The sequence below is a fragment of the Arachis ipaensis genome, chromosome B9 (assembly GCF_059453495.1).
Source record: "Arachis ipaensis isolate K30076 ecotype BB chromosome B9, ASM5945349v1, whole genome shotgun sequence".
In the NCBI taxonomy this organism is placed as follows: domain Eukaryota; kingdom Viridiplantae; phylum Streptophyta; class Magnoliopsida; order Fabales; family Fabaceae; genus Arachis; species Arachis ipaensis.
Window position 1 is genome coordinate 81,586,992 of NC_142444.1, and position 72,089 is coordinate 81,659,080.

General features: G+C 37.7%; 1 protein-coding gene and 1 pseudogene across 1 annotated transcript; one reads left to right on the forward strand and one right to left on the reverse strand.

Annotated features, from left to right (window-relative positions):
* Positions 1 to 8,227: 8,227 nt before the first annotated feature.
* Positions 8,228 to 9,299, reverse strand: LOC148545198 (uncharacterized; annotated as a pseudogene).
* A 43,306-nt stretch (positions 9,300 to 52,605) lies between these two features.
* Positions 52,606 to 53,013, forward strand: LOC107615659 (uncharacterized). Its single transcript, XM_016317705.3, has one exon. The coding sequence runs from the start codon at positions 52,606 to 52,608 to the stop codon at positions 53,011 to 53,013; it is 408 nt and encodes a 135-aa protein (XP_016173191.1).
* The last annotated feature ends 19,076 nt before the right edge of the window (positions 53,014 to 72,089 follow it).

Consider the following 72,089-nt stretch of genomic DNA (forward strand, 5'->3'; position numbering starts at 1 on the left):
CTGTTGTACCAGCAAGTGCACTGGGTTGTCTAAGTAATACCTAAGCGAGTCAGGGTCGATCCCACGAGGATTATGGTTTGAAGCAAGCTATGGTTATCTTGCAGGTCTTAGTCAGGCAGAATCAGAAGGTTGTTGGATAAACTTTGAATGATTATATGTCATATATAGAGTTGTAAGAGTAATGTGCGAAAGGGGTAAAACCAATTGGATTAAATGATAGGAAAAGAGTTGAGAGCCGGAGTTGCTTTGCCTTTCTGAATTAACTCTGGTACTACTGCTCTCTTTGCTTGTGAGTGATTTCTTCAATGGCAGGCTGTATGTGATTGACACTGGTTTGAGCAGCTGCCAATACTCCTCCAGATCTGAACCCCAGGTTTAGTGTGGATCCATCTCTACTTAAGGGTGAAGTGCGTACAATCCATTCTCCTTTATGATCCTACTCAAAACGCCACAGATAAGGTCGGATCTTCCGGATCAGAGAATGGTGCATCTTTGGGTTCTACCACCGAGACCCTAATCTCCCTAGAAATCGGCTGAACTGATGTCTCGAGAAGTCCCCAATGAAGTCATGGATTAGCTGTCTGAGAGATGTATATTCAAGCTGTTAGTCGTCCTTGTCTGGTGAAAGACGCATTTTGACACAAGTAGACGCGTGTGTTTGTCAAGCACGTTCGTCTTAATGTGATGAACAGAGCTAATTGGTTAGATAATCCTATTCACCATGATGAAGTACGAATATACATCTTAGAATTAATCAAACACGGATCGAAGAGAAACAGTAGTTTTTTTTATTCACTCATAGGACTCAGCAGGGCTCTTCCCCTCAACCTCGGAGGTTTAGAAACTCATGCTGAAGTAAAATACAATGATGAATTCGAAAATATGGTAAAGTGATGTAAAGTTGGATGAATAACATGAATCTAATCCCTTAAATACTAAACAATTGACTTAGTAAGGGTAAAATAGTCTATTTAATGCTAAAATCCACTTCCGGGACCCACTTGTTGAGTGTTTGGTGTAACGACCCAACTCCCAGTATGCCATGGTCATACAAGAAGCTAAGTGTTACCAACTTGTTCTTCCTAATTATTAACTATTACTTAATATATGAGTCTGTTCCTTGTTAAAACGTTGCCAATTTTACGAGTAATTTTTTTTTATTCGCGGCGGATGATAATGTAAAATAAACAAGCATACATTGAGAGAAATAAAAGCAAGCGTAGAGAAATATAGAAATATAGCAGATAATATACATCATGTACACTATAACAAAACATGTAGCATTTTGACAAGATCAAGTTAGTTTACATCCTCGTCAACCTACGAAGCTAATATATACACGACACTCCCAGGGCCTGGCCTATACAAAAAGCCACTAAACTGGCGCCCAGGCTAGCCTAACCACTATATAGCTCCTAGCTCTCGGGTGTAATAACACAAGTGAGAGACTAACTAATAGATAACGTCAGACTAGAGTGTCATCAAAAGAATGCCCCTACTGCTGTTAAACTATATCTACACGTGGCCGTTCGAAAGATCGTCATGAGGCTCGCCCATCTCCTCATCCTGCTCTATCTCTATCTCAATATCCTCCTCCTCCTCATCGTTCGCAGCTACAGTTATACCCTCAGATCCACCAAAAATTCTGCTGTCGCTATGTACAAAACCATTCGCGAGTACAGGTCCGTTCGCATAAATAGGAGCTACCCCATCGTCTGGTAGTGCCGGCTCATCAGGCTGTGAAAAGTCTGGGATCGGCTCAGGGGAAAAGTCCCACTCTAGTGGAATCACAGGTATGTAGTCACCAGCTAACTCGAGCTCATCAGGAATGTTAGGCTCATGTGCCGCCTCGTTCAAGGGTTGAACTGGTATAGGGTGTCCGGGACCATCAGGAAAAGGATGTCCAGGTGCGTCAGGGTGTAACCAGGATAAAGGAAAGTCGTAAGGAGCATCAGGGTCAAAATACGAGATATACAGAGGATGTTGGAAGGGACAGTTTCGTAACGCGTAACGTCTCATACGAGGCTTCGTACACAAAATGTAGTAACCATAGTACACTAGGTCCTCATAAATGTAAAGGTCTTTGACTTCATAGAATATCACGCCCGTTTTCCATCTGATGGGGAAGAAGAGAGAAGGGGGTAAGAACTGGGGAGTTCTTAGTAGGGCCGGGGTTATTAGTTAAGTTCATTAATTTCGTGTTGTTTAGTAGATAAATAGCAAAATACCGAGAAGCAGTGAACAGAAAAAATAGATAACTAGAGAAAACAGAAAAAACAGAAAGCAAAACACAAACAAGAGAATACAAGAAAACCAAACACAGACACAGTGAATAGAATACAAACAAAGAAAGCATTCATTCAAACAACAACCATAACAGAGTAAATGCGCAACTAAGTATGATGCATGTCTAGCCCTAGTGCAGGTAATGAGCTCATTTGTCGGTTTCTACCCGCTCCCGATGTAACCCGAAGCAGCTGAAATGGGTATGGCTTTCCAGTTGGCTATACCCCTATGTACAGGAAATAACCCCTCTGCCACCACAGGGTCCACTGCACGCAGGAAATAACACATCTGCCACTACAGGGATGTATGCCGACACACCTTCTGTATACAGGAAATAACCCCTCTGCCACTACAGAAATGGAATAGGTGGTCACGGTACTTCTGTAGTAGGAAATAACCCCTCTGCCTTACAAAAATGAAATATGGATCTGTACCGCAGGAAAGCGTTCTCAGTGGTCGTACCACCATCTATCTGATTGCCTTCACGCAACAGATCATCACATAATCATTCTCATTATCATCATTCATTATCATTCTCATTATTCATCATCACTTTCACATTCTTATGCAGTACCCCTTTCTTTCTCTGTTCAATCATACTATACAAACTTTACATCTTTCACTTTTACAATATCTTGGCTCAAACCATTTCTCTTTATCATATTACTCTTTTCTCTTTTCTCTATCTATATCACTCTTTTTTTCTTTATCTCTTTACTTTACTCTGGTTACTCTATTCTCTGTGTTACTTTATTCTGCTCTGATTTCTCTGCTAAACGTATGTATTTAAAGCTTATGTAAATTTCGGTATGAATAGTTAGCATGTCCCAAGTATAGGTTCATTAAGTCTATACTGAAACAGTTTAACTTTTCATATAATACCTAACCCTAGTCGCAACTCAAGGACTAACTATGTTGCCTTAGTTCGTTTACTAGTCTCTGTCTGTTTTTCTGTCGTTAAAACTTTACAGACTTTTCTTTGTTTTTTATCTTTTCTTCAGCTTTTTAACTTTCTTTTATCTTTGCCTCACTATTATGTTCTTACCACTCCCTAAGTGTTTTATGAGGGTAATTATGAGATTCTGAGCTTAAAGTTGTCTTTCTAAAGCTTTTACAGAAAACTGCCTTTTCTGCATTATTTTATTATTTTTATTAAAATATTATTTTTAATTAAATATTATTATTTAATATTTTATTATTATTTATTATTTTATCATTAAATTTTCGAAAATTACCTTGCCTTTACCTTTTCACTTTCAAAATTAACTTTTTACCCGAGTAACTTTTAATTTTTCTACTTTAACCACCCAAACATTCAGAAATTACCAAATAACCCCTCAAACACCAAAATAATTACAACCTTGCCCTTTTTAAGATCTAAAAGGTGTTCTTCAATGTTCTTCATCACACTCAAAGTGTTCTTCGTGTTCTTCGTAAATTCTTCAGATTCTTTCTCTGTTTTTACCCGTTTTTCAGTCTTTTCAGCAACTGATTTTTACCATAATTCATAATAAATTTGCAGCCACTAAAACCCCATTTTTTCTACATGATTTTAACATAAATTAAATCCCAATTTAAGGTTTAGGGTTCGTTTTTCCAGCAGCCATGAAGAACACAAATTCAAAGTTGAATATCATCAAATTTCATCAAATTTTCACCAAAATTTCAACAAGAATCACTCATATAAACAATCAATTTCAAGCATAACCAAACCATATCATAATCACACAAATCAAACACAATCAATCAAGATTATATTCGTCAAACCCTACTTTGATTTGCTGCTCCAAATCCAGTTACTCTTTGAAGTGTTCTTAAAGCACTTTTTCCTCCTAAAACACATCAAGAACAACTTTAAAACTCTAAACCATCAACTAAAAGAACTTTAGCAGCATCTTAGGAAGGTTATCCTCACCTTAAACATGCAGGAAATCAAAGATCTTTGGCCCACAAGTCAAGCTAAGCAAGAGATCTAAGGAAGAACATCAAGAAAACACTTGTTTAAGCATGTTTTCTTGAAAACCGAATTCAAATGGGAAAGAGACAGCCATCTAACCTTATTTCCAGCCTTGATAAGTTACATGGTTATTTAGAGAAAGAAGAGAGGATCATTTTGGTGAAATCGGAGTTTTGATTTGAGTTTTAGTTCAGAAGAAATCAAGCTTTGAAAATTAAGTGTTCATGAAAGTTTCTCTCTTTTATCTCTTTTTATTTTCGTCCAAAATGAAGAAATGAGACAGCCTTGGAGTGTCTTGGGGGTGTAGGGTGAGTTGTGATTGGTTGGCTTGGAGGTGGATTAAAATAATATTAAAATATCTCAGGTGTATAACTATTAAAACTAGATGTATCGGAACACTTGTAAAAACATCTCTAAAAATTATTTTCTGAGCTACTAGCATAAATGAAACTAGTAACATATTTATTATGAGAGTAAAACATGTATAATGAGGCCTTAGCATTGCCAAAGTCATCAGAGAGTGCTGGTGCTAAGCTGCACTAGTAAACTGTGAACCCGGTTAAACCGATTTTCTGTTTTTAACTAAAACTGACCAGGTAACCTTATAATATCATTCAAGAAGCTTCTAATACTAATATAATGATAATATCATCCTATTACCTCTCTTCTCTCATGAATCGAGTCTGGTTCATTAAACTGAGACTATTTACGAAAAACATAATCAAAACTCCTAATCGATACAGTTCAAAATCTAGGTTCTTCATGATTGCGTTATCGAGCTTGCCTCAGAAAAGGTTCTAGCTTAAAGATAACATAATGACAATGAGGATTGAAATACTTGATGATATATCAAAGGTTTCCCCTTACTGATCTTCCGGAGAAATCCGTACTTTCAGAAAAGATCTCGTGTACTCAAAAACCAGGGTTGTTACATTTGGTCTGAGCTTTGATGAGATCCACGTGCTATGAGGTCTCTTGGGCTTGGAACACCAGCTAGAGGGTCCTCTCTGGGCGTTTGGACGCCGGTCTCTGCTCTTTGGGCGCTGGACGCCTGGAAGGGGGCAAGAAGCTGGCATTAGATGCCAGTTTTGGGCCTTCTAATTCGATACAAAGTATGGACTATTATATATTGCTGGAAAGTTCTGGAAGTTAGATTTCCATAGCCATTGAGAGTGCTCCATTTGGACGTCTATAGCTCCAGAAAAGCTCTTCTGAGTGCAAGGAGGTCAGATCCGGACAACATCTGCAGTGCTTTCTTTGTCTCTGAATCAGATTTTTGTTCCAACTCCTCAATTTCAGCCAGAAAATACCTGAAATTGTACAAAAACACAAAAACTCATAGTAGAATAAAAAAATGTGAATTTAACACTAAAACCTATAAAAAGAGATCAAAAACTAAATAAAACCTACTAAAACCTATATGAAAATGATGCCAAAAAACGTATAAAATATCCGCTCATCAATTTCTCAGTATTAGAGTGGCGCAGTGGGAAATATGACATTCTAGTAGTAAGCGTGTTACAGACTTCGTTGCTCTATACACTGAAAGTCAGAGAAGCCCAACAACTTGGAGCTTATACGCACATGGATCATCCAATAAAGTCTGTAGTGGAGGATGCGTCATCCTGGAAAGTGAGCAAGAAACTCGGATAGAACTCTCACTAAAGTTTGAGTTTTCTGCTTCTAATAACCAAGCAGAATATGATGCCTTGCTTGCTGGCTTGAAGCTAGCTTAAGAAGTGGGGGCAGAAATGTTGATAGTGTTTAGTGACTCCCAAGTGGTAACTTCATAAGTTAATGGCACTTATCAAGCCAAAGACCCCAACATGAAGAAATACCTAGATGAAGGATGGGTACAATTAGTACAGTTCTTGAAAAGGAAGGTCCAACGCATAACTCGGGAATCAAATGCCCGAGCAAATGTCCTCTCCAAGCTAGCTGGCACTAAGCTAGGGGGATCACCTCACTATAGTCATTTGCAAAATAGGGTCTCGATCTCTTCGGACCATTCCCTCAAGTTCCAGGACAAGTAAGTTACTCCATAGTAGGGATTGATTATTTTACTAAGTGGATCAAGGTAGAACCATTAGCAACCATCATGGCATAGTAAAGTTGAAAGTTTCTCTACAAGAACATTGTTACAAGGTTCAGAGTTCCCCACTCCATCACCACGGACAATAAAACCCAATTTACTGAGTCGACCTTCAGGAATTTGGTAGCCAGCCTCAAGATAAAGCACCAATTCACATTGCTGGAACATCCTTAGGCCAATGGACAAGTTGAAGCTGCAAACAAAGTCATAATAGCTGGGTTAAAACGCCGACTATAAGATGCCAAGGGAGCATAGGCAGATGAGCTTCCTCAAGTCTTATAGGCATATCAGACAACTTCTCATTCCACAACAGGAGAATCACCTTTTCAACTTGCTTACGAAATAGAAGCCATGATTCTTGTAGAGATCGCTGAAGAATCTCTAAGGGTTATATTCTACAATGAAGGGGTCAATACTCAAGCACAAAAGAAAGAGCTCGGCCTCCTCTCAGAAGTTTGAGAACAAGCTCAGATCCAAGAGGAAGCACTAAAACAAAGGATGGCTCTAAGGTACAATCAGAAGTTAATCAAAAGAAGCTTCACCACGAAAAACTTTATACTGATCTGAAATGACATCGGGATTTAGAAGTCGGGCGATGGAAAACTGGCTGTAAACTAAAAAGAACCCTACAAGATTGTTAAAGTCTTAGGGAAAGGTTATTACAAAGTGTCCGACCTACAAGGAATGGAACTCCCGAGGTCGTGTGATGAGCGGATATTTTATACGCTTTTTGGCATCATTTTCATACTGTTCTATTTATGTTTTATTTAAGTTTTATTATGTTTTCATAGGTTTTAGTGAAAAATTCACATTTTTAGATTCTACTTTGAGTTGTGGTGTTTTATGATGATTTCAGGTAAATTCTAGTTGAAATTGAGGAGCTTTGGCAAAGTCTGATTTAGAGGCAAGGAAAGCGTAGCAAATGCTGTCAGAATCTAACCTCTATGCACTCAAACAAGCATTTCTGGAGCTACAGAGGTCCAAATGACGCATTTTTAATGGCATTAGAAAGCTGACTTCCGGAGTATTCCAGCAATATATAATGATTTATACTTTTCTTTGAAGAAATCTGCCCATTCTGGGCATTGAACGCCAGGCAGCTACCCCCTAGCTGGCGTTCAACACCCCAAAGGAGATCCAAAGCTGGCGTTGAACACCAACTACCCCCTAATGGGTGTTCAACACCCACCAAGAGTAGAAGGCAGTGTGGTTCACTTCCCATTCCTCAAATTGGACACCAAGCTTAGCCCAAGTACTCAACCAAAGTGGGCCCAAGGATGGATTTCGCACCTCTAGTCTATTCTATCATATTTTTGTACTTCTTAGTTTTTAGATAAGTATATATAGAACAAGGATCACCCTTGTTCACAACCTTAGCCGTATTTTCGAATTCACATTACTACTTTCTGTAAGCTATGAGCCACTAACCTCCTAGGTTAAGGTTAGGAGCTCTGCTGACTTTTATGGATTAATAATATCATTGTTCTATTTCAATCTATGCTTGATTCTATTCTAAAATGTATCTTCGTTCTTCATCCTAATGAATTGTTAAAGTAACTTGACAGAGTTTGATTACACGAAGTCAAAACTTAGAAAGGAAATCATTATATCAACCTACTTCGCCGACATCATTTTTAACTTAGCAAAGAAACAACATTAAAAATTGTCAAAAACAAATTGCAACTAAGCGGCTGTATAAGCTAAGATCTAACTCAACAAGAAGCAATTACGTAAAACCTATAATCATTATAAAAATGAGGAAATGTTTTTTGATAAAAATCTAAAGTTGTTAAAAGCAAAATAAAATTGTTCAGACAACTATGAGCTATTACAAAAGATGTTTATCAAAGACCCACATATCGGGCCATTCAAACCACAAAAATTAAGAGAAACTATAAAGGAGTGAGCTGCTCTCCTGTGACAACATCCTCAACTCGGACGGAAGGAGTCGGGTCATACTCAGAAACCGGCACAGTAGGAATTGGACGAGTAGGAGAAGGAGGGAGCTCGACACTTATGACCTCATTCCCAAGAGGAACTTCGGGATTCTGAGGAGTCTGACTGACATCTACCCCCGATGTTTTCCGGTCGGGCAAGGGAACCTCCTCATCTTCCTCTAGAGCAGGGACAATCTTTCTGTCTACCACAATGTTGTCTTGCATGATCAGAGAAAGGTCTGCCTCAGGAACAATGACTTGAAGCTGGGCCTTTAGATTTGTAAACATTTCGTCCATTCTCTCAGTCATAGATTCCTCAAGTACTACATATTTTTCTTGGGCCTTAGTTAGCTCATCCACGAGGTTGAGCTTCTCCCCGAAGATGCAGGTGTAGCTCTCCTCTGCTTTCTTTCTCAATCCCTCCGACATAGCCAAGGCCACCTTTGCATGTTTCAACTTGGCTCGAGCTTAACCCAAGTTGGACAGTAACGCATCCCTCTCCTCCTCAAGCTCTATTTTTTCTCCTTCAGAGAAACCACCTTGGCCTAAGAAGCCACCAATGATCTATGGGTGGCGCTAAGGGGAGTCTTCTCTAACTCCCTTGCCAAAGCTGTGCATATGCTTGCCGTCCGAATTCCATCTCAGGCTAGGAGCTAAAGATGGTCTTTGATGGACACATCATCCATACTAATGTGGCTTTGAGGAACAATATGTTTTTTGCCCCAAGCAAGCCTGTCAAAGCCCTGGTCGTATATGCTTTTCGACTTAGCAATCTTTCATCTTTTAGGATTCGGTTCAGAGGAAGAAGGTGGAGGACAGACCACCATACTGTTCGAGGTGGAAAGGGAAGGAATTGGCGAGATGCCGGGATGGGTATAACTTTTCGAGAGCTTGACATGCCCGAGTCCAACTTTGAAGGTGAAGACTGGGCAGCAGTGTCACCAGCTTCCTTTAATTGTATTCCTTAAGCCACGACATTTTTTCTGATGGCCTGGAGTGTCTTCATGGCAGGTGACTTGGGAGCCATTCTTTTTGCAATACCCAAATAAAGACACATTAGTTGTCAACACAACCTTACAACCAAAACTTATAAGCAAAAGGAAAGAGGGCTACCTAGCTCGGACTAGAGTTGATTGGGATCCCCTAAAAACTTTTTGGTGTCCAAATAAGGAACCCGACCCTAACATTCATAAAACAGGCCAACTACGCTCTCCTCAAACACGTCTAAGTCATCTACATTATACTTAACTATTACAGGGTTCTCTTCCCAATATGAAGGAAAATAAGGTTCCTCATTCTCATCAAAGAAGAAAGGTCGGACATCCTCAACAACTCAGATTTTAAAAAATTAATTTTTAAAATCATGGAAGGATTCATCAAAAATAGAGAAAACTTTCCTACCCTAAAAAGCACGAAAGGAGAGCCAACCTATCTTTTTGGCACCAAAAGGTTTGGTTAGCATAAAGAGGTAAAAGAAGACTTTAAGGGAAGGTCAGACATCCAGTTCCTGACAAAGAAGCTGGTATATTGATGACTGCGCATCATGTACCCTTCTTCTTATATAAAAGGATCATAAAAAGAGCATAATCTCATTGAATCAATGCAATTTCATGAACCAAATGATATATATTATGGTACATTGCTTTAAAAAGGGTTTGTGCTGAATTTCAGGTGAAAAGAGCAACAAAAGGGGAAGGAAAACAACAAATAAGGATGGGCGTGTGAAGTTGGGTGTGCCACTTGAAGCTCTGGGCATGGCACGCCAAGCTTTTGAACCAACTTTTAACAATGGGCGTGCCACTTGAAGCTTTGGGCGTGGCACGCCAAGCCAACATTCTAGCAAGGGAGATTGAAGAGTTCAACATGGGCGTGCCACTTGATGTCGAAAGCGTGAGAAGAGTAGCAAATAAAGAATCATGCAATAGATTTTGACAAACCAAGGTGAGAAGAGTAGCAATTTTTATGTTCATGGTTGGCTAGTTTCTTATGCATGCAACAATCACAAAAGAGATTCAAATGATTGATGCTTCTATCTAGCTCATTTTATGAAATATTTTTCTTTATGTTCCTTCCTTGAAACAAGCCTTTCATTCTTTTCTTAGCTTAACTTTTGGGTGCTTTGCACCATGTGTTGAAAGCTACGACTCTAAATGCTTTGTTTTCAAGTATTACCACTTGATACATAAGCACCACAAGCATTTAATTAGAGGACTCTTTAAGCTCATTTATTTCTTTTCTTTACTCTCTAATTATTGATGCTCAGAGCCTTGAGCTTTGAGGGAGTGCTTTTGCACTTGAGCCTAGCCTTGAATCTAAGTGTTTTTTTTTCAAGCTTTTTGCTTGATACATAAACACCATAAGTACTTAACAAATGAATTGTAATTGGTACTCAGAGCCTTCAACTTTCTCATTCTTTCCCTTTTTCTTTTTCTTGCCTTATTTGCATTTGCTTCTTCAAGGTTTTCATGATATCAAAAATTTCATAAAATGTCCTAGATGAAAACTTTAATTAAATAAATTCAAATGCAATTGAGCAACAATAATCATGCTAGCTTCCCAATACTTATAAGCTCATGCTAACTTCTTCTTTAATGACCTTGTTTGTTTATGATCATGATACTTAATTGATTTTGAACTTACAAAACTCAAGATGGTAGTCATAATGTCATAGCACATGTTACAATGCTTATTCACAACACACATGCATACAAGAAAAAAAATAGAAGAAAATCATGCAATTTAAATGTATTGGAAATAAGTAAGAGGAAAAAGGAACGTTACCACCTTATAATTCATCTTCATTATTGTTGTCCTCTTCCTCCTATTCTTCCTCTTCCCACACCAAACTTAGAATGATTGCTTGTCCTCAAGCAACAAATAAAACAGTGGTGATGGGGTTTATGATGGGTCATGAATATTTTGAACAATAGAGTGTTAGTAGCACATGTGTTTTAGCCAAGCAAAATTAAGAATCACAATAAAGGCACAAGAAAGAAACAGATGCAATATGATTGCATTAATAAGTGGTGTGCATGGTACATAGCATGAAAGATAAGTGGCAACACCAAACTTAGTGTGACACTTTCATTTTAGCATGATGCAAGTACCCAGTAAAGATTGAAAATCAATTTGTTGCAAGGCAACACCAAACTTAGAATGCAATCATATGCCAAATTATTGATAGTAAACTAAGCAAAGAAAGGAAATGTTACCTACAGTTGGGTTGCCTCCCAACAAGCGCTCTTTTAGTGTCATTAGCTTGACATATTGTTCTCAACTTTCTTCCTCTTCTTCCAATTTTTCAAGAGGAATGTCCTCAAGGGGAGAGAAGATCAAGTTGATGTCCCCTGTGTAGGCCTCTTCCCAACAAGCTTTCTTTTGTTATTTGCTTGATTTGCTTTGCTTGTTGGGGAAGGGGTTGGATTATTTGCAGTTGACCTTTTCTTCTTTATGAATGTTGTCCTTTGTATCTTGGTCACAATCCTTATTCCAGTGTTTTGGTTGATTGCCTTCACTTATTTGTTTTAGAACTTGGGTGTTGTGAGATGGTTGGAGTATCCTCTTTATCAAGAACTTCTTGGAATGGTGGCTCATTTGGTACAAGGATATCTTTCTCTTGCTCTACCAATTCCTCACTTTCACACTCATTAAGCACTTCTCCACTCCTTAGACTGATGGCATGATATTCTTCTCCTGGCCAAGGGAAGACATTGGTTGGTTCAGCAACAAAATGTTGTGCCAATTGTCTCATTTGCTCTTCTTGATTTCTCCTTAAGATTTCCATATCTTCAATCACCTCTTTTACATTTTGCCTTAAAAACTCACTGAGTTGGGCAATGAAGAGATATCTCTTGGAGAGTTCTTCTATTGCAAATTCTAGAAGATTTTATGGAGGTGCATAGGTTGGACAATTACGGGATGATAGTCCTTGAAGAATGGGGTATGCAGCATTAAAATTCCTTCCAAAGCCAAAATTTCTGTAGTTGTCATAACAAGATGAACTATTTTGTGGCTCTGGGAGGTATTCCATTTCATTTGATTGCTCATACTCTATCATTCCTTGGTGATATTCTTAGCCAACATTAGGATAATGAATAGAATCATTTTGTAGTGGTGGACAATATCCCATATGACATGATTGATCAAAATGTGAGGTAAACTCCATTCTTACTTGCAAAATGCTCTGTCTCAAACAATAATCACAAAAAAAAATTGGAATCCCCATTGTCACAGATGAGGAATTCTTAGTGAGGCAATAACACAAACACCTTAGTATCAAGAGAAAATAAAAAGAAATTAAACGAAAAAAATAAAAAGAAAGAAAGAAAGTGTCAAATCTAGGTAATCAACCAACTGGTAGTTTGTTAATCACAATTAATCTCCGGCAACGGCGCAATAAAACTTGGGTGTTTGTGATGGTTTTGGGTGTTGATGATTAAGGGTTTTGATGGTGTTGAATAGTGTAATTGGGATATTATGGATGGTTGAGTCGGGAGAGGAATGGAATGGACTTTTATGTTGTTTTGGTATTGTTTGGGTTGTGATTAGTTTGGTTTTGGATTGAGAGTTGGTTAAAATTAAAGTTATTAGTAAAAACGAATTTTTAGTGAACTTTTATGGATCATAACTTGAACCTCAGTTTTTAAAGTTTGTTGAAATTTGGTTTAAATTAAAGTTCATTGAAAAATCTTTAAATGGATATGAAATTTGTAGGAAATGGATTTTTGTAGAGGAAGTTATGATCATTCAAAGTTTGGTGTTGAATTCTGAATTCTATGAATGCTGCAGAATTTTTGATTTCTGGTTTGTTTGCGCACGCACACTCCTGTGAGTTTTTGAACTTGTGCGCACGCACAGCCTTGTACGCACGCACACATAGGGGAAGGCTTGCTGTTGAGAGCGCTAGCACAACCTGTGCACACACACAACCAACAAAGATTTGCAACCTGTGCGCACGCACAGACCTGTGCGCACGCACACGGTGGAAGGTGCACTCTGTTGAGGGCGTTCTCACGCCTCGCGCAGATGAACAGAGTTGAAAATTTTTACAACCTGTGCGTACGCACACCTCTATGTGTACGCACATATTTTGAAAATATTCCTGGGCGTGCGCACGCACACCTTTGTGCATACGCACATGCCCTGTTTTTCAACTAAAATCTTGTTTTTAACTGTTTCACCTTCCCAACAAGCTTGTAAAATTCTGTGATACCTATTTAAGACTCTTTGGCTTATTTTCGGGTATCAAAATATTGGAAAGGTCCTAGGAGAGTTAATTTGGGTTTCACTTTGAAAAGTTTGAGAACGGAGGTTTAGGTTTCTGGTGTATTGAGGATGAGCTTTGGTTGAGAGAGAAGGAAGAGTAGTAGTGAACTTGGTGATTACTGACAACAAATTGAGAAACTAATGAACTGATGAATTCGGAATGGAAAATTATGAATTGAGGATGGTTGTGATAAGTTCAGAACTTGGAAAGGAATAATGAGAAAATTATTGGATTATAGGGGAGTGTGCGGAGCCTATATCTCTAACGTGGCAGATTTTTCTGCTGCCTGAGTAATTATTGTTGAGAGTGTGTAGGGCCTATATCCCTGGCATGGCTGATTTCTCTGCTGTATGACTAGTTGCTGTTGAGAGTGTGCGGGGCCTATATCCTTGGTGTGGCAGATTTCTCTGCTGTATGACTAGTTGTTGTTGATAGTGTGCGGGGCCTATATCCATAGCATAGCAGATTTCTCTGCTGCATGAGTAGTTGTGGTTATTTCCTTTTCTGTTGCAAGAAGTTTGCAGGGCCTATATCCCTAGCGTAGTAGACTCCCTACTGTATGAGTGTACAGGACACGATATCTCTGACATAGCAGATTTGCTGCTGCATGAGTGTACAGGGGCACTATATCTCTGGCGTGGCAGAAAAAGCTACATCCAGAAGGATGTGTTGGGTTGGCATTTACGGACCGACAAGTGATATCACGAGCCAATAGGACAGGCATTCATCGTATGCATCTTTTATGTGTTTATTTGCTTTGATTACTTGAGTTTGCGTAATTGTATAATATGCCCACTCGCTTCTTGAATTACTTGTTATATATGATTATTACTTGTGTTTTACTTTCTTGCATTATTTGTGATTGTCTGGTGTTGAGGAGGTTAGGTAGGTGGTGGCGATGGAATTGCACCTAGGTTAGGTTGGTAAAGGCTGTGGGATACAGCGGTGTGTTTAATATTAATTAGAATTCCCCTAAGTTTAGATAACCCGGTTTATGGTTTAAGTTCTTTATTTATTTTATTCTAAGCTTGAATATCTGTATGCGATGTGAAGTTCTAGGATTGCCTTCGGTGTCTCGGGGCCTTACATCTTGCATTATTGGGCACTGTTACCATACTGAGATCCTTCGGTTCTCATTCTATACTTTGTTATTATTTTTCAGATGCAGGTCGTAATTCACCTCGATGAAATTGCGGACATGGTGGCAGAGTGGAGTATGGTTTCTTCCTGGTTTATTTCTTTATTATTTTGTTGTAGTACTTTCTCTCACCTTTTTTTTGTTTTAGACTTTATGGCCTTAGAGGCTTACTTTAGAGAAAAGTTGTATAAGATGTTTTAATTCTAAAACTCTGTATTTTTTTGTTTATAACTAGTCGGCTTAAACTTCACAAGTTGCGGCTAGTTCCCTATAATTATTAAGGTAGTTTCATGCATTTTCTTAGAAAATAAACTAGTTTTTGGTAGATATTCACTTACATCTTGATTCAAGCATACATTGTGCACTTTACATGATTTCATGAGAATTTTGCATGAATTATATGACAAATTAGAGGATGCATGTCTCATGATTTGGATTAGAACTTTAATGCACTTTATTGCTTGATTTCAGGACAAAGGAAGCAAGGAAGAACCACGTTAGCAGCCATGTTAGTCTAACTAACGTGACCACTAACGTGGAATGGGAGCTAGCTTGCAACGTTAATGAGAAAAGTAATCGCCAATAACGCTCTCGAAGCCATCATAACCCACATTTAGAGTCACGTTAACGTGAACTCTAACGTGGAAGAAAGAAAATGGAGCCAACGTTAGTGACACTTACCTTTGTCACTAACGTTGGACCAAGCTCATAAGTGGCCACGTTAAGAGCCACGTTAACTTAGTTAACGTGGACTCTAACGTTAAGAAGCAAAAGAGAAGCCAACGTTAGTGACATTCACCTTTGTCACTAACGTTGGCCAAGCCTCCATAAGCCACGTTAACTCCCACGTTAACTTAGTTAACGTGGAAGCTAACGTGGAGAGAGCAATTGATAGCCAACGTTAGTGACACTTACCTTTGTCACTAACGTTGGGGTGAACCACCAAGAGCCACCATAAGCAACGTTAACTCCCACGTTAACTTAGTTATAGTGGAAGCTAACGTGGATAAAAAGATGATGAGCCAACGTTAGTGATACTCACCTTTGTCACTAACGTTGGAGATGGCTAGCATGACTACGTTAGAAGCCACGTTAACTTAGTTAACGTGGACTCTAACGTGGGAAATAGGGGCACATTGGAATGTTAGTGACAAAGGCAAGTGTCACTAACATTCTCGAAGAATTGGCACTCCTACGTTAGAAGCCACGTTAACCTAGTTAACGTGGACTCTAACGTAGGGACAAGGGAGGACTATCCACGTTATTGGGAAAGGTAAGTCCCAATAACGTGTGCAAAGGACTAAGAGGCAACGTTAGTGGTCACGTTAGTGCCACCAACGTTGAAGTCAACGTGATCATATTTGGGTTAGGAACGTTAGTGAAAAAGGTGATTGTCACTAACATTCTCGAACCCACACTTTCACTTAACGTTGGCACCACTAACGTCCTGAGTCAAAGTCCCTGCATACTTCACCTTTTCTCTCTGCAAGCAAAGCTAAGCCCAATGAAAAGGATAACTGCTTCAAACTCAAGATTCAGAGGCCCATACCCAAGACTTGAAGAGCGAACTAGAAGATGAGAAGAGTAGTATATATAGGAGTAGCTTTGAATTAGTTAGGGAGTTGGAAAACTTTAGGGAGCCTTTGGCATAGAACTACTCTCTGTATTTTACTTTCTCTGCACTTCTAGTTTTACTTTCATTATGTATTCTCCATCTTGGTTGTCATTTTCCAGAGCTATGAACAACTAAACCCCTTTCATTGGGTTAGGGAGCTTTGTTATAATTTGATGGATCAATATTAGTTTTCATTCTCCTTCTTCTATCTTTTCTCTTGATTTTACTAGAAAGCTTTCGATCTTCATCCAATTGGGTAGTTATCTTGGAAAAGAAGCTATTCATACTTGGATCTCTTCTGAACCTTGAAAGAGGAATGAAGAGATCATGCTAGAAATGCTTTCTCATGCTGGACCAAATTGGGTTTGGATGGATATGTGACTATAATCCTACCAACACTTGATTTGGGAAATGCATGTGGTATAATCAGTGACCATACTTCATCTCTTCTCATGAGCAATTGACCAAGGAATTGGCTATTGATCAAGATTTGATAGATTGAATTACCAAGAAATTGGAATTCGGTCACTTAAGATTGCCAAGGAGATCAATGAATGCATTGATTGAGGAAGAGATGAAAATGAACTTGATCCGGAGAATGCAACATCTCCTGAGCCCAATGAACTCCCCATTTCTGATCTTACCCATTCTCTTTAATTTCTGCCATTTACTTTTATGAGCAATTGCCCCATTCCCGTTTAAGTGTGAAGTCGTTCTTCGCATGACAAGCCCTGGAAGCACGAAGGATGTACAAAGGCTAGCGGGGAGACTGACGGCCTTGTCACGCTTTCTCGGTGCATCGGCTGTAATGACCTAATTTCCGGTATGTCGTGATCACACTAGAAACTGAGCACTACCAATTCGCTTTCCTTAACTTTAGCTAGTATTTATTATATGAGCTTGATTCGTTGTTAAAACATTGTTATTTTAGGAGGTAAATTATTTTTTTTTTATAAACATTTGATCTAACATTCGAGTTCATAAGCAGAATCATTCATAATAAGTTCAAAAATAATAACAAGTAAAACAGTTATAAAACTACCACATATATGTATATCTCAAACAGTTAACAAGTAACAACATACAGTTTTCCAGCCTTTATTAGAGTATAGATCTTAGTTAGAACACCCCTAGAGATAGCTAGATAATAACTATATTCATATATATACATACAACATCCCAGGCCCTGACCTGTTCAAGAACTCCCTAAGCTGGCACCCAGGCTAGCCTAGACTCTATGTCCACATAATCCCTCTGGACTATAAGAGCGAGGGATAACACATTCTATCTCTTCAAAACTCAGGTAAGGTTAAGCGTCATCAAAAGCATAATGTCATCTACTACTTCTCTGCACGATTATATGTTGCCAGGGGGAATTGACTAGTGCTTCGCTAAGTAGCTACATATCAGGAACCTTGTATGGGGAATATAAGTTAAAGTTCATAGATAGACAATGTTTAGATATTGGCTGGTCTTACAGTATTTACATATAAACAGAGAATAAAGTTTACCCTAGACTCAGAAGACTACCTAGAGTAGAACTGTTTTGCAGAACGTTCACCGGTAGCTCACAAAAAAGTACTCTTGCCTTCAGCAGAAGAGGGAAAGGATGGGGTAAGAATTGGAGAGTTCTTATTAGGGTTGGGGTTATTAGTTAAGTTCATTAAATTTGTGTTGTTTGACAGACAAATAACAGATTACAGAAAAGTAGTAAACAAACAAAGAATATAGAAAAACATTACACAGAAAGAGAATAGAGATAACACACATACACACAAAATACACAACAGAGTAATATGTGCAAACAAGGATGATGCATGTTTATTCCTATGCAGACCACGAGCTCGTGTGTTGGTTGACTACCCGAACCCGACATTATTTAGGAACAAGTCCTAGATATGGCTTTCTGTTGCATCAGTTGTATATTAGTCTAATGGCCGAGGCCACATTAGTTGACTTGAATATAGGTACTCCTAGAAAATAGTTTCTGTTGCATCAGTTGTATATTGGTCTAAATGCCGAAGCCACATCAGTTGACTTGAATATACGTACTCCTAGAAAATAATTTCCGTTGCATCATTTGTATATTAGTCTAATGATCGAAGCCACATTATCTGACAAGAATATACGTACCCCTAAAAAATAGTTCCCATTGCATCAGTTGCATACTGGTCGTATGGCTGAAGCCACATCAGTTGACTTTAATATGCGTACCCTGGTAAATAATTCTCAATTGTGGACATCTCCACTCACATTTTCCTTTTTCTTTTTGTAAACCTTTTTTAGTTTTCTCCTTCTATTTCACTTTCTTAGGCACTCCTTTCAGTTACCAGTTCTCAATCTCTGTTTCTGGTTATTAGGTGGCTTAGTCCTTTCTCTGATCTCTTTTAATTTCTTAACTAAATCATGTCATTCACTTTCTATTTCTCTTCTTCACTTTCCTAACTAATTTTCAACTTCTCTACTTCTTTATTCTTTCCTTCTTTTTCTCTTTAACGTTTACTTTGTAATTATTTCAGTTTCGGTATGAATTACCAACCTGTTCCTAGCATAGGTTCATTAAATCTATGCTGAACCAATTTGACTTTTCATATAATACCTAACCCCAAACACAAATCAAATACTAACTATATTGCTCCTAGATCGCTTGTCTAATCGACATTTATGTTTTCCATTAAAGTTTTACCGACAGTTTCTTTGGTTTTTATCTTTTCTTCGACATTTTATCTTACTTTTATCTTCTCCTCACTAACATATTTTTACCACTCCCTAAGCATTTTATGAAGGTAATTATGAGATTCTGAACTTAAAGTTGTCTTCCTAAGACTTTTCGAAAAAGTTGCCTTTTCGCATTATTTTATTATATATTTTCAAAAATTACAAATTAACCCCAAAAGTTTTATAAACGTTATATTTTGACCCCTTTAACTTTTGACATTTATACTTTAATCCCTTAAACTTTTAGTATTTATACTCCCTCCCCCCACCCCCAAACACAAAAATATTTGCACTTTGACCCCTAACAAGATCAAAGAGTTATTCTTGAGTGTTCTTTAGCATATTCAAAGTGTTCTTCATGTTCTTCATAAATTCTTCAACTTCTTTCTTCAAATATGACCCGTTTTCAATATTTTTCGGTAACCGATTTTTACCATAATTCAAATTAAATTAGCAGCCACTAAAACCCCATAATTTTCACTTGATTTCAACACTAATTCATCACCATTTGATGCCTAGGGTTCCGTTCAGAGGGTTACTTGAAACGTTGATTTGGGCCTGAACTTGAGGTCCAGATCCCTTAGTATGGCAGTGTCCGACCTCTTTCGTGCCGAGGTGCCGCCTGTTTGAGTTCCTTGTGAGGAGGTGGAGGGTGGTACCTACAAGAGACTCTGATGCTTAAGTTAGCAATGACTTGGAGCAGGTTTTTAGTAGATTAGAAGATGAGTTATACCTAAGGATGCCAGTGTATTTATAGTATAGTAGATAACCACCTTTATTGAAGTAGTCCTATCTTTTCTGATAGATACGCGTTCCCCTTATCTTGGGAGTTTGTTAGGATCTACCTTATAGATAAGGTAGAGATAGTAGGAGAGACTTAAGGAAGCAGTTACTTGTTACGTGAACTAGAGTTGGACCGCTATGTCATTGTTCGACCTCTTTAAAGAGGTCGGGCGAATCGTGAATTCATCCATTATTGGTGGGCCTTTTTGCGTTATTGGGCCTGGCATTATCTATTGGGCCAGGGTATGAACAGTTCCCCTACTTGAGTCCGTTCTTTTTTATAGGTCGGGCTCAAGCATTCTATGGCCTCTGCTATAGATGTCGGGTTTCAAACTTGTCGGTACTACCCGACATATTTTGAATTTTTGAACGTTCGTGAAGCTTTAATGCCTGTTGAATAATGTGCGGTAGTTGTTCCTGAGGATTCGCGCATGCTTAAAGAAGAGGCTTTTCGGCATCTTCTTCTCTTTTCATAGTCTTCTTCGAGGTTGGTTCCATTTCCCCCCTTTTTTTTGAATTCTCGCTTGCTTGTTGTTGAGTTCACTTTTGCTATCTTTGCACTTTTCTTTGGAAAAAGTTTGTTTTGATTTTCTTGCAAATTTGATGTCACTACAAGAAAATAGTTCTATTGCCACCCTTTTAAAGCGTGGCGAAAAGCTGAGAAAAGCATGGCGACAGCTTTTTGCCACACTTTTTGAGCTATCGCCACGCTTTTGAAAGGGTGGCGACTACAAGCGTGGCGGTTGCTCTATTGCCATGCTTTTGGTGACCTATCGCCACGCTTTTTCTTTCGCCACGCTTTTTACAAATGGCCACCCTTTAAAGTGTGGCCGTATGTGGAGATATGGCCACACTTCAAAAGCGTGACCGTATGTAGGAGATAGGGCCACACTTTCAAAGCGTGGCGATAGAGAGAGCTATGGCCATGCTTTTTAAGCATGCGACTGTGAGATACGGTCACGCTTTAAAAGCGTGACGACAGCCTTATAAAATTTAAAAAAAAAAATTCTTTTTCTTATTTTTACCTTCACCGCTGCAAAATATAAATTTTCGGTCATTTTTTTTATTACCAAACCTACAAATATAATATTTAATTTTTATTACAAGATAAATCAAGCAATAATTAGTGACTTATATAATTTTTGCTATAATTATTTTATACATTAAAAAACTAATACTCAAATACAAAATAAATCTCGAGTTCAAATTCCAAAACTAAAAATTAAAGAAAAATACAGAAATAATACAACTTAAATCCTAAGTCTTTTGTTGTTCCTCCTTCCTCTAGCTCTCTTAAGGGCATATATCACAGATCATAACCAACAGGGAAATCATATTAACTCTACACACTAGTTTAACAACATTAGCAATGATAATCAACAAGAGATTTTGATCACAAGAAAGCAAAATATTAGTCTTGGTCTCTACACATTTGACTAAGGAAATAGCTCACCATAGACCATTGACTTGGGCTAAAGCAAAGTCCTGAGCAACTTCCCCAATACCATTATCAGGAGGCAACACTGAATGCGTAAAGCTGTCAACATCTGCAGAAAGGCAACTCTTATTCAAGTCAGTGATAAACTCCGGCTTACTTTTTTCATTTCTTTTTTGAGTAGCATTATTTCTCTCAGAATCCAGCAAGACAATATATACAATAACCAGGTTTTTCTATTCCTTAGAATCTTAGCATTGTAAAAGGAATCAATTATGTAAATCTAACTAGTTGCCTCTAGATAAAAATGATATACTTGACAAAAAGAGTCAGAGCGAGATTATATATATATGTTTGTGTGTATGTATGTCAAATGTCTCACAAACAAGTAACAATAGCGACCTTCAAGCATTGAATCCGTGTCTAAAAGTTTTTGCCTCAAGTAGATATACATATCTTAGTTCTGAATCATTCAGTTTATAAATTAGTTTGATAAAGTTGGAACATAGTGAATTTGCACCATATGATAGTGGCCATAAAAGTCAGTAAACATTGATCAAAACCACATGTAACAACTCAAACTTGTAAGAAATGTTCCCCACGTCATCAAACATCTTAATTCCATTTTTTCACTACTTATGTTGCACAAAGATATGAATGCAAACAACTTATTCAAGTTTTCATGAGAAAAAGAATACAAGTATCTGCATTGTCTATCAATATAGACCAGAAAAAGAAAAGTAACATATTTAAATCTACTGAGCTTAAACCTGAAAGATGACCAATAAATAGCCTTGATTTAATGGTTTCATTTACACCTTAATCTCTTATTTTAATTTAATTTATAATGCATTAAATTGATGAATTTTTACTTACTAACTGGATTGTTAATAGTTCACTCCAGATAGAAATCTTTTACCATCAAAGGAGACATTAATTTCTAGAAGACCAGAGCAAGAAAAAATTGTGTGAAACATACATCAATTCACAGAAGAAAATCAGAGGGAGTATATAATTACCTTTCTTCCTTCACTTAATTTCTGTCTAACTATCTGCCCCAAAGTTGGCTGAAAATTAGGAAGGGAAAAAGAAAGAGCTTAGAATTACCAATAACACAAAAAACTACCAAATGCAAACCTGCTCCCCTTTTATTAATCCAAAACAACACATGCTTGCGTGACCTTGACACTGAAAAAAATGGGGGAAATCCATGAAAGCATACTGGCTGAAAAAACTCTTCAACAACATTTTGTGTTCTGAGATCTGCAATGTTTCACGTGAGATATTTTCTTTTGGTTTTTGGAATAGTCATAAACTTCAGGCTCGACATAATTATCAGACAAATTCTTCCCTAAATCAAAGAAATCCAGTGTTCAAATCACTAACATTTTAGTTAAAGCTTGCTTTAAGTCACAATCCATTTCCACTGCAACTAACCAAATTTTAGTTTTTATGAGACATTTTAAAGCAATAAAATAGTAAAAAAAATATCTTAACAGAAACTACATTGGCTATAGCATACTTAAGCAGCGGTGATAGGCACTGCTCGAGCAAAGCACAAGCATAAATTTCTTACAAGATATCCTAAATATATCTTTTGAGAAACAAATTTTTAACCTAGCAAAAGCTAAAACGAAATGAAAGGCGCAAAACTAACAAGAGCAATACACGTGTGCCTAGGGTTCATTTCGATGTATTTGAAACACATGATTCTGTAGGAAGCAGAAAGTAAATAAGCTAATAAAGAAAAGTGAATTCAGTGGAGTAATTAGATGAGTGGGGGAGTACGAAGTAGTAGAAACACATGCTTGTTATTATTATGCCAAGACACTTATCGGTAACATGTTAAATCTTATTTTAAATCCAAAACCAGAGAGTTTGCATGATAACTCTGTCATTTAATTCACACAAAGGAGTTATTTCAGAAATGAAGTGTGAAATACTCGTAAGGTGAATTTGATTTGCCTACCGAATCAAGAAAGATGTTAGAAGTCTTCAAGTCTCGGTATATTACATCTACTTGGTCGCTGTGAATAAATGCAAGGCCTTTAGCTGCATCAAGAGCAATATTCATGCGTATGTTCCAAGAAAGCGGGCGAACATAAGAAGCTCCTGTGCCAGAAAAGGTACATCATATCTTTAGCTGTTTAAGGTGCCAATAACAAACTGGTCATAAAGAAACTTGATTTACTCCTAAACAAATGGTTATCCAAACTGCCTATAGTCAAAAACTCATACACCAAAATCCGGTGATCATCTTCTAAGCTGTAACCTATGAGTTTCACAAGATTAGGATGATCCAGCTGACCCAAGTAGTTGATTTCTATCTGTAATTATATTAGGAGGCTAATTAGTCACAAAAACATTATTAAGCTAAACAAGTTATAAATTAAAATAAGACTGACCACAATGATGAGTCTGGTGCCCGGTTTTATGGGTTCAAGAGTGTGCTCGTCGATCCAGCCCTTAAATACACAGCCAAAGCTACCTTCACCAACCATACTATCCAGACAAAAGTTCCTTGTGGCAGCAGCGGAAGCACGTATATAATAATTATTGTAAATGAAGTTATCCCTCTAATAAACCATGCTTGGTTGAAAACAACATAGAAATCTTAAAATCATAGAAACTGCAGTTCACCTTGAAACTAACCAACAAACTGCAAAATCAGTGAATAATGGCAGAGAATACTGAGTAGGGAATGGCAAAGACGAAGGCACCAGCAGGGATGAAGGAACAAAGCCGAAACAGCGGAACCTCTTCAAACTTGTTCTTCTTCTCTCTCAATAGCTTCAGTGTTGTTAGTGGTTTTTACTACAAAACACAAAGCATAATAACATTACTTTCTTAATTAGTTTCTAGCATAATTTTCTATTTTTGATCAAATAATACATCAAAAAATTCATGTAAACGACAAGCAAAAATACACACAGGAATCAGATACGGCGAAACAATTGAAATTACCAATTCTGAATAATATAGTCACTTATCATAAAAACCTAGCTATAATAAAGGAAAAAAATCACTATCAAAATCAATTTGTAGGTGAACCTTGATAATGAAATTTAAATGAGAGCAAGCAAAAGAGAGTTTATGGTCAAACCGAAACTCAATCAAAGATTGTTCATTGCTTAAAAATAACATATAAGATAAAACAAGCAAAGAGATTAAAGAATTGACCAAGACTTGTAAGGAGACTCTTGCGGAAATTTCCAAAACCCTTTAATAAATAAGATTCTTTTTGACACAGAAATCCGTTAAATAGAATCTTGTTGCACCAAACAAAACAATATCATTTAATAAAACAAGGTTAGGAAAAATCCAACAGCATTTCAGCAGTAAATTGGCTATTTCCCAAACTCAATCAATCAAATCAAATTTCATATGAATTCTTTAACAATTAAATTCATCAACATCATATATGCATGCATAGGAAGTGAGTAGAAGAGGAAATGCAAATTGAGAAATCAGCAGCAACAAATGATTAAGGATGTAATGAGCATGAATGCATAATAAGCACAAAGAATCGCAACGAGGAAACGAGTTGCTAACACATGGCACGAAGCAGCAACACTTATTAAACAGCAGCAGTAAGTAGCATGTTTCCCAGGTTCAAGCAAGCAGCAAACAGAATTCATATGACTTAACCAGTTCCACAAACTGAAATCATTGCAGTTCATATAATATGGACCAAGCAACAAGTAGAGCAGCACTCAACAACAACAAACTGATGCACTAAAACTTGTAACGCTACAAATTTCCCTCGGCAAGTATACCGAATTGTCGTCAAGTAAAAACTCACAATAAAGTGAGGTCGAATCCCACAGAGAATGATTGGTCAAGCAACTTTTGTTAGAGGAATGTTCTAGTTGAGCTATGCCAAATTGAGTTGAGAATTGTAGAAAATTAAATGGCGGGAAAGATAAATGACAGGGAATGTAAATGTTGAAAGTAAATGGCAGAATGTAAATTGCAGAATCTTAAATGGGAAATTGGGGAGATGAGCATTAAAGTAAATAACAGAAATTAAAGAGAAGGGGTAAGATCAGAAATGGGGAATTCATTGGGCTTAGGAGATGTTGCATTCTCCAGATCAAGTTCATCTTCATCTCTTCCTCAATCAATGATTCATTGATCTCCTTGGCAATCTTAGGTGATTGGATCCCAATTCCTTGGTAACCCAATCTCTGTAAGCTTGAAAAATTGCCCAATTCCTTGATTTAATTGCTCATGGGAAAAGATGAAGTTTGGTCACTGATTATACCACATGCATTTCCGAATCAAAGTGTTGGTAGGATTATATGTCACTATATCCATCCAAACCCCAATCCGGTCCTACATGAGAAAGCATTTCTAGCATGATCTCCTCATTCCTCTTCCAAGGCTCAGAGGAGTTCCAATTATGGATAGTTTCTTTTCCAAGATAACTAACCAATTGGGTGAAGAACGAAAGCTTTCTAGTAAAATCAAGAGAAAAAAAAGAGGAAGAAGAATGAAAACTACAATTGATCCATCAAATTACAACAGAGGTCCCTAACCCAATGAAAAGGGTTTAGTTGTTCATAGCTTTGGAAATGGAAAGCGAAAATGAAAAGTGCATTGTAAAGTAAACTAAATTGCAGAGAAAGTAAATATAAGAGTGTTTACAAATTCTGGGATCCTCCCAATCCAGACTTCCCATTCCCCATTTTAGTTCAAAACTACTCCTATATATACTACTCCTCTGATCTTCTATCAGCTCTGCAAGTCTTGGATATGGGCCTTTGATCTTTAGTTGAAGCAGTTACAGTCTTCAGTGGGCTTAACTTTGCTTGTAGGAAAAAGTTGAGTCAGGCATAGTTTACAGTTAGTCAAGGCGTTAGTGGTGTTAACATTAAGCATAAGTTCTGGCTTGAAGACGTTAGTTACACTAACTTTGTCACTAACGTCCCAAACCAATTGAGCCACGTTAACTCCAACGTTAGTGGCACTAACGTGACCACTAATGTAGCCTTCCCAACCTTCGATAGCGTTATTGGTGCTAACTTTGCCAATAACGCTACACCTTTGCTTTTTCTCCTACGTTAATAGTCCACGTTAGTGTAACTAACGTGGCCCTTAATGTAGGTATGCCATGACACGAAGGCGTTAGTGACACTAACTTTGTCACTAACGCTACAAAACTTGTTTCCTTTCCACGTTAGTGCTCACGTTAATGGCATTAACGTGGCCACTAATGTGGGTATACTGGCCATCTCCAACGTTAGTGACAAAGTTAGTGTCACTAACGTTGGCTTCTTATACCCCTTGCTCCTCGTTACCTCTTACGTTAGTGGCATTAACGTGGCCACTAACGTAGGTAAGCTTGGTCTGATCCAACATTAGTGACAAAGTTAGTGTCACTAATGTTGGCGATCCTCTTTTGCTCCACGTTAGAGCTCACGTTAATAGCATTAACGTGGCTCTTAACGTTGTTATTTGTGGCTTTTGCAACGTTAGTGGTGTTAACTTTACCACTAACGTTGCAGCTTCTTCTTCCTTCCGCGTTAGTTCCTACATTAGTGCAACTAACGTGGCAACTAATGTGGGTTATGATAGCCTTCGAAGTCGTTAGTGGTGTTAACTTTACCACTAATGTTGCAAGCTTGCTCCCTTTTCACGTTAGTGACCACGTTAGTGGTACTAACGTGGCTACTAATATGGCTCTTCTATGCTTCATTTGGCCTGAAATCAATCAAACAAGGTGCATCAAAGCTTTGTTCTAGATTATGAGATCATGCATCATTTAAATTGGCATTTAATTCATGCATTATTCTCATGAAATCATATAAAGTTCACAATGTTTGCTTGAATCAAGATGTAAGTGTTTATTCACCCAAAAACTTGCTTATTACCTAAGAAAATGCATGAAACTACCTAAAATATGTAAAGAAAAGGCTAGTGAAACTGGCCAAGATGCCCTGGCATCACAACACCAAACTTAAAGCTTGCTTGTCCCTAAGCAAGTACTAAAACATAAGAAGAATGAATGAATGTACAAGATAAACAAGTTCTTATTTATAGAAGTCAAGTCATTAGTTCATTGGGTTTCATGCATAGCAACTTAGGTTTATGCCCTTGCTGGTTTCCAGGCCCTTATCATGTCCTTGAATACTCACTTGGTTGCATTCTATGAGACTCTTATTCACTGATCCCCCCTTTCAGGGCTTATTACTTCCTTAGGCTAAGTGCTCTGTATTGAGGCAACTCTTTATGGTAAGCTTTCAGCCAACACTCCCGAACCAGTTGGTTCAAGGTGCTAGGTATTGAAACACCCCTAAGGACTTACTCCCTCAAGTCTCTCCTCCACACATACACACCACAGGCATATGGTTTGTTATTTCATTCCTTGAGACCTTGGTGTCCAGCACCTCTTTAGGTTACTAAATGCTTTGTAGCAAGGTTGCTCTTGATAGTGGACATTCAGTTGATAATCCTGGGTTAGTTAACCCAAGTTACCAAGTGATAAAGCACTCCCAAGAACTTATTCATCCAAGAAGATCTTTTTCACAAAAGCACCACAGACACATGCCTCAAGATTCAACCCTTGGTGCCTAGCCTTATTTCTTATTCTTTTCTTTGTTTTTCATACTCTAACTTTTTTCTTTTCTTGTTGGGATCTTGTTATTTAGCTAGTCTCATAGAATGTACTTCAAGCATATAGTTCAAGACACATAATTGTCCTTGTACCTTGTTGGTGAACCAACTTAGCTAATCAATCACCACCACAAACATTGGGACTTTATTCTATAATATGGACTCCACTCTTGTTTTTCATAACATTTTCTTTTATTTATCTTAAGGGACAAGCATACAATTAAGTAAGATGGGGGTGGAGATAGGGAACTAGCTAGTCACTTACTGAGCAATGAAGACAGTACACAGACACAATTTATAATGACAATAGACTGATGACATGTCACCATGTCATGTTTTTCTATGCTTTTTCCTTTGTTTTCAATAGGTTTTATGCACTTTCTTAAGCCATAAGAAAGCCAATTGGGTAGATTTCCATGTTTCCTTTGATTCAATCAACCATGGATGAATTAATGCACTTTCATGAGAATTTGTGCTATAATTGTCATATATTATGAAAGAAACACAATCTTATGATTTGGGGCATAGCTTTGATGTGTTTGGTTGATTGATGATAGGTGAAAAGAGTTTTGAAGAAGGTTGAAGGAAGAAAGAATGGCTAGGAGCAAGAGAGAACAAAAAATTTGAGCCAAAGTTTGCCTCAAACTTTAGCTCAAACTTTTGGGAGAAAAGCTTGAGCCAACATTTGCCTCAAACTTTTTAGCAAACGTTGGCATCACAAAACCAACACCCTGGAGGAGAAAAGCTTGCGCCAACGTTTGCCTCAAACTTTTTGGCAAACGTTGGCACCACACCAACACACCCAGGGGAGAAAAAGCTTGCGCCAACGTTTGCCTCAAGCTTTTTGGCAAACGTTGGCGCCACAAGGCATACAAGGGGTATACTTCCAACAAGAATAACTTGAGCTACAGAGCTCCAAATGAGGTGATTCAAAAAGCAATGGAAAGTAGGAATCAAGAGCTTTCCAGGCATATATGGCACTGCATGGTGGACACTAAAATTGAGGGAGAAAACTGCCCCGAAATGTGCATAAACGAATATGGTGGCAACCTGCAGTGAGGCCAACTGACCTCTGCACCTTCGACGGACTATAACTCGAGCTGTAGAGCTCTAAATGATGTGCTTCTAAAAGCATTGGAAAGTAGACATTCAGGACTTTCCAACAATGTATAATAGTATGGGGTGAACAATGCGTTTGAGCCTCCGGAACTGGCATTTTCGACCACGTTTGAGGAAAACTTTACCTCAAACGCTGCACACCAAGGCCAGCGACCTTGTCCTCTTCAAATGAGCATAACTTGAGTTGTAGATGTCCAATTGAGGTGATTCCAATTGGGTTAGAAAGCTGACATTCAGAGATTTCTAACCATATATAATAGTCTATAATGGGCATGAACTTTGCAACGTTGACAAGCAGACAAAGTAGTATCCCAACATGCATGCAAGAAGGCCCAACGTTTGGCTAAAAGTTTGACCTCAAACTTTTGCCCAAACGTTGGTAGCAGCAAATAAGGGCAGCTGGTATAAAAAGTTTGAGTAAAAGTTTGCCTCAAACTTTTACTCAAACTTTTACTCAAACTTTTACTCAAACTTTTATGATTCATGGCCCGGTTCACAATGGTTTTCTCTCCAACTCCAAGAGCAATCAACAGAGGCTTTTGTCAACCCAATTCCATCAAGAGCAAGGGCCCAATTAACACCACTCAAAGGCACACGAGATAGTTAGAATAGAAATTTAATTGTAATTTGTTTTGAATTTCATTTTCATTTTGTAAAAATGCCTATAAATAGGCATCTGTTTCATTTTTATAGGGGAGGCGAGCTCCACTAGGGAGCATTAGGAATACAGAACTCTCTCTCTTTAGTTTTTCTTTTTGTTTTAAATCTTGGGTTGAGAATTGAAGAAATTCTGTTTCAATCTCACCTTGAGAATTCTCTCTATTTTCTTCTTCTGCAATTTTAATTTCTCCTCTACTACAAGTTCCTTTGCTGCAAGTTTACAATTTAATTTACATTGAGCTTGATTTTGATCTTTGGTTCTCATTGCTTTCTGTTCTCACTGAATTCAATTTACATTCAAGCGATTTAATTCTTCTGCAAGTGCTCTGCATTTTACATTTCTGTTCATGATCTGATTTACTTTTCCTGCAAGTTTAATTTTCTCTAAGCTTTGATCTATTGCTCTCTTTAATTTCCAGCACCCACTCCCCTTTACATTTAATGCAATTTTACTTTTCTTGTAATTTAAGATTCTTGCAATTTACGTTTCTTGCTCTTAAAGTTACTTGCCAATTTACATTCTACAACTTTAAATTCATTGTCCTTTACTTCCTGTTGGTTACAATTTCACTCAATTCACATCAATGTTAGCTTGACTAAACTAATCATCCACTAAAGTTGCTTGATCCATCAATCCCTGTGGGATCGACCTCACTCACGTGAGTTTTATTACTTGATGCGACCCGGTGCACTTGCCGGTTAGATTTGTGTGTTTTGGAGAAATTCGTTTTTCCACAAAAATACACATCAAGTTTTTGGCGCCGTTGCCGGGGATTGATTTAGATCAACAATGATTAAGTGGGTGAAAAGTCTAGATCAAGCATTTTCTTTATTTTTGTTCTCTGTTCTAAGTTGAAACCAAGGTGTTTGAGTTATTGCCTCACTAAGAAATTCATCTCTGAGATATGAATTTCAATTTTCCTTGGTGTTGTGTCTTACAAAATTCAAATGGAGTTCAAATCATCTTATGATCAAACAAATTTTATGGGATATTACCCACCATCACCAATCTCTAATGGTGGCTGGGAATATCACCAAGAGAATACACATTCTGAGCACTCCAATTCATGGAGATTTGCTTCAGAGACACAAGATGAGCAAGAAAATCATATGGGATACCAACCACCACCACAAAATGATTCATATCATTATCCTCATGGTGGATGGAAGCATCACCAAAGAATGGAAGAGCATCCACCCTCACGTCCCAGTTTCTCATTTGAAAGATCTTCATCACTTGATTATGCCTCAACACAAAGTTTTCCCCAAAATCCATACGAGTCATCCCATCAATCACACAACTCATTCCACATCCCTCAACATAACTTCACCACAATACATCCATGTCACCAAAATTATTCTCAACCTTCATCTCTTGAACCAACAGATGAGGATTACCTTCAAGCCATTGAAATACATAGAAAACTAGTGGAAAGATACACAAAATCCCCATCCTGGAAAGAAATCGTCTTCAAGAATATGAATGGGCCCTTAGAACAAACAAGGGGAAACTTAGAACCATCAAACAGTAAGGATGAAGACCAATTGATGGATGTGAAGGATAAAGTGGAAGAGCAAGATGAGGAGGGTACTGCATCAAGTGAACTTTCAATAAAGAATGAGGTGGTTGAAAATGAAACTGCACTTGAGATGACAAGAGAACATGAACATTCACAACCCTCACAAACTTCCCTTGAATCTGTGATTGAAAAATATGAAGAAGAGATGAAGAAATCTTGGGAAGAACAACAAACCTCCTCCATAAAAGAACTATTAAGTCAAATGTTGGGTGCAAAGAAAGGAGTGGAGGAGCATGAAAGTGAGGAAGTCATTCCAGAGAATTCACACTCAAGTGAAGCAGAAAATCACATGAAGGAAGGGCTCATGGAACCACCAATACAAGAGACTCTTGATGAAAAGAAAACTCCAACAATCACACAACCACCAGGACTTGGATTCAAGGAAGTGAAGGCAATTAACAAAAGCACCAAGAAGAGGATTGTGACCAAACTACCAAGGACAACATTCAAGAGGAGGTCAACCACAAGCAATCCAACCCCTGGACCAATAGCAAGCAAGCTCAATCAAGCCATGTACAACAGAAAGCCTGCTGAGAGGAAACCAAGACAGGGGGCAATAGCTGAATCTTCTCCTCTCTTGAAGTCATTCCTCTTAACAAACTGGAAGAAGAGGAAGAAAGTGAACAACATGTCAACCGTAGGTATAATTTCTCTTCTCTGCTTTGTTTTCGTTCTTTGTTTTGTTTAAATTCAATAAATTGGCATATGGTTACATTCTAAGTTTGGTGTTGCCTTGCAACAAATTATTTTCAATCTTTTTGGATGATTGCATCAAATCAAAAATGAAAGTGATGCACCAAGATTCTAAGTTTGGTGTGCCACCTATTTTTCTATGCAAATCATTCAGCAACACCACTTGTCTACATAACCATAATGTCTTTGCAGTGTTAATTTTCTTTTGGTTTGATATTTTGTTATTCTGTTTACTTTAGTTAATTCTTTGTTTTTAATGCTTTCATTTTAGTTTGCTTATTTACTGTGTTTAATAATACATCACCAAGAGAGCTTTATTAATGACAGATTCTTGACTTGGTGATTGTATTTAACATATAAACAGTTTTTCTTTTTTTTCATTTAGTATTAATTCAAATAAATGGACATAGGATTGCATTCTAAGTTTGGTGTTGCTATGCAACACAATTTGCTTCAAATCTTTACTTGATACTTGCATTGATTCCAAGTGAAAGTGTCACACTAAGTTTGGTGTGCCACTTATCTTTTATGCAATGTATTGTGCTCACCTTCTTAAGTTTGCAATCACAATGTCTCTATCTCTTGTGCCTTGATTGTTATCTTTTGCTTGCTTGAAACACATGTACTACTAACTTTTCATTGTGTAAGACATTCATGATCCATCTTAGCCTCTAGCCATTGTTCTAATTGTTTCTTGAGGATGAGGAAGCATTCTGAATTTGGCAAGGGAAGGAGGAAGAATAGAGAAAAAAGGACAACAATAATGAAGATGAACTACAAGGTTGTAGAGTTCCTTTTCTCCTCATTTGTTTCCAGCGCTTAAAATGCATGATTGTCTTCATCTTTTCTGTTTACATGTGTGTATGAATAAAGCATAGCTTGAATATTGATTTATAACATGTTGCCATGCCATTATGACTACCAACTTGAGTTTTGTAAAGCTTAAAGCAGTAAAGAATCATGATCATAAACAAACAAGGAATTAAAGAAGAATTTAGCATGTGCATAAAAGTATTGGGAAGCTAGTATGTTTGATTGTTGCTTAATTGTATTAGATTTTATTTAATTGAAGTTTTCATCTAGCACGTTTTGTGAAATCTTTTGAAAATCATGAAAACCTTGAAAGAAAAAGCAAAAAAAAAAAAAGGCAAGAAAAGAAAAAGGGAAAGAATGAGAAAGCTGAAGGCTCTGAGTACCAATGGCAATTTATTTGTTAAGTACTTGTGGTGTTTATGTATCAAGCCAAATGCTTGAAAACAAAACACTTAGAAGTCAAGGCTAGGCTCAAGTGCAAAAGCACTCCCTCAAAGCTCAAGGTTCTGAGCATCAATGATTAGAGAGTAAAGGGAAGAAACAAATGAGCTTAATAAAGTCCTCTAATTCAAATGCTTGTGGTGCTTATGTATCAAGTAGTAATATTTGAAAACAAAGCATTTAGAATCGTAGCTTTGTTATTAACTCATGGGGCAAAGCACCCAAAAGGAGAAGCTAATAAGAAAATCAAAAGCTTGTTTCAAGGAAGAAATATAAGAAAAAGATTTCATAAATTGAGCTAGATGGAAGCATCAATCATTTACATTTCTTTTGTGATTGTAGCATGCTTAGAAAACTAGCTTACCATGAACATTGAGTTGCTATTCTTCTTGCCTTGGATTGTCAATCTTTATTGCATGATTCTTTTCTTGCTTGGGGACAAGCAAGGTTTAAGTTTGGTGTTGTGATGACATGTCACCATGTCATGTTTTTCTATGCTTTTTCCTTTGTTTTCAATAGGTTTTATGCACTTTCTTAAGCCATAAGCAAGCCAATTGGGTAGATTTCCATGTTTCCATTGATTCAATCAACCATGGATGAATTAATGCACTTTCATGAGAATTTGTGCTATAATTGTCATATATTATGAAAGAAACACAATCTTATGATTTGGGGCATAGCTTTGATGTGTTTGGTTGATTGATGATAGGTGAAAAGAGTTTTGAAGAAGGTTGAAGGAAGAAGGAATGGCTAGGAGCAAGAGAGAACAAAAAGTTTGAGCCAAAGTTTGCCTCAAACTTTAGCTCAAACTTTTGGGAGAAAAGCTTGAGCCAATGTTTGCCTCAAACTTTTTGGCAAACGTTGGCATCACAAAACCAACACCCTGGAGAAGAAAAGCTTGCGCCAACGTTTGCCTCAAACTTTTTGGCAAACGTTGGCGCCACACTAACACACCCAGGGGAGAAAAATCTTGTGCCAACGTTTGCCTCAAGCTTTTTGGCAAACGTTGGCGCCACAAGGCATACAAGGGGTATACTTCCAACAAGAATAACTTGAGCTACAGAGCTCCAAATGAGGTGATTCAAAAAGCAATGGAAGGTAGGAATCAAGAGCTTTCCAGGCATATATGGCACTGCATGGTGGACACTAAAATTGAGAGAGAAAACTGCCCCGAAATATGCATAAATGAATATGGTGGCAACCTGCAGTGAGGCCAACTGACCTCTGCACCTTCGACGGAGTATAACTCGAGCTGTAGAGCTCCAAATGATGTGCTTCCAAAGGCATTGGAAACTAGACATTCAGGGATTTCCAACAATGTATAATAGTATGGGGTGAACAATGCGTTTGAGCCTCCAGAACTGGCGTTTTCGACCACGTTTGAGGAAAACTTTACCTCAAACGCTGCACACCAAGGCCAGCGACCTTGTCCTCTTCAAATGAGCATAACTTGAGTTGTAGATGTCCAATTGAGGTAATTCCAATTGGATTAGAAAGCTGACATTCAAAGATTTCTAACCATATATAATAGTCTATAATGGACATGAAATTTGCAACGTTGACAAGCAGACAAAGTAGTACCCCAACATGCATGCAAGAAGGCCCAACGTTTGGCTAAAAGTTTGACCTCAAACTTTAGCCCAAACGTTGGTAGCAGCAAATAAGGGCAGCTGGTATAAAAAGTTTGAGTAAAAGTTTGCCTCAAACTTTTACTCAAACTTTTACTCAAATTTTTACTCAAACTTTTATGATTCATGGCCCTGTTCACAATGGGTTTCTCTCCAACTCCAAGAGCAATCAACAGAGGATTTTGTCAACCCAATTCCATCAAGAGCAAGGGCCCAATTGACACCACTCAAAGGCACAAGAGATAGTTAGAATAGAAATTTCATTTTAATTGTAATTTGTTTTGAATTTCATTTTCATTTTGTAAAAATGCCTATAAATAGGCATCTGTTTCATTTTATTAAGGGAGGCGAGCTCCACTAGGGAGCATTAGGAATACAGAACTCTCTCTCTTTAGTTTTTCTTTTTGTTTTAAATCTTGGGTTGAGAATTGAAGAAATTCTGTTTCAATCTCACCTTGAGAATTCTCTCTGTTTTCTTCTTCTGCAATTTTAATTTCTCCTCTACTACAAGTTCCTTTGCTGCAAGTTTACAATTTAATTTACATTGAGCTTGATTTTGATCTTTGGTTCTCATTGCTTTCTGTTCTCACTGAATTCAATTTACATTCAAGCAATTTAATTCTTCTACAAGTGCTCTGCATTTTACATTTCTGTTCATGATCTGATTTACTTTTCCTGCAAGTTTAATTTTCTCTAAGCTTTGATCTATTGCTCTCTTTAATTTCCAGCACCCACTCCCCTTTACATTTAATGCAATTTTACTTTTCTTGCAATTTAAGATTCTTGCAATTTACATTTCTTGCTCTTAAAGTTACTTGCCAATTTACATTCTGCAACTTTAAATTCATTGTCCTTTACTTCCTGTTGGTTACAATTTCACTCAATTCACATCAATGTTAGCTTGACTAAACTAATCATCCACTAAAGTTGCTTGATCCATCAATCCCTGTGGGATCGACCTCACTCACGTGAGTTTTATTACTTGATGCGACCCGGTGCACTTGCCAGTTAGATTTGTGTGTTTTGGAGAAATTCATTTTTCCACAAAAATACACATCAAGTTTTTGGTGATGACATGTCACCATGTCATGTTTTTCTATGCTTTTTCCTTTGTTTTCAATAGGTTTTATGCACTTTCTTAAGCCATAAGCAAGCCAATTGGGTAGATTTCCATGTTTCCTTTGATTCAATCAACCATGGATGAATTAATGCACTTTCATGAGAATTTGTGCTATAATTGTCATATATTATGAAAGAAACACAATCTTATGATTTGGGGCATAGCTTTGATGTGTTTGGTTGATTGATGATAGGTGAAAAGAGTTTTGAAGAAGGTTGAAGGAAGAAGGAATGGCTAGGAGCAAGAGAGAACAAAAAGTTTGAGCCAAAGTTTGCCTCAAACTTTAGCTCAAACTTTTGGGAGAAAAGCTTGAGCCAACGTTTGCCTCAAACTTTTTGGCAAACGTTGGCATCACAAAACCAACACCCTGGAGAAGAAAAGCTTGCGCCAACGTTTGCCTCAAACTTTTTGGCAAACGTTGGCGCCACACCAACACACCCAGGGGAGAAAAAGCTTGCGCCAACATTTGCCTCAAGCTTTTTGGCAAACATTGGCGCCACAAGGCATACAAGGGGTATACTTCCAACAAGAATAACTTGAGCTACAGAGCTCCAAATGAGGTGATTCAAAAATCAATGGAAAGTAGGAATCAAGAGCTTTCCAGGCATATATGGCACTGCATGGTGGACACTAAAATTGAGGGAGAAAACTGCCCCGAAATGTGCATAAACGAATACGGTGGCAACCTGCAGTGAGGCCAACTGACCTCTGCACCTTCGACGGAGTAAAACTCGAGCTGTAGAGCTCCAAATGATGCGATTTCAACGGCATTGGAAAGTAGACATTCAGGGCTTTCCAACAATGTATAATAGTATGGGGTGGACAATATGTTTGAGCCTCCAGAACTGGCGTTTTCGACCACGTTTGAGGCAAACTTTACCTCAAACGCTGCACACCAAGGCCAGCGACCTTGTCCTCTTCAAATGAGCATACCTTGAGTTGTAGATGTCCAATTGAGGTGATTTTAATTGGGTTAGAAATCTGACATTCAGAGCTTTCTAACCATATATAATAGTCTATAGTGGGCATGAAATCTGCAACGTTGACAAGCAGACAAAGTAGTACCCCAACATGCATGCAAGAAGGCCCAACGTTTGGCTAAAAGTTTGACCTCAAACTTTAGCCCAAACGTTGGTAGCAGCAAATAAGGGCAGCTGGTATAAAAAGTTTGAGTAAAAGTTTGCCTCAAACTTTTACTCAAACTTTTACTCAAACTTTTATGATTCATGGCCCGGTTCACAATGGGTTTCTCTCCAACTCCAAGAGCAATCAACAGAGGCTTTTGTCAACCCAATTCCATCAAGAGCAAGGGCCCAATTGACATCACTCAAAGGTACAAGAGATAGTTAGAATAGAAATTTCATTTTAATTGTAATTTGTTTTGAATTTCATTTTCATTTTGTAAAAATGCCTATAAATAGGCATCTGTTTCATTTTATTAAGGGAGGCGAGCTCCACTAGGGAGCATTAGGAATACAGAACTCTCTCTCTTTAGTTTTTCTTTTTGTTTTAAATCTTGGGTTGAGAATTGAAGAAATTCTGTTTCAATCTCACCTTGAGAATTCTCTCTGTTTTCTTCTTCTGTAATTTTAATTTCTCCTCTACTACAAGTTCCTTTGCTCCAAGTTTACAATTTAATTTACATTGAGCTTAATTTTGATCTTTGGTTCTCATTGCTTTCTGTTCTCACTGAATTCAATTTACATTCAAGCAATTTAATTCTTCTGCAAGTGCTCTGCATTTTACATTTCTGTTCATGATCTGATTTACTTTTCCTGCAAGTTTAATTTTCTCTAAGCTTTGATCTATTGCTCTCTTTAATTTCCAGCACCCACTCGCCTTTACATTTAATTTAATCTAGACTAGTTTAGCAGGGGTGCATTCATGCTTCCAATTAGAGCCTTTTAAGGCGTGAATGGTTGAGGAAAAACACAACCTCTTGGTGTCTGCTTGTTTCTGCTTTATCATCATTATCCATAGCCCTTGGCATTTCCCCTTTTCTTTTCTTTAGATGATGGTGTGTTCCATCCTCCAAGTAGTTGATTAACTTCCTGCAACACATTTTCTTGGAAGTTGCTTGTTCCCCAAGTACTTTGAGAAACTGTTAGCATGCATTTATGCTTGTGAACTTCCTGAAGTTAAGTTGGTGTGGGAACACCAAACTTAGTTCCTTACTTACTTTTTCATGCCACAACTGAATACATGCAGAGAACCTCATGTGCTTTTATTAAGAAAACAACTATGAACTAGAAAAAAAACAAACTATAAACTAGAAACTAAACACATGTTAAGTAATTTCTCTGATTGTTTGGAGTTAGTGACTTGTCAGTGAAGGGTTGCAGTGTAGTTTTAAATGAAGTCAGTGGTGGACCACTAAACTTAGCATCACACTCACCCTTTACACTGTCTTAGTGTGCAAGAAAAAAATTAGCTCCTTGCAATACAGAGAATCTACTTATACCTTTTATTGAAATGGTTTATGAAAAGAAAACTACCTCAGGTTGGGTTGCCTCCCAACAAAGCGCTTCTTTAGCGTCACTAGCTTGACGGTTGGCCTTCGTCAGGGTGGTTGATAATGCCTCAAGTCTTCCCCTCTCACAGCAAATTTATCTCCATTGGCTTCATTAAGAATCTCCACATGTTCCAAAGAGAGGATTTTGCTGATGGTGTATACCTAAGGTAGCTGAGATGGAATGGTAGGGAGATGAGGTGGGATTAGTGGAAAATGAACAGATATCACTTTATCTCCTAGAGAAAAGTTCTCTGTAGGGATTTTTTTGTTCCTCCACCCTCTTGGCATCTTCTTTCTCTCCTCCTCTAGTGGTGCCTTGCTCCTGGTGACTTCTTTTCTAAGGGAAACCTCGTTGCTGGTCTCATATAGCTCCTGTGGATTCGGCTCCTCCTGGGTCTTCCTTAGCTGTTGTATCGTCTGACTATTCTATTTTTCAACCAAAGGGGTTCCCAGGTGTCCTGTTTGTGATTTCCTTGGTTCCTTGTCATCTTGCTCTAATTCTTGTGAAGGCCTGAAGACGTGAAAGGTGAGTTGTTCATCATTTATCTGTAGTATTAACTCTCCTTGCTCAACATCTATGAGTGCTATGGCTGTGGCTAAGAATGGTCTCCCCAGAATGATTAGATGGAGATGGCTTTCTTCCATCTCAAGGATAACAAAGTCTGTGGGAAGGAAGTAATTCCCAACCTTTACCAGCACATTTTCGACCACTCCTACTGCTTATTTTTGAGTTTTGTCAGCCAGTTGAAGGATCACATCTGTGGGTGTTAGCTCATTGATTTGTAACTTCTTCATGAGGGATAGAGGCATTAGGTTGATGCTTGCTCCTAGGTCACAAAGCCCCCGATCAATCCTTGTTTTTCCTATAGCACAAGGGATGTGAAAAATCCCTGGGTCCCTTTTTTTGTAGGCAATTCCTTTTGAATGAGAGCACTGCACTCTTTACTCATCACTATTGTTTGTCCACCCTTCAGTGAATTCTTCTTGGTTAGCAGCTCCTTCATGCACTTGATATTTGAAGGCATCTGTTGGAGAGCCTCGATGAATGGTATGTTCACATGGAGAGATACAAACATGTCTAGGAACCTCGAATATGACCTCTCCTTTACACCACCCCTGAGTCTCTGGGGAAATGGTACCCTGGGTACATATGAGTTCAAAATCTCCTTCTCCATTGGCTCTTTTCTTTGTGTAGCATTAGTCTCTTGGTCCTTCTCTTCTTGATTCTCTTTTGGAACGCCTTGAGAGTGCCCTGGTGGTTTGTTCACTTCTTCTAAGCTCTCCTCATCTCTTATAGTGATCACCTCTTATAGTGATCACCTTGCATTTTTCCCATCTCACTTTCTTTGTCTCTCCTCTAGGATTTTTCTCAATATCACTTGGGAAGCCGTCAGTAGGCTTAGGAATCTACTGAGAATGATATCCTACTTGCAACTTAAGCCTCTTGATGGTATCTCCCTGATTCTTTATATTAGCTCGTACTTCATCCTTGAATACTCTATTGTCTTGAACTTCCTTGCATATGCCTTCAAGCAGAATCTCAATCCTGGAGAGTCTATCTTCAGATGATGATGGTGAGTTGAGGTTAGGAGGTTGAGAATGGCCATTTTGGGTCTGATATGGATATTGGAAGGAGTTGTTGGGTGGGTGCTGATATGGCCTCTGAGTTGAGTGTTGATAGGCAGCACTATTATTTTGGTTGCAGTTGTGACGCCTTTGGTCTTGGCCTTGGTCTTGCTGGTTTTCCCACCCAAAGTTTGGGTGGTTCTTCCATCTAGGATTATAAGTCCTGGAGTATAGATCATAGGTCTACCTGGATGAGTTCCCAACATAGTTGGCCTGTTCCCAATCACCTCCTTCCTCTGAATTCACTCTTTCTTGAGCTGGTGGTGGGGTGGTGACTGCTGTAACTTGATTCCTTTCCATCTGCTTGGTAAGGTTAGCCAGCTGCTTGGTAATCATCCATTTTTGAGCCAGCAATGCATCCATATGATTTAGCTCCATTACTCCTCGGTTGTTGCTCATATCAGATGCATATAAAAACTCATTGTTGGCCATAGTTTCTATGATGTCTATGGCTTCTTCAATGGTCTTCTTCTTGTTCAGAGATCCTCCTGAAGAGTGATCCAATGCCTTCTTTGATTCATAAGACAAGCCTTCATAGAAAATGTGTAGCTGCACCCATTCGTTGAACATGTCTGGTGGGCACCTTCTTGTCAAGTCTTTGTACCTCTCCCATGCTTCATAGAGAGTTTCACCATCTTATTGCCTGAATGTTTGAACCTCAGCCCTCAATCTATTGACTCTTTGAAGAGGGTAGAATCTCGCCAGAAACTTGTTCACCACATCTTCCCAAGTCGTTAGTCTTTCCCTTGGAAAGGTTTCTAGCCATTTAGATGCCTTGTCCCCCAGAGAGAAGGGGAACAAGAGTAATCTATAGGTGTCGGGGTGAACACCATTAGACTTCACATTATCACATATTCTTAGGAAAGTGGTTAAGTGTTGATTAGGGTCCTTCTGGGTGCTTCCTCCAAATGAGCAGTTGTTCTGAACAAGGGTGATGAGTTGGGGTTTCAATTCAAAGTTATTGGCATGTATGGTTGGTTTTTAGATGCAACTCCCACAGTTTTCTGGATTTGGATTAATGTAAGAGCCTAGTACTATTCTCTCATATCTGACATGATTTGCTGCACCTTCTCTGGCATGGTTATATGCCTCCTCCTCATGGTGATTCTCCATATCCTCCTCCATGTCTATCCCTAGGTTCTCCTCTTCTTCCTTTGCACCAACAACCTTCTTCCCTCTTGCTTCCTTCCATAATCTAAGGAAGGTCCTCTCAGGTTCATATTCAAAGGAGGTTGAAGCTCCTCTTCTTCTACCTATCATACACTCAACAGAGCACAAAAGAAAGAGAAAAGTGAAGAAATCACTCTTGTTAAGATTGCTGTTAGTGTGAGTGATGCAAGTTGTCAAACAGTTAGTGGGTTAGTTGAACAGAAATGTAGATAACTAAGAAAATAAACAAAAGAAGGTGGTAAGAGAAAATTGCTAATGCTGGAAGCAAATAACAGAAATGAAATAACAAAACAAAATAAAATCGCTCAATCTAGTTATCCTCTAATTTACTCATTGTCGATACAAAATCAATCCCCAGCAATGGCGCCATAAATTTGATGCACGAAAACTTGTATCGCTACAAATTTCCCTCGGTAAGTATACCGAATTGTCGTCAAGAAAAAAACTCACAATAGAGTGAGGTCGAATCCCACAAGGATTGATTGGTCGAGCAACTTTTGTTAGAGGAGTATTCTAGTTGAGCTACGCCAAATTGAGTTGAGAATTGCAGAAAATTAAATGGCAGGAAAGATAAATGACAGGGAATGTAAATGCTGAAAGTAAATGGATGAATGTAAATTGCAGAATCTTAAATGGGGAATTGGGGAGTTGACATTAAAGTAAATAACAAAAATTAAAGAGAATGGGTAAGATCAGAAATGGGGAATTCAATACAACCTTAAGTGATCTTCATCTCTTCCTCAATCAATGCATTCATTGATCTCCTTGGCAATCTTAAGTGATTGGATCCCAATTCCTTGGCAACCCAATCTCTCTAAGCTTGAACAATTGCCCAATTCCTTTATTTAATTGCTCATGGGAAGAGATGAAGTTTGGTCACTCATTATACCACATGCATTTCTGAATCAAAGTGTTGGTAGGATTATATGTCACTATATCCATCCAAACCCCAATCCAGTCCAACATGAGAAAGCATTTCTAGCATGATCTCCTCATTCCTCTTCAAAGGCTCAGAAGAGATCCAATTATGGATAGTTTTTTTTCCAAGATAACTAACCAATTGTGTGAAGACCGAAAGCTTTCTAGTAAAATCAAGAGAAAAGAAAGAGGAAGAAGAATGAAAACTACAATTGATCCATCAAATTACAATAGAGCTCCCTAACCCAATGAAAAGGGTTTAGTTGTTCATAGCTTTGGAAATGGAAAGAAAAAATGAAAAGTGCATTGTAAAGTAAACTAAATTGCAGAGAAAGTAAATATAAGAGTGTTTACAAATTCTGGGATCCTCCCGAACCAGAATTCCCATTCCCCATTTTAGTTCAAAACTACTCCTATATATACTACTCCTCTGATCTTCTATCAGCTCTGCAAGTCTTGGATATGGGCCTTTGATCCTTAGTTGAAGCAGTCACAGTCTTTAGTGGGCTTAGCTTTGCTTGCAGGAAGAAGTTGAGTCAGGCATAGTTTACAGTTAGTCAAGGCGTTAGTGGTGTTAACGTTAAGCATAAGTTCTGGCTCGAAGACGTTAGTGACACTAATTTTGTCACTAACGTCCCAAACCAATTGAGCCACGTTAACTCCAACATTAGTGGCACTAACGTGACCACTAACGTAACCTTCCTAACCTTCGATAGTGTTATTGGTGCTAACTTTGCCAATAACGCTACACCCTTGCTTTTTCTCCTACGTTAATGGTCCACGTTAGTGTTACTAACATGGCCCATAACGTAGGTATGCCATGACACGAAGGCGTTAGTGATACTAACTTTGTCACTAACACTACAAAAATTCTTTCCTTTCCACGTTATTGCTCACGTTAATGGCATTAACGTGGCCACTAACGTGGGTATACTGGCCATCTCCAACGTTAGTGACAAAGTTAGTGTCACTAACGTTGGCTTCTTATACCCCATGCTCCACGTTACCTCTTACGTTAGTGGCATTAACATGGCCACTAACGTAGGTAAGCTTGGCCTGATCCAATGTTAGTGAGAAAGTTAGTGTCACTAACGTTGGCGATCCTCTTTTGCTCCACGTTAGAGCTCACGTTAATGGCATTAACGTGGCTCTTAACGTGGTTATTTGTGGCCTTTGCAATGTTAGTGGTGTTAACTTTAGCACTAACATTGGAGCTTTTTCTTCCTTCCACGTTAGTTCCTGCATTAGTGCAACTAACATAGCAACTAACGTGGGATATGATGGCCTTCAAAGATGCTAGTGGTGTTAACTTTACCACTAACGTTGCAAGCTTGCTCCCTTTTCACGTTAGTGGTACTAACGTGGCTCTTCTATGTTTCATTTGGCCTGAAATCAATCAAACAAGGTGCATCAAAGGTTTGTTCTAGATTATGAGATCATGCATCATTTAAATTGGCATTTAATTCATGCATTATTCTCATGAAATCATATAAAGTTCACAATGTTTGCTTGAATCAAGATGTAAGTGTATATTCACCCAAAAACTTGCTTATTACCTAAGAAAATGCATGAAACTACCTAAAATATGTAAAGAAAAGGCTAGTGAAACTGGCCAAGATGTCTTGGCATCATAAACCTAGAAAAATTAATGAAACAGTAACACTTTCACAGCATCTATTTTGGACAATAAACAAAAGTACAATAAACAGCAATTACAAGTCCAGAATTCAACACCAAAATAGCACAATAAACAAGTTCATCCAGGTCAACATTCAGCGGAAAGACAAATCCATTCTGAACAGCAGCAGTAAACAAAACAAAACCTACATCCACTAACCAGTCCAGATTCTCTAACCACCTAATTCAACTAAACTAAATTAGTTGAACTAAACAAGCTAAACAGAATGAGCTAAACCAGATTAATCAAATAAAAATAAAATCAAATGAGATGAAAAGGGAAACTGGGAAGCAGGGAATTGGAACAGGGAAAGGGAAGGGAAAGATTGATGATGATGAGTGAATGGCCAGAGCAACACAGTGGCGGCCTAGTGGTGGCGTTGGGGTATCAGCAGTGGCAGAGGGTGGGTGCACAGTAAAATAGGGTCTTGCCCTGTTCTTGGTTTCTCAGACAGTAAAGAGGGAGGCGGAATAAAAAGGTTACAGCAATGCTAACGATGGTGGAACGCTCGCCCACCGTGGTGAGGAAGAGCTAGTGGCGGGGATTTGGCCTGGGTGAAAGGGGATGTGAGCTTAGTCGATTATATTAGGGTAACCAGGGTGAAAGTGTTAGGGACCGGGTTGAAAGAGTGTCATTAGGGTGGGGACCGGGTTGGGGGTCGGGTCATTAGGGTTTTTCTTTTTTAAACCTTTTGGCCACGCTTTTAAAGCATGCCAAAAGAGTACCAAGATATGGCCACATTTTGTAAGCGTGGCCGTAACGAAACCCTATCTTCACGCTTTTCAAATGTCACTGTTTCTCTCTATGGCCACGCTTTTGAAGCATTGCAGAAAAAAATGTGGCCGTTTCTCTAATCAATTGCCACCCTTACGAAAGCGTGGCCGTTGACCCTTTCGCCACGCTTTTGAAGCGTGGGAAAAAAATTGTGGCGAAATCTCTAATCTATCGCCACCCTCATAAAAGCGTGGCCATTGACCACTTTTTCTTGTAGTGTGTGAAGTGTTTTGAGAAGTAAACACGTTTGTTACCAAAAGATTTGAAAGACTCTCTTCTTTCTTGAAAGAATATTTGTTTGTGTTTGCGTACCTATTTTCTTTTGTGCTTATGCACTCTACAGTCCCTAATGGTGCCGCTTTTGACATAATATTGTATCAAAGAGGCACCATTTGGTTGCTCTGTAGAAAGATTTTAAAAAGAATAGCTTTCCCTTGATTGAGTTTGATTTACCCGACCTCTTCGTAATGATGTTCGATTTGTTTGGTAACGGTCTTCTTTATTTTTCGTATTTGTAGGTGTAGCCTTTTTGTCTCGCCATGTTATTAAGAATTTATTGACCAAAGTTCCCCCTAATCTTCATGCTTGGGTAGATAATATTGTTCTTTGCTGTGTCCCTGTTACTAATAGTGAGTATTGTGGGGAATTTTGTAGGTGATGGATTCACATTTTTGTTTAGATTAACTAGTTAGTTTAAGTAGTTTTAGCTTAATTTCATACATTATTTTATTCCAACTAAATAAGCATTTGAATGAAGTTCTCATCATACATTAATATGTCAAGAGCTAGGTGATTTTGTGCTTAATTCTATGCAAATGATACAAGAAAAATGATAAATATTTGAATGATGAAAAAATTGATATGCAGAGCATTGATGAAGTTGTTTTGTGATCATGGCAGGGAAGAAAGAGCGCTACTCTCATTTGGAGAATGCTACGTTCATCTATAGCATGACCCCTGGCGCTGTGCTCTTTTTCAAAGAGCGCTACATTCTTCAGCGACGCGTACACGTATGTGGCGCGTACGTGACGAACGGTTTTTCTATCGGTAAAGATATTCACAAATAAATTCTCGTTGTAAGTATAGTTTCTAAACCAACAAAGAATCCTTTCGTACAAAAACTTGTTTGTCACTAAAGCAAACCCAATAAAATTTATAACCGAAGTATTTAAACATTGGGTCATCTCTCAAGGAATTGCAGGGAGGTGTATTTATTATTGGTTATGGAAGATTATCTTTTTAGGGTTTTTGAATAATGAACAGGAAAAGTAAATTGTAAGAAAGTAAATTAATAACTAATAAAGCTCTTAGCAAGGTATGAAAACCGGAAATCCTATCCTAGTTATCCTTATCAATTGTGATGAGAATTGTTCTTTACTCCCACTTAGTTAACCCTTACTAAATAAAGGAAAGTCAAGTGGACTAATTAATTTGATTCCTCAAGTTCTAGTCAACTCCTAAGGAAATACTAGCTTTAGAGGGATCCAAATCAACCAGCAAATTCCAATTATCAATCAACAAATGAGTTTGATAACTCAAGTGTCACCAATTAATCAATTCAACCTAAGAACGTAGAAAGCTAAATTAAAATCATAAATCTGGAATACCTCAAATTGCATTAAATAGAAATTCAAATCTAACATGAAGAGTTCATAAACCAATATGGCAATATAAGTAATTAACAAGAGAAATAGATGAACCAAAGAACTAGAATAAATAAAAGTAGAAGAGAAACTAAATTTAAGGAACATTGAACCTGGAATGGAGAAGAAGTAATCCTAAAACTAAGAAAAATCCCAAATCCTAAAAACCTAGAGAGAGGAGAGAGCCTCTCTCTCTAAAAACTACATCTAAAACCTAAAATTGTGAATTATGGAATGTTTTCTCAATGAATCCTTGATTCCCCCACTTTGTAGCCTCTAATCTATGTTTTCTGAGCCGAGAACTGGGTCAAAAATAGTCCAGAAATCGCTCTCAGCAATTTCTGATACGTCCAGCATGCGGCACTGTCACGCGTACGCATGGATTGAGTTTTCGCCAGGTCACGCCTATGCGTGATCCACGCGTGCGCCTCGCCTGACAGCATGGCAACTATGGAAAGCTATATATCATTTCGAAACCCCGGATGTTAGCTTTCCAACGCAACTGGAACCGCCTCATTTGGACATCTGTAGCTCAAGTTATGGTCGACTTAGTACCAGGAGGTCAGCTTGGACAGCTTAGCAATTCCTTGAGTTTCTTGTATTCCTTCCACTTTTGCATGCTTCCTTTCCATCCTCTAAGTCATTCCTGCCCTATAAACTCTGAAATCACTTAACACACATATCAAGACATTGAATGGTAATAAGAGAGGATTAATAATTAGCAATTTTAAGGCCAAAGAAGCATGTTTTCAATCATAGTACAAAATTAGGAAGGAAAATGTAAAACATGCAATTAGTATGAATAAGTGAGCAAAGAGTTGATAAAAATTACACAAATTAGCACAAGATAAATCATAAAATAATAGTTTATCAGTATGCGTGGAGCGGCATTTTCGAAGACCCACGTGTACGCGTGGATGACGCGTACGCGTGGGGGGAAAACCAGTGCTCTTTAGCATCGAGTGTTACGCATTCTTTCAAAGAGCGCATGGGACAACTCTCAAAGTGGGATTCAAAGTTTGGTTATCAACAACTCTCAATTCGGTGTGGCAATAATGGAGGATCACGCAAACGCGTGGATGGAGCGGCAGCGTGGAAGTGACATTTTGATATCCACGCGTACGCGTAGGAGACGCGTACGCGTGGGACAGCGTTCTTGGCGCGAGTGTAGCGTTTTCAAGGAGAGAGCTACCAAAGGACACGTGGGCATATATCACACGTACACGTGACAAGTACTGAGAAGATGACGACGCGCACGGGTAGAGGATGCGTACGCGTCTGATGAGTGGATAATTTATACGCTTTTTGGCATTGTTTTTAGGTAGTTTTTGGTATGTTTTAGTTACTTTTTATTATATTTTTATTAGTTTTTATGCAAAAATAACATTTCTAGACTTTACTGTGAGTTTATGTATTTTTCTGTGAATTCAGGTATTTTCTGGCTGAAATTGAGGGACTTGAGCAAAAATCTGATTCAGAGGCTTAGAAAGGACTGCAGATGCTGTTGGATTCTGACCTCCCTGCACTCAAACGCGTTTTTCTGTAGCTACAGAAGTCCAATTGGTGCATTCTCAATTGGTCTGGAAAGCTAACATCTTGGGCTTTCTAGAAATATATAATAGTCCATACTTTGTCCGAGACTTGATGGCCCAAACTGGCGTTAAACGCCAGCCGGAGACCCTTTTTTGGCGTAAAACACCGGAACTGGCACAAAAACTGGAGTTGAGCGCCCAAACTGGCACCCAAGCTGGCGTTTAACTCCAAGAATGGCCTATGCACGTGAAAACTTCAAGGCTCAGCCCAAACACTCACCAAGTGGGCCCCGGAAGTGGATTTCTGCACTATCTGCACTTAGTTACTCATTTTCTGTAAACCTAAGTTACTAGTTTATTATAAAAACTACTTTTAGAGATTCATTTTAGAGGGAGGACATTTTTACATCTCATATTTTATCTTCTATGGCATGAGTCTCTAAACCCCATAGGTGGGGATGAGGAGCTCTGCTGTGTCTCAATGGGTTAATGTAATTACTATTGTTTTCTATTCGATCACGCTTGATTCTATTCTAAGATACTCACTCGTACTTCAATATAAAGAATATGATGATCTGTGACACTCATCATCATTCTCAAATTTATGAACGCGTGCTTGACAACCACTCCCGTTCTATCTGAGCTCAACGTAGTCATTGGGCGACAGCTTGAGTGCGTATCTCTTGGGTTTCTAATCCACGAGTTTGACTTGCATCTCCTAACAACAGAACATTCAAAGCCATGAGATCAGAACCTTCGTGGTGAAGGCTAGAATAAATGAGCTTCAAACTCACAAATGTTGGGTGCAGTGACAGTGTGCAAAAGGACAGTGAGGTCTTATTCAAACACGAGTGAGAACCGACAGATGATTAGCCGTGCGGTAGCTGTGCCTGGTATTTTTCATCCGAGACGAGAGATCCGACAGATGATTAGCCGTACAGAAGCTGTGCCTGGACCATTTTAACTGAGAGGAAGGATGGTAGCCATTGACAACGGTGATCCACCAACATACAGCCGTTCATAGAAGAAGCCATGCGTGTTTAGAGAAGAAGACAGTAGGAAAGCAGAGATTCAGACGACAGAGTATCTCCAGAACCTCAACCTGTTCCTCATTACGGAATCACAAGTATAATTCATTTCATGTTATTTACTTTTCATAAACAAAATCATTCATATCATTTGAATCTCCTGACTAAGATTTACAGGATAACCATAGCTTGCTTCAAGCCGGCAATCTCCGTGGGATCGACCCTTACTCACGTAAGGTATTACTTGGACGACCCAGTGCACTTGCTGGTTAGTTGTACCGGAGTTGTGAAAAGTGTGATCACAATTCCGTGCACCAAGTTTTTGGCGTTGTTGCTGGGGATTGTTCGAGTTTGTACAACAAACGGTTCATCTTGTTGCTTAGATTAGGAAAAATTTATCTTTTTTGGTTTAGAGTCACTAAATTTGAGTTTTTTATTTTCTTTTCAAAAATCTTATTTTTCTTTATTAATCTTTAATTTTTCTTTGAGTCTTTTATTATTATTTTTGTTAAAATTTTAAAATTCTTGTTTTCTTTTTCTAGAATTTTTTGAAAATTTTTAATAAATAGATAAAAACCAAAAAACTAATAATTGAGTCTCCTGTTTGAGTTTAGTTTCATGTTTTAAGTTTGGTGTCAATTGCATATTTTTATTTTCCTTCAATTTTTCGAATTGCATGTTTTTATTTTTCTTCATATTTTTCTTAGTTCTTTCTTGATCTTCAAATTGTTCTTGATAATTTTCCTTATTTGATCTTTAAATTTTCTTGTTTGGTCTCTTTTGTTATTTATCTTATACATTTTTAAATTATTAGTGTCCAAAGTATAAAAATTTTTAAGTTTGGTATTTTTTGTGTCCTTATTTCTTTAAAAATTTTCAAAATTTGTTCTTGGTGTTCATCTTGATCTTCAAAGTGTTCTTGGTGTTCATCTTGACATTCAAAGTTTTCTTGTTTGTTTTCTTTGTTTTGATCTAAAAATTCTAAGTTTGGTGTCATTTTATTGTTTTTCTCTTTTCTCATTAAATTCAAAAAAATATCTTTTCCTTTATTTACTCATCATTTTCAAATTCCTTAGGTTGACTTAGTCAAAATTTTTAAAATGTGGTAGTTTCTTGTTAGTCAAGTCAAAATTTGAAATTTAGTCAAGTCAAAATTTCAATTTTAAAAATTTATCTTTTTAAATCTTTTTCAAAACTTCCTAACCACTTTCTCTCTCCTCATTTTTTTTCGAAAATCCACACCAAAAATTTTCAAAGCTTTTTAATTAATTAATTAATTTAGTTTTCTAATTTCTTTTATTTCTTTGTCTTTTCTTAATTTTTGAAACTTGCATCAATTTTTTTATTTACTTTATTTTAATTTCTTTAATTTTAAAAAAAAGGAATAAAATTTTTATTTACAATCCACATCATCTCCCTTTCTCCATTATGGACCTAAGTGGAAATGAACAGTCCAAAGGACTCTAAGGTCATATGCTAACCCCACTACTGCTTCATATGGGAGTAGTATCTGTATACCCCCATCAGAGCCAGTAATTTTGAGCTAAACTCTCAGCTCATTATCATGGTGCAGCAAAATTGCCAATATTCCGGTCTTCCACAAGAAGAACCTACTGAGTTTCTGGCATAGTTCTTATAAATTGCTGACACAGTACGTGATAAGGAGGTAGATCAGGATGTCTACAGATTATTACTGTTTCTATTTGCTATAAAAGATCAAGCTAAGAGGTGGTTAAATAACCAACCCACAGTAAGCATAAGAACATGGAAACAGTTATCAGACAAATTCCTGAATCAATATTTCACTCCAAAAAGGATGACACAGCTAAGGCTGGACATCCAAGGCTTTAAACAAGAGGATAATGAATCTCTTTATAATTCTTGGGAGAGGTATAGAGAGATGCTAAGGAAATATCCCTCTGAAATGTTTTCAGAATGGGTGCAGTTAGACATCTTTTACTGTGGGCTTACAGAAAAGGCCCAGATGTCTCTAGACCACTCAACTGGTGGATCTATACATATGAGAAAGACAATTGAAGAGGCTCAAGAGCTCATTGATACAATTGCCAGAAATCAGCACCTATACTCAAGTGGTGAGACCTCCATGCAGAATTCAAGCTTGGGCAAGGGGGGAGTAATTGTTTGGTAGTATAGCATCATATAAGTTAGTTTCTAGAGAGAGAAGCTCCATCTTCTCTCTAGAATTAGGGTTCTTAGGCTTAATTCTATCTTAGATCTAGGTTTTGATTATTGTTCTCATCTTGTTTCTTCTACAATTTCATGCTTCTACACTTTGATTCTCTTAGTTTTCTTGTTAATTTCCCTTTTGTGCTCTCTTTTATGTTCATGGATGCTCATGTTGGATTTAGATCTCTTTTAATGAATTTTAATGTTTGATGTCTTATAATTGTTGATTTGAGTTGTTGATTTACTTTCTTGCAATTGGTAGTTGGTAGATTTATTATTCTTATATTTTTTACTATGCTTTCCTTTTATGCCTTCCAAGTGTTTGACAAATTGCTTGGTTAGGCTTTAAAGTAGATTTTGAGCATTCTTGGCTTGTGAAGAGTAATTGGGCAATCTTGAGTCATTAATACCCAATTTAGATTGGTGATCTAGAGTTGTTAGTTAATATCATTTTTAATGATTCTAATCTCTTGCTAATTCAATTAGTGAGTTAATTAGGATTTTTGATTTGAGATTAACTAGTCTTGTTTGACTTTCTCTCATGGAAGATAACTTACACCTTCTTCCAATATTGGGGATGACGAAATAAGATAAATTCTTGTTAAGTACTCTTTAGTTACTTGCTTGATTTATTCTTCTTGTCATTCAATTCTTGCCCCTTTACTTTCTTGCCCCTTATCAATTAAACCCCCCTTGTTCCTCATAGCCAATAATTGACCACTTCATTGCAATTCCTTGTGAGACGACTCGGAGTTTAAATACTTCGGTTAATTCTTAATTGGGATTTGTTATTTGTGACAACCAAATTTAGTTTGATTTAAAGATTGACTATTGGTTTGGACTATAGTAACAACGGAAATATTTGTGGAATTCCGAACCGATATGAATCCTTGTATCAACCTCTCCCTCTTCAGCATGGATAACATAGTGATGGACGGAAAGATAGTCCATGCACCCGAGTCAGACAATGAGGGGGAGCCTCCTCAAAATCTGAAGACTTTGGGACCTCAGGTCGGTCCGTCTTCCACCTCGGGACCTCAGACTGATCCGATTTCTCCCTAAGTAGCCCAACCCAAAAATGTTGCTGTTGAGGCCTCCTCGGTTGCTGTATCGGCTGTGCCCATTTCTGTGCTTCCTCTTTCTCCAAAAAAAGACGAGGCCACTGGCGAGAAACTTGATCCCCTCTTTGGCGAGAAGCCTTGAGTTCTTTTCAGTTCTCTTTTATTATTTTTGTAGTAGCCCGATATGTGGGCTTTTATAACACTCTAATTTTTTGTATTAGTTTGTAGTTTTTAAACATACACTTTTACCTTTCGTTGTCTTATTCGCAATTTTCATTAAATAATGTTCAAATCTTAATTACGGTTGTAAAGTATCCTTTTGTTTGTAGTAGGGTATAATTTGTTTTAACTCTTAGGTCTTTGCCATTTTATTAATTTCCATATAATTAACGGCTAATCAATAATCAGAAAACGTGAACCTAGGGCAACCGTTACCTTACACACATATAAACCATGTCCACGAGACATTAATCAACCAAATTAAAGTATACGCAGTTATATACCCTTGCTCACACACCCAACCATCAAAACAAAACGCTAAAGATTCCAACATTGTTATTGTTTTCGGGTCAAAATCACAATGAGCGAAGAGGTAGTTAACAGTACCACCGTAACCAATTTCATTGACGACAAAGATGGCTTTGACAAATTTGTCCAGGAATGTTTCGACATGGTGGACGAAAATGGCGACGACATGCTTTCCCTTGAGGAAGTACGTGGTGGATTCCGAAAGCTTTTGCCATTCGGTTCGGAGTCACAACCAATGAAGCCAATGGATGAGGGCATGTTGAAGTTAATATTCGAGAGGTTCGACCAGGATAAAAACGGAAAACTCGATATAACGGAGTTTAAGTCATTGATGACGGAGATCATGAACGCCGTTGCCCGTGGGATTGATGGATTTCCAATCATTGTCAATCTTGAGAAAGATAGCATGCTGATGAACGCAATTCAACATGAATTGGTCACACAATCATCATCTAAGTAAACATATATACGTTTTTCTTGTCATTTTATTTTTTTATTTTGATGTACATTATTATCATTTTATTTAACTTTTCGGTCGTAAAAGAAGTTGATTTGTCTTCTTTTTTTTGGCTGTCTTCTTAAAAATTAATTTTGATTCCTGGAGAAAAGCAATTACACGGTGGATCAAAAGGATCTCAAGAAGAAGAAGTGGTATTCTTTCGGAAGCAAAGATTAGTTGATAGAGGAAAAACTAGTTCTTTGCATCATACAATCATGTAAGTTTAATTTTTGTTATTGATGGAAGAATCATTTTAATTAGTAATTTGTAAATATATTTATGAATGTTCAAATTTTTACAGTACGTATAGCAACAAATAAATTAAATTTATCTAAACTTTTATCTCTTCTACCTTCTGCCTTTTATTGCAGTAATAGAATAGTTAATTATATATTATATTATATATATTCAATATAAAAGAAATATAGGTGATGGCCAAACCTTTTTATAGCCAATTTTCAACTAGTTTTTCTTACTTTACTCTACTCACTTTTTTCTATATCCACACTTATTAAAATCTAAGTTCTAGTCTAAATACATATGTATTATCCATTTCTCTCGTGGCTTTCAACAAAATTATCACTAACCTTCGATCAATATTCTATTTTATTTTAGGATATTTTTTTAACGAGCTTTGAATTTTTTTTATAATAATATTAGGTTACATTAAAAGTAACTATTAAAATTAATTATTAGTAAAATATATACATTTAAATATAAAATATAAATAATAACTAATTTGGTAGTTGATTTTTAATATGCATATAGCATTTTTTATTTTCTTATTATATGTTTCGAATGCTCATTTGAATGTTAATGCGAGTTAAAACAAAATTAAAAAAAAAATAGTTGATATTAGCAGATAAAGAATTAATTCTCCAATTAAATTTCATTACATGCGAGTTTTTACTCTAGGTTAAGTTGTTGTGAAGTTATTTTATCAATATGATTCAAATTTAAAAATAAAAAGTTGCGTTTGATTTGTATTTGTATTTTTATTTTTATTTTCAGTGTTTTTTGTTTTTTGAATTTTGTAAAAAAAAAAAGTAAAAATAGAAAACAAGATTTTATTGTTTCATTGTTTTTACTTTTTTTTTAACAAATTCTAAAAAATATGAAACAGTAAAAATAAAAACAAAAAATAAAAACAGATGGGGTCTATTTATTTAGATTTGACAAAAAATTTAAATCTATAAAAATTAAAAATAAACGCATCAATCTTTAATTTTATTGAATTGGGATTGAGCACTCCTAATTTTTCACATTTATATTTTTGTAAGAGAAATAATGGGTATAAAAACACTTTAAAAATCTGGTTTCAAAATTAATTTTATTCCTTTATTTTTTTGACATGCCAACCAAATTATATTTAAAAAAGAAAAATAAGTTTATCCCCATTCACTTAGAATTAAACTTTAATTAATAATTGTATTCATCAAATTTTTAAGTTGATAGAACCCAATTTATAAACTAAAAAAATGCAAACATTCACTTGGATTTAAAGATAATTGGTTTTGTTTGAGTTTTCGTTTTGAAATATAGGGTATTGATTAAGCAAAAGGCATCACAATGAGCTATAGTGATTGTATTGGAGTAAACTTAGAGTTGTTAGAAAGAAGAGCTCATACTCTACAACTTTTATATTGAATATTTTCTCTAATTCTCAAGGATACTAGGTGTAATCACAACCATTGATTAGTGCCAAAAATATTCTGAATGCTGTCTATCCTAACCTCTTCATATTAATTTGATCATAATTTGAGCTATAAAGGCCTAAATGAATCGATTCTAGCGGCATTAGAAAGCAAACATCTAGGCTTTAAAATGATATGCTTAGCTTTATAATGGATAGTCAATATCAGCCACGCATGCTACCATGTTTTGCACCACAACAGATGGCTCACATGATAGCATTAATGAAACACGTGACTCACATTTTGGGCCCCAAAAGGTCCCTAAACTTCATATTTTTTTATTACCGAAAGAGAAAATACTCAGAAATAAACATCAAATTATTGATTTGAACCGTGACATTTTCTAACTAAACTTTGATATTGTTAATTGTCAGTTTTGAGCTAAAACAAATTTTGAGCTTTTTATAACAGGTGAATTTTCTAAGCTGGTACTTAGGATTCATCAAGTTTTTTAGTCGATAGAACCCAATTTATTGACTAAAAAAATGCATACATGCTTATAGTACATTGGAGGAGGTTGTTGTCATGAAGATTGATCATATGCTTGAGGCTCCTCCCACCATTGATTGTTCCATCCTTGATGCATGTTTTTATTGTAATTTCCATATTCTACAACATAATTAAAACTACACTCATAGCCAAAAAGGTGAGAATTCATAGTAGATAAAGAGAATCAAAACAAAAGCTAATAAGAAACAAAGAAAACAACTCCTAGCAACAACAAACAAACAACCCAAAAATAAAGCTATTCACAATATCAACATATATATACAATAACCAATAACAAACGCACATTTGTAAGTCCCTGGCAACGGTGCCAAAAACATGATATGAGGGTCGTCCATAAGGTTGAGACTCCTCCCACCTTTGATTGTTCCATCCTTGATGCATATCCTCATTGTAATTTTCCTTTTCTACAATATAATTAGAACCAAACTCATAGCCAAAGTGGTGAGAATTCATAGTAGAAAAAGAGAATAAAAACAAAAGCTAATAAGAAACAAAGAAAACAACTCCGAAAACTAGCAAGAACTAACAAACAAACCAAAAATCAACTATTCACAATATCAACATATATACAATAACCAATAACAAGCGCACATTTGCAAGTCTCTGGCAACGGCACTAAAAACTTGATATGAGGGAAATCGTCAGTTAAGAATTTTCACAAAATAATCTCGTCGAAGTATAGATCTAAACCGACAAACATCCCTCAATTAAAGTTTAATTTGTTTGCCACTTAAGTCAAACCTAATAAAAACCGAGAGTATTTAAACGTCGGGTCGTCTCTCAAGGAATTGCAGAAAAATATGCATATTATTAGTTATGAGAAAGTATTTTTGGGATTTTGGAATAAGAGACAAGAAATGCAAATAACAAAAAGATAATCTAAAAACTAAGAAAGGTCCTGGCAAGAAGTGAGAATTAGAATTCCTATCCTCATTATCATCCTCAATTGTGATGGTAATTGTCTTTTGTGCTCACTTAGTCATCCTCTAACAAATGAAGGAAAGTCAAGTGAATAGAATTAACTTGACTTCACAAGTCCTAGTCAACTCATAATGAAAGACTAGATTTAGTGAAATTCAAGCCAACTAGAAACCTTTAATTACCAATCAACAAGATATTTAGACAACTCAAGAGTCTCCAATTACTCAATCCAAGCCAAAAGTATAAAAATCTACTCTAAAACCAAGCCAAGCATTTTATCAAACACTTGGAAGGCATAAAAGAAAAGCATCATAAAAGTGCAATAATAATAAATCTAGAACTACGAAATGCAAGATAATAATAATAGCAACTCAATTAAACATTAATAACATAGAAACATAAAATTGAATGAATAAAAATCAAAACTACAAGAGTTCATAAGCCTAAAGAAAACCAAATAAAGGAACATTCCATTTTATGACTACCTCCCTTCATTCCCCCTCAATCCTTGGACTCAATAGCATCAGAAATGGGTTGGATTGGGCTTTGCCAGCTGTAGAAATTGCCCCCAGTGTGTTTTATTAAGTTGGTCACATGCTGCTTGTCACGCGTAGGCGTGGGTCATGCATACGTGTGACCTGGCGAATTTCTCCTCACGCGTACACGTCGCCATGAATTTCTTCAATTCCTCATTTCTTCACAAATTCTCCACTTTGCTTGCTTTTTCTTCACTTCTTCACTAAACAAACATATCAAGGCATCGAATGGAATTAAAGTGAATTAAATTTATCAATTTTAGGGCTCAAAAAGTATATTTCCACTCTTAAGCACAATTTAGGGAGAATTTACTAAACCATACTATTTTAGTGAATAAATATATAAAAAGTTGATAAAATCTACTAAATTTAGCACAAGATAAACCACAAAATTGGGGTTTATCAATGGCTTTTGGTGGAAGTTTCAAGAAACTTAATTGAATTGAATTTGAAATTCCAGTTACCAAAAGTGGGGGAACCGTATGGGGCTTGGGTCTCTTGGGTTCCTTTCTTTAATTTCATGGGCTTGTCTTTTCTTTCTTTTTTCAAAGTTCAGCCACTAAGTTTTGGATCAAGTTGATGGCTGAATTTGTATTGATAAAAACGGACTTGCTCGTTTGTTTATTGATGAGCGGATATTTTATACGCTTTTTGGGGTTAATTTCATATAGTTTTTAGTGTGTTTTAGTTAGTTTTTAGTTTATTTTCAGTAGTTTCTAGGCAAAATTTATATTTCTAGACTTTACTATGAGTTTGTGTGTTTTTTTGTAATTTCAGGTATTTTCTGACTGAAATTGAGGGAGCTGAGCAGAAATCTGATTCAGGCTGAAAAAGGACTGCTGATGCTGTTGGATTCTGACCTCCCTGCACTCGGAATGGATTTTATGGAGCTACAGGACTCCAAATGGCGCGCTTCCAATTGCATTGGAAAGTAGACATCCAGGGCTTTCCAGCAATATATAATAGTCTATACTTTTCTCAAGGATAGACGACGTAAACTGGCGTTCAACGCCAGTTCCATGTTGCAGTCTGGCGTCCAGCACCAGAAACAAGTTACAAGTTGGAGTTCAACGCTAGAAAAGGATCCAAAGCTGGCGTTGAACGCCCAAAACAGCCCTATGCACGTGATTAGCTTAAGTCTCAGCCCCAGCACACACCAAGCGGGCCCCAGAAGTGGATTTCTGCACTATCCATCTTAGTTTACTCATTTTCTGTAAACCTAGTTTACTAGTCTAGTATTTAAACAACTTTTAGAGACTTGTCTTGTATCTCATGACATTTTAGATCTGAACTTTGTATCTTTTGACGGCATGAGTCTCTAAACTCCATTGTTGGGGGTGAGGAGCTCTGCTGTGTCTCGATGAATTAATGCAAGTATTTCTGTTTTCCATTCAAACATGCGTGTTCCTATCTATGATATCCATTCGCACTTCAATATGAATGTGATGAACGTGACAATCATCATCATTCCTCCACGAACGCGTGCCTGACAACCACTTACGTTCCACCGTAGAATGAATGAATATCTCTTAGATCTCTTAATCAGAATCTTCGTGGTATAAGCTAGATTGATGGCAGCATTCAAGAGAATCCGGAAAGTCTAAACCTTGTCTGTGGTATTCCGAGTAGGATTCAGGGATTGAATGACTGTGACGAGCTTCAAACTCGCGAGTGCTGGGCGTAGTGACAGACGCAAAAGGATAGTAAATCCTATTCCGGTACGATTGAGAACCTGCAGATGATTAGCCGTGCGGTGACAGCGCATCTGGACCCTTTTCACTGGAAGGATGGATGGTAGCCATTGACAACGGTGATCCACCAACACACAGCTTGCCATAGGAGGACGTGCGTGCGTGAATCAGAAAACAGAGGAAAGCAGAATTTCAGAAGACAAAGCATCTCCAAAACTCCAACATATTCTCCATCATTGCATACAAGTATAATTTGTGTTCTGCCCTTTTATTCCTTGCAATCAAATTTGATAAGTGAATTATTTTATTGTTTTCTTGACTAAGAGTTACAAGATAACCATAGATTGCTTCAAGCCAACAATCTCCGTGGGATCGACCCTTACTCACGTAAGGTATTACTTGGACGACCCAGTGCACTTGCTGGTTAGTGGTACGAGTTGTAAAAAGTGTGATTTACAATTTCGTGCACCAAGTTTTTGGCGCCGTTGCCGGGGATTGTTTGAGTTTGGACAACTGACGGTTTATTTTGTTGCTTAGATTAGGAAAAATTTTTCTTTTTGGTTTAGAGTCTTTTATTATTTATACCTTGTTAAAACACTTTAAAAATATAGCTCAATTAGCTAGAGCGTGGTGCTTATGTTCTTAGTAATTGGCTATCCTATTTTTAAAATCTTTTTCAAAAATAATTTTTCTTTGAATAAATCTTGTGCCAAACTTTAAGTTTGGTGTTTTCTTGTTGATTTTTCTTTGTTTTTCGAAAATTTTAGTTTGCTTTTCTAAAAATTTTAAGTTTGGTGTTCTTTCTTCATGTTCTTGTGTTCTTGTGAGTCTTCAAAGTGTTCTTGAGTTTTCTTGTGTCTTGATCTGAAAATTTTTAAGTTTGGTGTTCCTTGGTGTTTTCCCTCCAAAATTTTCGAAAACAAGGAGCATTAGATCTAAAAATTTTAAATCTTGTACTATCTTATTATTTTTCTCTCTCCTCTTTAAATCCAAAATTATATTTTCTCTCTATTTTAAAGCAAATTTTCGAAATTTACCTTTAAAATTCAGATTTTTATTTCAAAATTTAAAACCTTTTTCAAAAATCATCATATCCTTTTCAAAACTTCCTAACCACTTTCTCTCTCCTCATTTTTTTCGAAAATCTTCACCTATTTTTATTTATTTTATTTTAATTTATTTTGTTTTCGAAATAAATAAATAATTAAATAAATAAAAATATTTTCTTCTATTTTACATCATCTCCCTTTCTCCATCATGGACCTAAGCGGAAATGAACAGTCCAGGAGGACTCTGGGGTCATATGCTAACCCCTCTACTGCTTCATATGGGAGTAGTATCTGCATACCCTCCATTGGAGTCAGTAGCTTTGAGTTGAATCCTCAGCTCATTATCATGGTGCAGTAAAGTTGCCAGTATTCCGGTCTTCCACAGGAAGAACCTACAGAGTTTCTGGCACAGTTTTTACAAATTGCGGACACAGTACATGATAAGGAAGTAGATCAGGATGTCTACATATTATTACTTTTTTCATTTGCTGTAAAAGACCAAGCTAAAAGGTGGTTAAATAACCAACCTAAGGCTAGCATAAGGACATGGAAATAGCTGACAGAAAAATTCCTGAACCAATACTTTCCTCCAAAACGGATGACACAGCTAAGGCTGGACATCCAAGGCTTTAAACAAGGGGATAATGAATCTCTTTATGATGCCTGGGAGAGATACAGAGAGATGCTACGAAAATGCCTGATGTGCGGAAAACGATCCGACACAAAACTCACTGGCAAGTGCACCGGGTCGCATCAAGTAATAATAACTCACGTGAGTGAGGTCGATCCCACAGGGATTGTAGGATTGAGCAATTTTAGTTTAGTGGTTGATTTAGTCAAGCGAATCAAGTTTTGGTTGAGTGATTTGTGATTAACAGAAATTAAATTACATGAAAAGTAAAGGGAATGGGTAATTGGCATGAAATTAAAGAGAATAGGAATTAAAGTGCTGAATCTTAAAGAACAAGAAATTAAATGGCAGAAACTTAGAACGCAAGGAATGTAAATTGCAAAATCTTAAAGTGCAAGAAATGTAAATGACTTGAATTGTAAAGGGAATGGGGAGTTGGATTTGCAGAAATTAAACACGGAAATGTAAAATTGCAACAAGCAGAGGAATAGAAGAACACTTGGATTGAATCAGATCTAGAAACAGAATTGTAAATGAGCAAAACAGGGAATGGGAAATGGGAAATTCGGATCTCAGGACCCAAGAGACTAGAAAACCAAGTCTAGATCTCAATGCCTTCCTAGATCCAACAAGAACAATTGCAAAGGAAATTGTAAATTGCAAAGAAAGTAGATGAAAAGCAATGAACCGAAACTGAAATTCAATTTAGCAGAAAATTAAACAAGATCCCAAGGTGAGATTGAAACAGAATTTCTTCAATTCTCCACCCAAAATCCAAGACCAGAAAAGTAAAGAATGCTGGGCAAGAACAAGGAAGAAGAGAGATCAATTCTCCTCCTAAATTCTCTTGAATTAAACAACAATGCTGAGAAAAATAAAATGAACTCTGAGCAAAACTGAAAAGAAAGCTATTCTGAAAAAACGAAAAGGGAAGCTCCCTAAAACTTCAAATCCTGAGCTATTTATACACTTTCTTCAAATGATCATTAAGCCTTGAATTGGGCCTTTAGCCTTGATGGAATTGGGTTGATAGTAGCCTCTGTTGATTGCTCTTGGTGTTGGGAGGAAATCCATTAGTGAACCAGGCCATGAACCATTCACGTTTGAGCCAACGTTTAAGGCAAACGTTGACTCAAACGTTACTTGAGTGAGGCATTATGCAGCTAGGCCGTGTGCTGTCTTCCACGTTTGGCTCAACGTTTGAGGTCAAACGTGAGCTCAAATGTGGACCTCCCTTTTTGTATGCTTCTTGGGGGCTACTTTGTCCTCTTGTCGCGTTGCCAATTTTATGCCCAATAGAGACTATTATATATGGTTGGAAAGCTCTGAATGTCAGCTTTCTAACCCACTTGGAATCACCTCAATTGGACATCTACAACTCAAGTTATTCTTGTTTGAAGTATGCCCCTTCATGCTGTTTGGTGCCAACGTTTGACCTCACGTTTGAGTCAAACGTTGGCTCAAACGTTGCTGCCTCCAGGGATGCCATTTCTCTTCCCTTTGGTGCCAACGTTTGACCTCACGTTTGAGGCAAACGTTGGCGCAAACGTTGCCTTCCCAGGAGCTTCAATTCTCTTCTCTTTTGGAGCCAACGTTTGACCTCACGTTTGAGGCAAACGTTGGCTCAAACGTTGCTTTCCAGGAGCTTCATTTTTCAGCCAACGTTTGACCTCAACATTTGAGGCAAACGTTGGCGCAAACGTTGGCTTTTCCCCAGGGTGTTCTTCAACTGCTACTCACGTTTGAGTTGACGTTTGAGGCAAACGTTAGCTCAAACGTGAATTCCATTTTCTCAAACCCATTCTTGCAACCTTCTTCCATAATGTTGGCACACCTTTTGTTTCCTTTCTTCACCTACAAGTAATCAAAATAACCAATCAAAGTATCACAAAATTCACAAGGTTTATAAATCAATTAATTATCAACTAAAGTTAGCTTGAACCTCATGATTTTGTATCAATTAAAAGGTGGTTGATTGATTTAAGGAAACCATGCAATTCCAATTCAAATGGCTAGTTTATAATGCAAGAAAGTTCATAAAATTAAATGAAAACAAGAGAAAAAGGCTAGTGAAACTAGGCTAAGATGACTTGTCATCACAACACCAAACTTAAAGCTTGCTTGTCCCCAAGTAAGAAATGAATTATGCTCAAGGTTCTTTCAATTAAGACGGATTGAAGTACAACTTATAAAGTCCTGTGAGTGAAGTGATTAAGTAACAGTGGGGTGAACTCTAAATTATATGCTCATACAAGGGCTTCAGTGCTTACTAGTCCTCACATATTGGGAGTCTTAGGTCTTAGGATTTTCATCCAAATGGTATCATGGAGATCTCTTTATATGTAGTCACCTTGAAGCAGCTTATAGTTTCTTTGCTTTGGCCTTGACTCTAAGTGTCATGTCTCAAAGCGGCTCTTTAGATAAGCTTTCAATCAATACTCCTAAACCAGTTGGTTTTAAGGTATTAGGTGTTAAAGCACCCCTAAGGATTTACTTGCTCAAGCCTCTTTTCTTGACACAGCTCAACCACAAGCATTTACTAGGCTAACAACTCTTTGAGTTTTGTTTCTTCTTTCTTTTTCTGCCTAGTAATTGATGCTCAGAGCCTTGGGCCATGTTCTTTTTGCTTTTGTCTTTTCTTTATTTTCTTTTGTTTTGTTTGCTGCTTCTTGGATCAATAGATTTTTGAGAATCTCCACAATACTTCTTTGAACTTCATGTCCTGCCTATGAGCTCCCATGCAAGTTTTCACAAGCATGCAACCTCAATACATAATCATACAACTAGAACCGCCACTTCTCCTAATCTTTTGCTTGCCTCAAAATTGTTTAATTCCTCAATCCTTCTTTTCAAAGAACTTTCATGTGATGCAATTTTTTTGAACATTGAGTGCAAACGAGTTTTAAAGAGAAAAATGTTGTGAATGATCAAGCATCTTGCTTATTGAATTACAGAAAAACTATGCTATGCAGATAGATAATCAGGGAAACTAAACCACTCTCAATCATAGCAGTGTTTGATGTAAGATAATCACTTAACAATACAACCTTTTGGAGTTCGCTTGCTTCACTCCTCATCATCATCATCACTGATCCACACATTCCTCTTTCATTTTTTTTGTTGATGATGCTTAATCCTCCCAAAGGCTTGTATGATGCTCTGCAATGATATTGAAAGTTGCTTGTTCCCCAAGCACTTAGAAACAATGGTTAGCATGCATGATTTATTTGTGGGCCTTTATACTTACTTTGGTGTGGGAACACCAAACTTAGTACCTTGCCAATGATTCTTGTTCATCAAACTAACCAGCTATGAAACTCTTTGTCTTTTTCAAAGGCAATTAAACTGAAAACAGCAGAATGGTTAACTAGTTTGTCTAAATGCTTGAAGCTAGCATTATGCAGAAGGTGAGAATATGTTATATGATGAAATTTTGGTGGAACACCAAACTTAGAATCCTTTATTCTCCCTTATATTGTTTTGGTGTGCAACACCAAACTTAGCTTCTTGCAATATAGATAAAACTAATTAACCTTTTTATTAAAATAGCTATGAAAAGAAAACTACCTCAGGTTGGGTTGCCTCCCAACAAAGCGCTTCTTTATTGTCACTCTCTTGACATCCTTCATTCTTTGATCATGGAGGCTGAAAATCATAGTGCCTCAGCTTTTCTCTTCTTACTGTGAACTTCTTTCCAGTCTTCTCTTTGATGATCTCTAGGTGTTCATGTGGAAGGATCCGGTTCACAGTATAGTACTCATATAATTGTGGAGGCACCTTCATTGGTTGGGTGTTTGATATCACTTTATCCCCTAGTGAGAAACTCTCAGTGGGGTTTTTCTGAATCCCAGCATTTCTCCCCTCTATCTCTTGCCTCTTTCCTCAACCTCCAAAATGTTTCAGGATCAAAAGGTGTGGATTCATTGCTCTTTCCTCCTATCACAAAATTAGAAACACAAATAAAACCAGAAACTAAAACAGAGCACTCTGTAACTTGAGTGCAGTTAGAGTTAGTAGAGACAAAGTCTCGAACAGTTAGTGGGTTAGTCAAAATTAAAGAAAAAGTGCTTGATCTAAACTACCACCTCACTTAATCATTGTCAATCTATTCAATCCCCGGCAATGGCGCCAAAAACTTGATGTGCGGAAAACGATCCGACACAAAACTCACCGGCATGTGCACCGGGTCGCATCAAGTAATAATAACTCACGTGAGTGAGGTCGATCCCACAGGGATTGAAGGATTGAGCAATTTTAGTTTAGTGGTTGATTTAGTCAAGCGAATCAAGTTTTGGTTGAGTGATTTGTGATTAACAGAAATTAAATTGCATGAAAAGTAAAGGGAATGGGTAATTGGCATGAAATTAAAGAGAATAGGAATTAAAGTGCTGAATCTTAAAGAACAAGAAATTAAATGGCAGAAACTTAGAACGCAAGGAATGTAAATTGCAAAATCTTAAAGTGCAAGAAATGTAAATGACTTGAATTATAAAGGGAATGGGGAGTTGGATTTGCAGAAATTAAACACACAAATGTAAAATTGCAACAAGCAGAGGAATAGAAGAACACTTGGATTGAATCAGATCTAGAAACAGAATTGTAAATGAGCAAAACAGGGAATGGGAAATGGGAAATTCGGATCTCAGGACCCAAGAGACTAGAAAACCAAGTCTAGATCTCAATGCCTTCCTAGATCCAACAAGAACAATTGCAAAGGAAATTGTAAATTGCAAAGAAAGTAGATGAAAAGCAATGAACCGAAACTGAAATTCAATTTAGCAGAAAATTAAACAAGATCCCAAGGTGAGATTGAAATAGAATTTCTTCAATTCTCCACCCAAAATCCAAGACAATAAAAGTAAAGAATGCTGGGCAAGAACAAGGAAGAAGAGAGATCAATTCTCCTCCCAAATTCTCTTGAATTAAACAACAATGCTGAGAAAAATAAAATGAACTCTGAGCAAAACTGAAAAGAAAGCTATTCTGAAAAAAACGAAAAGGGAAGCTCCCTAAAACTTCAAATCCTGAGCTATTTATACACTTTCTTCAAATGATCATTAAGCCTTGAATTGGGCCTTTAGCCTTGATGGAATTGGGTTGATAGTAGCCTCTGCTGATTGCTCTTGGTGTTGGGAGGAAATCCATTAGTGAACCAGGCCATGAACCATTCACGTTTGAGCCAACGTTTGAGGCAAACGTTGACTCAAACGTTACTTGAGTGAGGCATTATGCAGCTAGGCCGTGTGCTGTCTTCCACGTTTGGCTCAACGTTTGAGGTCAAACGTGAGCTCAAACGTGGACCTCCCTTTTTGTATGCTTCTTGGGGGCTACTTTGTCCTCTTGTCGCGTTGCCAATTTTGTGCCCAATAGAGACTATTATATATGGTTGGAAAGCTCTGAATGTCAGCTTTCTAACCCATTTGGAATCACCTCAATTGGACATCTACAACTCAAGTTATTCTTGTTTGAAGTATGCCCCTTCATGCTGTTTGGTGCCAACATTTGACCTCACGTTTGAGTCAAACGTTGGCTCAAACGTTGCTACCTCCAGGGATGCCATTTCTCTTCTCTTTGGCGCCAACGTTTGACCTCACGTTTGAGGCAAACGTTGGCGCAAACGTTGCCTTCCCAGGAGCTTCAATTCTCTTCTCTTTTGGAGCCAACGTTTGACCTCACGTTTGAGGCAAACGTTGGCTCAAACGTTGCTTTCCAGGAGCTTCATTCTTCAGCCAACGTTTGACCTCAACGTTTGAGGCAAACGTTGGCGCAAACGTTGGCTTTTCCCCAGGGTGTTCTTCAACTGCTACTCACATTTGAGTTGACGTTTGAGGCAAACGTTAGCTCAAACGTGAATTCCATTTTCTCAAACCCATTCTTGCAACCTTCTTCCATAATGTTGGCAGACCTTTTGTTTCCTTTCTTCACCTACAAGTAATCAAAACAACCAATCAAAGTATCACAAAATTCACAAGGTTTATAAATCAATTAATTATCAACTAAAGTTAGCTTGAACCTCATGATTTTGTATCAATTAAAAGGTGGTTGATTGATTTAAGGAAACCATGCAATTCCAATTCAAATGGCTAGTTTATAATGCAAGAAAGTGCATAAAACTAAATGAAAACAAGAGAAAAAGGCTAGTGAAACTAGGCTAAGATGACTTGTCATCAATGCCCCTCTGAAATATTTTCAGAGTGGGTTCAGTTAGACATCTTCTATTATGGGCTTACAGAAGGAGCTTAAATCTCTCTAGACTACTCAGCTGATGGATCTATCCACATGAGAAAGACAATTGAAGAAGCTCAAGAGCTCATTGATACAGTTGCCAGAAATCAACATCTGTACCTAAGCAGTGATCCTTCCATGAAAGAAGAGGTTAAAATAGTAACTGCTGAACTCAGTCCTGTAAAACAAGCTGCTGAATTTAATCAGCAACTGGACTTTCTAACAAAGCAGTTAGCCGAATTCAAGGACAGACTACAAGGGACAAGGATGGCTAACATAAATATGGAAGAACAATTGAAGCAAACAAAGCAGCAGCTGTCAAAACAAATAACAGAAGAATGCCAAGCAGTTCAATTAAGAAGTGGAAAGACATTAAATACCCCACCTCAAGGCAACAAAAAGCCACGAAATGAGCAAACTACCCAAAATCCACCTGAGGACAGTAAGAGCCCAGGGAAAAATAATTCTGGCGCTAAAACGCCAGAAATTGGGTGGAAGGCTAGCGCTGAACGCCCAGACCATGCTCAGGACTGGCGTTCAACGCCAGAAACAAGCAAGGATCTGGCGTTGAACGCCCAAAAGAAGCACAGTTCTGGCATTTAGATGCCAGGAACAGATGAGGAGCTGGCGTCTAACGTCACTCCAGCTTCTAACTCTGGCACTCAATTGCCAGTGAGGGATCAGACACACACAAGTGCTTATGACAACCCATCTAAAAAGGCTTCTTCAACCACTTTTGTAGGAAATAAACCTACAGCAACTAAGGTTGAGGAATATAAAGCCAAGATACCTTATCCTCAAAAACTCCACCAAGAGGAGCAGGATAAGCAATTTGCTCGCTTTGCAGATTATCTCAGGACTCTTGAAATAAAGATTCCATTTGCAGTGGCACTTGAGCGAATACCTTCTTATGCCAAGTTCATGAAAGAGATCTTGAGTCATAAGAAGGATTGGAAAGAAACTGAAAGAGTTCTCCTCACTGAAGAATGCAGTGCAGTCATTCTGAAAAGCTTTCCTGAAAAGCTTAAAGACCCTGGGAGTTTTCTGATACCATGCACATTAGAAGGTAATTGCACCAAGACAGCTTTATGTGATCTTGGGGCAAGCATCAACCTAATACCTGCATCCACTATCAAAAAGCTTGGTTTAACTGAAGAAGTTAAACCAACCCGTATATGTCTCCAACATGCTGATGGCTCCATTAAATACCCATCAGGCATGATTGAAGACATGATTGTCAGAGTTGGGCCATTCGCCTTTCCCACTGACTTTGTAGTGCTGGAAATGGAGGATCACAAGAGTGCTACTCTCATTCTAGGAAGACCTTTCCTAGCAACTGGACGAACTCTCATTGATGTCCAACAGGGGAAATAACCCTGAGAGTCAATGATGATGAATTTAAGTTGAATACTGTCAAAGCCATGCAGCATCCAGACACATCAAAAGACTGCATGAAAGTTGATCTTATTGACTCTTTGGTAGAAGAGATCAATATGGCTGTGAGTCTCGAATCAGAGTTGGAAGACATCTTTAAAGATGTTCAGCCTGATTTGGAGGATTCAGAGGAAATGAAAGAGCCTCTGAAATTTCCTCTGGAAGAGGAAAAACCTCCTAAACCCGAGCTCAAACCATTACCAGCATCCCTGAAATATGCATTTCTGGGAGAAGGTGACACTTTTCCAGTGATCATAAGCTCTGCTTTAAATCCACAGGAAGAGGAAGCACTTATTCAAGTGCTAAGGACACACAAGACAGCTCTTGGGTGGTCCATAGGTGACCTTAAGAGCATAAGCCCAGCTAGATGCATGCACAAAATCTTATTGGAGGATAATGCTAAACCAGTGGTTCAGCCACAGAGGCGGCTAAATCCAGCCATGAAGGAAGTGGTGCAAAAAGAGGTCACCAAATTACTGGAGGCTGGGATTATTTATCCTATTTCTGACAGCCCCTGGGTGAGCCCTGTCCAAGTTGTCCCCAAAAAGGGAGGCATGACAGTGGTTCATAATGAAAAGAATGAACTGGTTCCTACAAGAACAGTTACAGGGTGGCGCATGTGTATTGACTACAGAAGTCTCAATACAGCCACCAGAAAGGATCATTTTCCTTTACCATTCATAGACCAGATGCTAGAAAGACTGGCAGGTCATGATTATTACTACTTTTTAGATGGCTACTCAGGCTATAACCAGATTGCAGTAGATCCCCAGGATCAAGAGAAAACAGCATTCACATGTCCATCTGGAGTGTTTGCTTATAGAAGGATGCCATTTGGGCTGTGTAATGCGCCTGCAACCTTCCAGAGATGCATGCTCTCTATTTTCTCTGATATGGTGGAAAAATTTCTAGAAGTCTTCATGGATGACTTCTCAGTATATGGAGACTCATTCAGCTCCTGTCTTGATCACCTGAAACTAGTTCTGAAAAGATGCCAAGAGACCAACCTGGTTTTAAACTGGGAAAAATGTCACTTTATGGTGACTGAAGGGATTGTCCTTGGGCATAAAATTTCAAATAAGGGAATAAAGGTGGATCGAGCAAAAATAGAGGTAATTGAAAAATTACCACCACCTGCCAATGTTAAGGTAATTAGAAGCTTTCTGGGGCATGCAGGATTCTATAGGAGGTTTATAAAGGATTTTTCAAAAATCGCAAAACCTCTGAGCAATCTGCTAGCTGCTGACACGCCATTTGTGTTTGACACAGAGTGTCTGCAGGCGTTTGAAATGCTGAAAGCCAAACTGGTCACAGCACCAGTTATTTCTGCACCAGACTGGACATTACCATTTGAGCTAATGTGTGATGCCAGTGATCACGCCATTGGTGCAGTACTGGGGCAGAGGCATGACAAGCTTCTGCATGTCATTTATTATGCTAGCTGTGTTTTGAATGATGCCCAGAAAAATTACACAACCACAGAAAAAGAATTGCTTGCAGTGGTTTATGCCATTGACAAGTTTAGATCATACTTTGTAGGATCAAAAGTGATTGTGTACACAGATCCTGCTGCTCTTAAATATCTACTCACAAAGCAGGATTCAAAACCCAGACTCATAAGATGGGTGTTGCTTCTGCAAGAGTTTGATATAGAAATAAGAGACAAAAAAGGGACAGAGAACCAAGTGGCTGACCATCTGTCCTGGATAGAGCCAATAGAAGGGACGTCATTCCCCTCTCTTGAAATCTCTGAGACCTTTCTTGATGAGCATTTGTTTGCCATTCAGGAAACACCATGGTTTGCAGACATTGCAAACTACAAAGCTGCAAGGTTCATTCCCAAGGAGTACAGCAGGCAACAAAAGAAAAAATTAATTACTGATGCAAAGTACTACTTGTGGGATGAACCCTATCTCTTTAAGAGATATGCAGATGGCATAATCCGTAGGTGTGTGCCTAAAGAAGAAGCACAAAGGATCTTATGGCATTGCCATGGGTCACAATATGGAGGTCATTTTGGAGGTGAGCGAACAGCCACCAAGGTCCTCCAATGTGGCTTCTACTGGCCTACACTCTACAGAGATTCCCGAGAGTTTGTACGTAACTGTGACAGTTGCCAGAGAGCTGGTAATTTGCCTCACAGTTACGCCATGCCTCAACAAGGAATCTTGGAGATTGAGTTGTTTGATGTATGGGGTATTGATTTCATGGGGCCTTTCCCACCATCATACTCAAACACTTATATTCTGGTGGCAGTTGACTATGTATCAAAATGGGTTGAAGCCATTGCCACACCCACCAATAATACTAAAACAGTGCTGAAGTTCCTCCAGAAACATATATTCAGCAAGTTTGGTGTTCCCATGGTATTAATCAGTGATGGGGGCACTCACTTCTGCAACAAACAACTTTACTCTGCCATGGTCCGGTATGGGATTCGCCACAAGGTGGCGACTCCATATCATCCACAGACAAATGGGCAAGCTGAAGTCTCTAACAGAGAACTAAAAAGAATCCTGGAACGGACTGTAAGTACCGGTAGAAAGGATTGGGCAAGAAGCTTGGATGATGCTCTGTGGGCTTACAGAACAGCATTCAAGACTCCTATAGGGACCTCTCCATACCAACTTGTGTATGGTAAGGCATGCCACCTGCCCGTGGAACTGGAACATAAAGCCTACTGGGCAACCAGATTCCTAAACTTTGATGCCAAATTAGCTGGAGAAAAAAGATTGCTCCAGCTAAATGAGCTAGAGGAATTCAGATTCACTGCTTTCGAAAATGCCAAGCTTTATAAAGAGAAATAAAAAAAAGTGGCATGACAGAAAGCTGTCATCCAGAATCTTTGAACCAGGACAAAAGGTTCTGTTGTTTAACTCTAGGCTCAGGCTATTCCACGGGAAACTGAAGTCCCGGTGGAGGGGACCATATGTGATTACAAGTGTATCACCATATGGTTATGTGGAGCTTCAAGATATTGATTCTGATAAGAAGTTCATTGTTAATGGACAGAGAATTAAGCACTATCTTGAAGGCAATGTTGAGCAAGAGTGCTCAAGGCTGAGGCTAGATTAAAAACTCAGCAAAGTCCAGCTAAAGACAATAAAGAAGCGCTTGCTAGGAGGCAACCCAGCCATGGGGCATCACTTCCTCTAAGCATTTTGCCCTATTCTTGATTTTATTTGTTTATATAAAGTTCACTGATACTAAGGTAAAGAGTCAATTGTATAAGTTCACAGGGTTACAGAATGATTCTGCACACAAAACAGAGAAAAAGAGCTCACTGGCAAGAAAACACCAGTAATAGTCTGTTTTGGGCGTTCAACGCCCAAAAGAAGCATCCACTGGGCGTTGAACGCCAGTAAGGATAGCCATCTGGGCGTTAAACGCCAGAAAGAAGCATCTTCTGGGCGTTGAATGCCAGAAAGAAGCTCTTTCTGGGCGTTTAACGCCAGATTTACAGCATCCTGGGCGTTCAGAAAAACGCCCAGTGACAAAGGAGTTCCTGGCGTTCAACGCCAGAAAGAAGCAACAGCTGGGCGTTGAACGCCCAGGAGAAGCAGCAGTTGGGCGTTGAACGCCCAAAACATGCAGCGTTTGGGCGTTCAAATGCCAGGATGGTAGGGAGGAGGTAAATTCGTTTTTTCTTCATATTTTTCATTTTAATTTTAATTTTCATGTTTCAATTCATGATTTCTTGCATAAACATGTCACAAACCCTGATTTCTAAAATCCCTAATTTCTAATAACCCTACTTTAAAAATATCAAATGTATCTTAATCCATAAGCACAAATCCTTTTCTTCAATCCATTTCAATTTTTTTTTTCAAAATTTTCAAAACAAATCCATCTCTTTTCATTCAAAAATCTTTTCAACTAATCAATAATTTTTTTTTAAAAAATCTCCATATTATCTTTTTCAAAAATCCAAATTTATCTTTTTCAAATATCTTTCATATTTCTTCAATTTTAAATTATATCTTTTCTTATCATACTTAAATTTTTCTTAAAAATCATATCTTCTATCTTATCTTCCTCCCTATTTTCGAAAACCCACCCCCTCCCTTTTAAAATCCCATTCGGCCTCCTCCCTCTCATCCATCATTCAACACTAGCTCTCCTTCTATCCCTCTCCTTTCTTTTCTTTTGCTTGAGGACAAGCAAACCTCTAAGTTTGGTGTGTTTATCCGTGATCACTAAACCATACCCACTAAGATCATGGCTCCTAAAGGAAAACAACCCACCCCAAGAGGCAAGAAAGAAAGCGTTCCAAAACCACTTTGGAATCAAGGGAAGTTCTTAACTAAAGAACATTCAGACCATTATTACAAAATAATGGGTCTAAG

Excerpts from the sequence above, each read along its gene's own strand:
- LOC107615659 (XM_016317705.3), top strand. The coding sequence starts at position 52,606 with ATGAGCGAAGAGGTAGTTAACAGTACCACCGTAACCAATTTCATTGAC.